The 72089-nt window shown below is 41.5% G+C and overlaps 2 protein-coding genes across 2 annotated transcripts; one reads left to right on the top strand and one right to left on the bottom strand.

Moving 5' to 3' along the window:
• Positions 1–3888: 3888 nt before the first annotated feature.
• Positions 3889–35499, bottom strand: LOC308286028 (activator of basal transcription 1-like). The gene is made up of 6 exons (XM_080726992.1): positions 35461–35499; positions 31203–31291; positions 30267–30551; positions 28829–29004; positions 8362–8535; positions 3889–5132 (listed from the first exon to the last, which is right to left on the bottom strand). Exons 2-6 carry the CDS (start codon positions 31285–31287, stop codon positions 4947–4949), a joined length of 906 nt encoding a protein of 301 aa, XP_080583118.1. The 5' UTR covers positions 31288–31291; positions 35461–35499; the 3' UTR covers positions 3889–4946.
• A 981-nt stretch (positions 35500–36480) lies between these two features.
• Positions 36481–59719, top strand: blvra (biliverdin reductase A; the record flags this gene model as incomplete). The annotated part of the gene is made up of 7 exons (XM_080726123.1): positions 36481–36492; positions 43418–43552; positions 45023–45142; positions 47251–47348; positions 53197–53304; positions 58097–58265; positions 59464–59719. The coding sequence occupies exons 2-7, from the start codon at positions 43434–43436 to the stop codon at positions 59717–59719; spliced, it is 870 nt and encodes a 289-aa protein (XP_080582249.1). The 5' UTR covers positions 36481–36492; positions 43418–43433.
• Between the last annotated feature and the right edge of the window lie 12370 nt (positions 59720–72089).

Genomic DNA, 72089 nt, shown 5'->3' on the forward strand with positions numbered 1-72089 from the left:
GGAACAGGGGTGTGGGTGTGTGTAACGGTTTCCAAAGTGTATGCACGCATACACAGAACCTTGAAATGCATGGACACCACTGCTCAGTTCACACTGGTGTGTGTGTGTGTGTGTGTGTGTGTGTGTGTGTGTGTGTATAATGCATATTACCAGTAAGACTCCTTATTCCATAGATAAGCGACCGTCAGGTCGCATGTACACAAACTGGCAATTGTTGCCAATCAGGAGGGAATATGTGAAATCCATGTTGATGACATGACTTTAGAGATACTGTGTACCGCTTTACGTGTTTTTAGGGCAAAATCTGTAGGAGCAGTGTTGAAAAATGTGTTTTGTAAAAATCAGCCTGATGGTGGCGCTAGAAGAGGGGCCTGTGAGAAAACAGGCGGAGGTTGTGATTTGCCATCCAATTTGCGTGATTTTAGGCCAAAATCTGTGGGAGCAGTGTTGAAAAATGCAGGGAAATTAGTTTTCAGAATTGGTGTTGAACATATGAGAGAATCTCTTCTCCTGAGATTTGACTCAACAGTGCATAGTGCAAAAGCTCACAACGCCTTGCACTGTGAGCTTGTAGATCTGCTATTTTTACAATAATCTGGAAAGTCAAACGAGTCAAAATAAATGTAATGCCTCAACTCCTACAGTCCAAGTATCATGGGAAGTATCACCACCTTTCATTTGTCAACGGATCTGAGCTTCGTGTATCTATTCGGCATCTAGCTTAAGACAAGACCCAAATTCAGAGTGAATATTTTAACGCAAATAGGCCCATTTACTTATTGGGGTCCCTGGAACAAAATATTTTGAGATGGGGGTCTGCAGCCAAATACCTTTTTTTCATAACTCACTTCAGTGCAGGTCCAACTAACTACCTTGTCTGTCCCTGTGGCCTCCTTTATATAAGAGTGGACTGTACCACAGGACACAGCCCCAATTAGCAACAATACTTCCTTTAAATACCAAAATAACCCATTGCCTAAAATTAACCTATACACTAAAGATGCATTACTATTATTAAATTGTTTTTAGTGGTTTTTCAACACGTATCACAAAAAAGATGCGTTACTATTAAACAAATATAATTTGGGTGGACACTCATTAACAATTTAAATAAACAAATTACTCTGAAACCCTTGAAACCCCCTCTCCTTCACAGCACTTGGCATGTTCCTATTTTCATGACATAAAGAAATATTTCAAACTTGTTTATTTTAATCTGGATGATTACAGCACACAGCACGTGGAAATCTCAAAATGCAATATTCATTATTTTGGGGTGGTGTATTAAAGTTGCAATTTATAATTCATGTCCCACCTGGGAATCAAGCCTGGGAATCAAGCCTCAACGCTTGGACAGGGAATGTATTGTGCAAATTAACTTCAGTAGTACCACTTATCAACCAGTAGATGTCCTACCTGACCACATGATATAGGCCTACTGTTTCAAAATCTCTCAATGGTAGAGTAAGTATTGAGAGCACTGCAATAAGTATACTCCATATACACTTTGGTTAAAATGAAGTTGTATTCATTAAAACAAAGTTCTGCAATGCAGCCTTATCAACCAATCAATTCAAAGCTTACACTATTTGTCCAAAGATGAATGCTGAGCTGAGAAAGTGTGAGGAACAAAATCTTGAGGTCTGATTTTGAAAATATTTTTTTATTTTTACTTTTTCTGTCAGAAACACAAACTTCAAACTGTAGTTATAAAACGGTTTGTTCAACCTAAGTTTATGGGTTAGGTTTATACCTATACGTGGTATAACTTAACAGCATTGGATGAGACATTGTTCGTTTTAATACATTTACAGATTGTGTTTAGGCATGAAGTTAGACATGGTGTCATAATAGATCAGAGAAGTATAATATTTTTCTAAAGGCTTTATCAGAGTCCAAGGTGATACGCTATCACCTAAAATTGTGATAACAAGTGGAGGCCATCATAGTCACAGACTCATGGTGAAGTCTATCGGGAGAGTGTTTTCTGCTGGTGATTCAGTCCGAGTGTATCAAAGGGTGCGTTCGTAAATGCGCCCCGTTTGTGGCTAGGGTTAGGGGTTATGGTTAGGTTTAGGCATAGTTTTACTGAGGTTAAGGTTAGGGTTAGGGTTAGGCATAGTTTTACTGAGGTTAGGGTTAGGATTAGGGTTAGGTTTAGGCACTCACTACACTGAGCACACACCCTTTGATACACTCGGACTGAAACACCAGAGGAAAACACCATCCCGAAGTCTATCACCGCGCCTCTGAAACCAGGGGGCACTCGACCAATCAGTGAACGGGGTGATGGGGAGATGTCTGAAGGTAAAAACAGAGGAGAGATGTCGGGGTTCGCGGTGATGGCTCTTCACCGTGGTGAATGACGTAATGCTGTAGTTTTCTAACTTTAAAAGACTACAACGCGGTGATGGCTTATCACCGCAGACTGTACCATGATAGGGCCATGTTGGAAATTATATGAAAATACTTTGGGGCAGACATTATGTCCTGTCATACTGTATGTACCTTTGGACCATAAGAAAGTCACATACAAATGCATCACAATACAACTGTATCAATCATGCTTGTAAGCCACTCATCTGTGTTGTGCACAAAACAAAACAAATTCATTTTTTTTTTCTCTTTTTGCCTTTTTAATATGCATTTTCACTTCAAATGGCAGTGAAGCAAAAATAATTATATACTGTGTGTTTGTGTGTGTATAAAGCATACTATATATATTGGAAGCCTTATTCATGTAAGGATCTTTTTTACTAGAAAATGCATTTACAACACTATGACTCCTGTATGTGTTTTACTGTACATCAGCTGTTCCCAAAGCTTTCCATCTCAAGGACCCTAAACAGTCAGTGTCTGGCCCTCCTGTTGTGAAATTGCATAAACACGGGAATGAAAATAGATCTACAAGCTCACAAGGCATTGCAATGTCACACATTGTGAGATTGTAGATCTGCTATGTCCGCTATGTATCAAGTGTCCCAGAGCAAGACCTACCTGGGTGCTGTATTAATAGCCCTCACTGCTCCCAACAGTTAGGATGGGTTAAATGCAGGGAACAAATACATCACAGATCCTTCTAGAAAAATTTGAATATAGTGTAAAAGTAAACCTTCTTGAAACTTTCATATATTTCTTTAAACTTTCATATATTCTCTAGATACATTGGACATTCAGTGAATTATTTCAAACCTTTTTTTGTTACAGATTTTAGATTTTTTTTATGGCATACAGCTCATGAATATCAAAAGTCCATATTTCAAAATATTACAATATTACACGAGACCACTCAAAACAAGGATTTATTATAGAGAAATGTCAAGCTTCTGAAGTCAGAGTTGCTTGAAGTCCAGTGGGAAGTTCCCGAAGTCAGTTATGATTTGGGGTGCTAGGGCATCTGCAATGCTTTTTCACACAATATTCAATTTTTTTTAGAAGGATCTGTATAAATGAAATCAGAAAGTCCAACAGCAACATATTCTCACTCTCAGTAGTACCCAAGACGGAAATAGCAAGACATGCCATCTCCAGTTTACTTTCTGTATCTGCGTGAAGTTGGTGGCCACCTTTTTAGGAGACCAGAAGCAGGTTGAAGTCTATTATTTCCAATGGAAAAGTGTACATGAACAAACACAGATTCTTTAGCCACATGGTCACTGAACTATACTTTGGACGCAATCGTCACTGGCCACACAATATTTCCAAGATTTCCATAAATACACTTTTTTTTCAGAGAGACACATCAGGAGAAAAAGAAAATGCTAAATGATGCATTTATACAGCGTTTTATTCCAAAGCGCTTTACATAAATTGTGCATCAATACATTCACCCATTCACACACACATTCATACACAGATGGCAGAGGAAGGCATGCTCATCGGGAACAATTAGGGGTTCAGCGTTTTGCTCAAAGTCACTTCGACACCAACTCTGTGGGTGCCTGGGATCGAACTGGGAACCTCACGGTTCTCCATCCGGCCACTCTACCCCTGAGCCGCCCTTTATTATTGAACTTTATCATCGACCTTTCTCTGTCCCAGCAACACACTCTCGCTACAGATAATGTAGCGCCAGTAAACGTTAGTCTCGCGTAGCCAGACAACTATTCCACAATCTCCGAATGCTATATAGAGTCTGGAATGACAGCTCCCGAACGGCAACTATAGGAACTAGTCACTGCTGCACGGAACTGTAGTCCCATTGGAAACATAACAGAAACACACTAGCACAGACAGAGTCATTCGAGCTACATATTCTTGTTATGCGTGTATAGTTTAAGAAAACATTTGAAAACATCATGGAAGTAACACCAACAACACCAGAGAAAGACGGCCAAAAAATATTGAAAGAAGACAAAACGCTTCCAGTAGGACTTGTTATCGCTACTGGAGCAAGGGAGCGGGTGCGTCACATCCGTTTTATCCCATACTCATCATAAGACTTCCATTGCTCCAGACTGTATGACTGGGAGCATTTGCAAATCGCAGCAGTCAACAGTCTGGCCACGCGAGACTAAGTAAACGTAGGACGTGCGTGAGCTTTCCGTCAGATGGCTCTGGCTGCTGTCTGCGTTGTCTAGGCTTCAGACAGTCAGTCGTGGCTCTGGCTAGGAATGGGACAATACGCCATATTATCGTTTATCTTGATAACAAACACAAACAATGATCGTATCGTGGAGATTTAATGTATCGTGATATCGTCCTCCGTCATGCACTGGGATCAATTCACCTTTTATTTGCCGATCTGCATATCCAGTACCACTTAAACCCTCTAGAATTGGTAAAAGGCAATTGGTACTTATAATATATGTACTTGATACAGTCTTTTTTTCCACTTCCTTCAAATGTCTTTACTATTTTTTGGCAAACGTTCCGCCCCAGGATGATAATGAATGTTTGGGATATTTTGATTATCGTGATACTATCATTTTCATATCTTCCCATCACTAGCTCTGGCTGCTGTTGAATATCTTGGCCAGCAGTGACACGTTGGACTGACTCTTGGTCTGGTGACGGTGGCTCTTCTCCCGCTGGGAACTCTGGGAAACCGCGGGAGGTTTGTTGTTCTTCTTCCTGTTCTGGATCTCGTCCTCCGTCTGCCGCTGAGAAAACTGCCACTGTTTGTCCTGGACCTGGAGATTAACATATACATTAAATACATGATCTGTCCTGTACCTAGAGATTAACATATACCGGTACATTAAATACATGATCTGTCCTGTAACTAGAGATTAACATATACATTAAATACATGATCTGTCCTGTAACTAGAGATTAACATATACATTAAATACATGATCTGTCCTGTACCTAGAGATTAACATATACATTAAATACATGATCTGTCCTGTAACTAGAGATTAACATAATATTAAATACATGATCTGTCCTGGACCTAGAGATTAACATATACATTAAATACATTATCTGTCCTGGACCTAGAGATTAACATATACATTAAATACATGATCTGTCCTGGACCTAGAGATTAATATATACATTAAATACATGATCTGTCCTGTACCTAGAGATTAACATATACATTAAATACATGATCTGTCCTGTACCTAGAGATTAACATATACATTAAATACATTATCTGTATCTAAAGAAGATGAACATACTGTAGATTAACACAACAGAATCTGAATCAGATGTATTGTCACATCACAGGTCTACATAAGTGGATTAAAGGGATGTTTAACTTCTAGGGTCATTTCAATATCTACTCAGGTGTTTGTGTCCGAACCAGACACATTTTTTTAATGGCTTGATTTATATATTTCAAATTAATTTGATCAGGACACCTATATACAGTATATTAAAAAAAAAAATCCTTTCAACTTCCAACTGATATTGTCCTTCTAATGCATACATGGGCAACTGGTGGCCCGTGGTCAACATGCGGCCCCCACCTTCACTTAATGTGACCCGAAGGTTAATATCGGAATACTAATAATATTAATTTCAGCTGTTAAAATTCCAAACATGCAAACATGACCCACTTTAATTACTTCAGTCTTCAGCAGCTTAATGACTAGTACTAGTCTTTTTCATGTCCAATGTATAAGTTCATAAAGTTAACATAAGAACATTGAAATTAAAAATGTTTCTTTTCAGGATTCCAATTCAAGAATAGCGAAAAAAAATGTAGGACTCCAATTCAAAATAGCAAAAATAGCCGATCTACAAGCTCAAAACGCGTCGTAGTGTGACACGTTTTGAGCTTGTAGATCGGCTATTTTTGCTATTTTTGACTGTACATGCATTGTGGCCCTCTGGAGTGAATGTGGAAATATAGTGGCCCTCTCCATCATCAAAGTTGCCCACCCCTGTTCTAATGAATGTTAGACTCTTTGAAAACACAGGCCCCTGCTTCTGGTGACCAATGTTGTCCTAATGAATGTATACTAAGTATACATTCATTTTACCACATTGTAAGTGGTAAATGAAAGCAATAAACATATTGCATTGTGAGCTTGTATTTTGGCCATTTGTCAATGAATGTTGGCCCCAGAATAGGTACACATAGAGCTGAGATGGTGCAGTACGTGACTTAAAAATAAATAAACAAATAAGTGAATGAACGCATTGTCAAAGTAATCATCAATGTCTCTCTCTACCGCTCTTTAGTAAATAGAACATGCATTTTCAGGTCGGGATACCAATTTCCTCCAATGAGGAGAGAGAACCCACACAGGATAAACGAGTGACATTAGTAATGAGATACAGGTGAGACAAAATGGAAGTAGGACACTACAACATGGAAACTAAATAAATAGGTACTCTCTCTAACCCTGCCTGAAAATGTAGTTTCTGTTTATTAAAGAGCTATAGGGCAGGGGTCTTCAACGTTTTCAGGCCAAGGACCCCTTAGTTGAGAGAGAGATGAAGCAGGGACCCCCACAACCTTTTCATAGATTCCATACCGTTTCATTGTTTGACAGCACAATCATCAGTGTATTTTGGATTCATGTCAATTTGTGTTTTCAGATATTTAACCACTTGAGCCGTCGCTACTTAATAAACCTGACCTTTCACTCTGTACTTAGTCTGCTCTTTTCCCTCTCTGAACCAAACCTCTTTGCCGAAAATAGCATACAAGCTCACAGGCTTGTAGATCTGCTATTTTTGGCTAAAGTTCTCAGAATATGGACACTAAGATTCAAGTGGTTAATAGAAAAAAAAAGAGAAAAAAGATTTCTATCAAACAAAGATTTGGAGGACCCCCTGTAGTAACTCTGAGGACCCCCTAGGGGTCCCAGACCCCCTGTTGAAGACCCCTGAGCTAGAGAGATAAGAAGACCACCAGACCCATGTTACTGAACCATGTTTTTGTTTTAACAAACAAAATGAATCACATACAAGGCAGAGATTGCGTTAGACCGGGAATTGCCGGATTTGACCGATTTTTTATGGCCAAGACCGAAAAATAAAATTCCTCCCGGACATCCTGACCGATTGAAAAACCAATGGTCATTTATTATTATCGCTGTCTGCTCCTCTGCGCAGGCTGCCTGCCTCTCTCTCTCTCTCTCTCTCTCTCTCTCGCTCTTTCTCTCTCTCTCTCGCTCGCTCGCCCGCGCGCTCCCCCGTTCTCTCTCTCTTTCTCTCTCTCGCTCGCTCATTTCAGTGTCAGTTTTGCGATGCACGCACAGCATGTAAAGCCATGGGAATTAAGGAATGCACGCACGGTCAGCAATCAACCCATAAACAAACATTATACACTTGATTGAAGTTATGAGGAGAGGAGATGGAGTGGAGACAGTAGGAAGAACAAAGCCTTTTCAACTCTCATGCGCATGGACGCACTGTCACCACTCGACAGTGAGTATTGGATTAATTGCTGGCCAGATGATCCTATCAACCTTTTCATTATTCTGAAGTCAAGACATGGTATTGTTGGCATGAAACATGATGCAACAGAAAGACGTTGTTGTGAAAGCAGTGTGCGTGTGCCACATGCAGACAGCCTGCGCGAACAGCGCGATTAGTCCAATATAATTAATTCCCTTATGCAAGATTGAAGCGTTTTTTTCTTTTTAGCCTATACTTTTTCATTCAATTCGTTTTCAGTCCCAACTATGCAGTAGGCCCAATACTTTAACTGTTGCTATTGGCTGTTTGTGCACCTGCTTGTAATGTATGCATTAAAATGATTATGTCCGGTATATTCTTCAGATGTCCGGTAAATTTTAATCATGCCGGTCACGGTGACCGGCAGTTAAAAATCCTAGCGCAATCACTGATACAAGGGTCCCTGCTTCATTTCTCTCTCAACTAAGGGGTCCTTGGCCTGAAAAACGTTGAAGACCCCTGGACTAAAATGTTCAGTGGTGACATCAGTCTGAGTGTTTTTACCTTGTGTCCTTTCCTGTGTGCTCTGTCCATGTTGTGGCTCTTCTCCACAGAGCTGAGGTAGAAGTTGGTTTCTCTCTTGGCCTGAGACACTTCAGTCCTCAGTCTCTGCTGCAGCACCGTCTGCTCATAGGCAAGACGCTCACTGAGATGAGTCCAGTGGAACCTGTGGAGATACTGCACGCACGCGCGCGCGCACACGCACGCACACACGCGCGCACACACGCACGCACACACACACGCACACACACACACACCCGCACGCACTTCAAATACAACAGCTACTAACATAAGTGAACTGTGCCATGAAATATATTTCACCGGTTCTGGAACGATATGATGGGACGATATGAAAATTTCATATCTCGATTATTGTGACAAAAGTAAGTGATTTACGATATTATCACAATGATCAAAATCCATTATCCTGGGGCGGAACATTTGCCAAAAAATAGCAGATCTACAAGCTCACAACGCGTCACAACATGCTAGTAGATCAGGCTATTTTTGGTCAAAGATATTTGATAGAGATGTGCCTGAAGAGCCACCATCATCAGAAGGAACCTAGGGCTGTCATGATGTACTACATATCAATTGTATTTTCTATACTTGAACTGTTCTCCATTTTTGTCTAATAAAATAATCAATCAATCAATCAATCAATCTCATGGCCTGTCTGTCCTCAGGGAAGAAGAAGTACAGGAGCATCAAGGCCAAAACCAGCAGGATGCTTCCTGAGAGGAGAGTTAATAAACTGCAACCAGAACTCAGATTTTATACCTTTAATTGTTTCCCAAAAGAGCTAAAATAGTCAATCTACAAGCTCACAACGCATTTCAATGTGATGCGTCTTTTATGAACTTTTATTAAAAAATTATACGTTGTATATATTTCGTATGATATAACACAACTCTTCAGGGATGGTTCCAATGGAAAAGTAAAGAAAAAAGAAATAAAGAAAAAACTGTTGGAGAGAAGCAGATACGACTGACACCTTCACACACCAGACAGACATGCAGGTACCTTTATACACCGCAGATCAGACAGGTAGACAGACAGACAAACAGACAGACAGACAGACAGACAGACACAGGCAGCTTCACACACCACAGGTCAGACAGACGGGTAGCTTTTATACACCACAGATCAGAGTAGAGTTCTCAGCGGGCCTGGAAATGAAGGCCCGGCCCTAACTGGGCCCTAACTGGGCCGGCCAGAGGCCCTACCCAGCCCGACTAGTTAGAATGCATTTTAGGCCCTACCCAGCCCGACTAGTTAGAATGCATTTTAGGCCCTACCCGGCCCGACTAGTTAGAATACATTTTAGGCCCTACCCGGCCCGACTAGTTAGAATGCATTTTAGGCCCTACCCAGCCCAACTAGTTAGAATGCATTTTAGGCCCTACCCAGCCCAACTAGTTAGAATGCATTTTAGGCCCTACCCAGCCCGACTAGTTAGAATGCATTTTAGGCGCTACCCAGCCCAACTAGTTAGAATGCATTTTAGGCGCTACCCAGCCCGACTATATGGATGACTGGTGTCATTGCGACCGTAGGTCGCACTTACTACAGAAAGCTGCTCGAGGTGTCCGTCCGTCCGTCCGTCCGTCCGTCCGTCCGTCACACACGTCACACGTCACACTTTTGCCCTGCTCATATCTCCGCAACCGTTGCCCCGATCCATGCCAGATTTTGCACACACACTCCTTACCTGCCAAACTACAAGCTCCAAGGACCCCCGGAGCTCCAGGGACCCCCAGCTCCCTCGGGGACCCCCAAGTGTAAAAAATGAGCACATGTGCAAAAATTACCAAATGACCACCCCAACGGGGCTGCTCACGGGGCATTCCCGGGGACCACCCACTCCTGGTGCTCCAGAACGGATGCAAAAGTGGTGGCGCCCCCAGTGGAGGACCCCCTGCCACTGCAGCTCACATAAAATGCCGTAACTCGGGCTAGGAGCGACCGGGAGAGCCGGGGCCGGTACCTATTCGTCCGCCTTGGCGGCGCGGAGACCCCACCCCTCATTTCTCACATGGCCCTCTAGCGCCACCATGAGGCCGATTCAGATTTTGCCCGAAAATCACTACACAGTATGTCTACACTCATGTCATCAACATGGATCAGGAAGATTTTGGAAAAACACATTTTTGCTATATTTGTGGAGATAAGTGACCTACGGTCGCTTATCTCCCGATTAGGGAGTCTTACTGGTAGTATTGGTGTCAGTACCGACAGAAAAATCTAGTTATTAGCACATTTCTGGTAATAGTTGTTGCTGTAAGGCATTAGCTATTTCATATAATGATGTCGTCAAGGAATGACATCACAACATCGCCATCACATCCAATATGATTGTCCTTATAAATGTTTTTAGTGTACTACACTATGTTATTCAGCTAATTTTAGCAGGAAAGGTACATACCCTCTAGCAACATCTATCGTTAAGTTAGTTGAACGGATTCACAGTGGTGCTGGTGTGTGAAATGATTCACTGGACGATACATCTGAAAGGAGGACCTACCTCCTACCGAGCAGCTGTGGTAGTCGGACCCAATCTGTACTCATTTGGAGGAAGCAACAGCTACCGGAACAACAAGGACCAGATTAAAGTCCACATCTTCAACACATTGTCTTTGCGTTGGAGGAAGTTGCCCCCAGTGAAGAATGGAAGAGGACAAAGTCCCATTGAGGTTCCCTCCAGACAATATGGCCACACAGCTGTGCTGGTAGAAGAAATAGTCTACATTTGGGGAGGACGGAATCTTTACTGCAATGTGCTTTATGCCTTTGATGTTGACACCCACAGCTGGTTCAAACCCAATATTACTGGAACTATTCCAGAAGCAAGGCGCTTACACTCGGCCTGTGTCCTGGGGAAGGTCATTTATGTGTATGGAGGAATCACCATGACTGAATATACCAGTACTAATGACATGTACAAGTTGGACACCAGCATAATGGCCTGGTCTTTAATTAACACCTGGGGAACCCCACCACCTGCTTCAGCAGAACACTCTGCCACCATCATCGGAACAAAGATGTTTGTATGTGGGGGCCATGGGGGCTATTGGGGCCTCCACAAGTACAACAGCATCAGAGTGTTTGACACAGAGACCAACCACTGGCTGAGCAATGTGAGCACGCCTTCTGGACACCTTCCAGGACGTAATTATCATGCAGCCTTTGCCTACAACGGAGAGCTGTACACATTTTGTGGAATGTACGAGAACTGCTTGAATGATCTGTGGAAATTCAGTCCGGAGACCTTTTCCTGGAAGCAGGTTGAGCCCAAGGGGAAAGACCCCTGTAGGATGTCTGGGATGTGCTGTTGCATGGTGGGAGATCGTATCATCATCTTTGGAGGACTCACAGGCGGCAGACATCTTGATGACCTTTACATCTTAGATTTACGTCCTACTTTGAAGACGTTATGCAAGCTGTCAGTTATTCATTATGGTCTGGATGAGTCTGAACTCCCACATGACATCAGGTGGGAACTGGCAACCATGACTACCAACAGCAACAGAAAAAAATAAAGCCCACATCACACGCAAGCGCGAGCTCACGAGGAATCCGCAGGAAATGTATTCTGTCTTACCATTTGTCCCTTTCATGCCCATATATGGACATATGGATATCTCTATCTGTCAGAGACACACCTACCCATAATTCATTATTCACCAAATTATGCTCAGAATCAGAATCGCATTTATTATCACATCACAGTTTACACATGTAAATGAATAAGTCTCATTATTCATATTTTGTAATAATTTGTGTACACTGTTCTGATAGTGAATCTCTCACCATGGAGAAGGTTGATGACTGACAATATGCGCTTGAGCAAAAGTAATAGTAATTCCATAGAGCAGGGGCTTTCAAAGTGGGTGACGGGGCACCCTGGGGTGCCGTGATGCCAGTCCAGGGGTGCCGCGAGATCATTTGATCATATGTGACTGAGCAAGACACTGGGGCGGTGTCAGACCGCCATTCCGAAACACCGCCATTCCGAACATTGACTAGGGTTAGGGTTAGGGTTAGGGTTAGGGGTAGGGGTAGGGTTAGGGGTAGGGTTAGGGTTAGGGTTAGTTAGGGTTAGGGTAAGGGTTAGGGTTAGGGTTAGAAGTCAATGTTCGGAATGGCGGTGTTTCGGAATGGCGGGGTGTAACCCACTGGGGCAGTCATTTCGGAAGCCACTACTTTAGACCACAGCTGAAATTACTTTTTTTTCCCCACAAAAGCATGTCATAAATATCAGGCTACATTTCACGCCAGAGCAAACCCATTCAGGCCGGGAACACATTTTGCTGTTTGGGAGGGGCTTACAGTACATGTACAGTATGTAGCAACATATTTGTTTTGTAGGCTAATTTCTGATTTAGCCCTATTCTATAGGTTAGGTCTAAATGGGTTAACTCTGCATGTAAATAAGACTTTTTTTTAATTAATGTGAGAGATCGGGACATAATTCTGTTGGTCCTCCCAAATTTAGAACTTGAATATCTCAAAAGTAGTATTTCAGCATGGCATCATTCTATAAGCCATATCTTCAAAACTGTTGGGTCAATCTCCACAACCAATATATCATTTTGTAGCTATGATTCCCAGCTTTCAAATGAAAAAAAAAGAAAATGAAAAAAAAAAAAAAAAAAAAAAAAATCAATGACTAGCCGTCAGCCACGCTGGGACACATAATATTTGGAATTCATCAATACCACTACATCAATATCACTTCACTATGCTTGGTAAAACAGACGTGATTTGCAATGTACTGATGAGTACATTGCACCAAAAAATAGCCGATCTACAAGCACCAAAAAAAGTTCACCAAAAAATAGCCGATCTACAAGCTCACAACGCGTCACAACTTTTGGTGAACCTTCCCCCCAGAATAGTTCAAGTGGTTAAACGTCAAGTATAAAGTTATTTTCAGTCAGTTCTGATGGAAACGGAGATTTCTCTAATAGGATGTAAGATTCTAACAAGAATTGACACAGTCAATATAAAATCTGGTGGAATGGTGTGGTGAAAAGTCGGGGACTTTGAACAGTCTATCCATAATGATAATGAGTGGGGCGTGAACGGAGTAATATTATAAGTAATGTTGCATAGTTGTTTTTCATAGTTGGGTTTTATCTAGCCTACAAATAACTGTGCGATACATTGTTTGCTTAGATTCACTCAGCCTTTTATTGAAGTATTTTGGGTGATTTGTTCCTTTGTAATAAATTGCACATTTGAAGTTACTGGTGGTGTTTCCTATCATCGATGTTGCATAATATTAGAATTCACTGTCGGCTTTATGTGAAAGTAGCTAAACCTTTTCAATAAATTGATAAGTATTTACCATTTACAACATACGTGGCCCGTGCTCCACGGCTAATGTTTACTGTAATACACGGGTGGCGTTTCCCACCTTGTGAGGAAACGTGGGATAGAGAATGGCAAGAGCTGGTCAAAAACACTATAAAGTTGCAATAAGGATACAGTCTTTAATGCATGTTTTAGAATATTCTAGTTTATGTCTGCCAAATAGTATCTATATAGTTCTCACATAAATTTGTTAGGGTTAGGGGTGAAACAAAACATGTTGTGTGTACCCCTCTGCTTTTGTGTTCACAACACAGCTACATATAAAAAGTAAGACAGAGGGTCAATGAACACCTCTGTGACGTTGGCACCCCATATGTTGAAAACATATATAAAAATGGTGTCATTCTTTGGTGCTGAAATTTTAAAATTTGTGCTGGTATCACTTTTTAGTTATTCTACAAAACACCACTGTTGTGCTCCTATGTTCTGTAATAGATTCTATGAAATGTAATCTATTTGTTTTATATGTGCAGTCACGTGTCTGTCACTTTACCTAAGAATACAGTAAGACTGACTCAGCAACAGCTGTCGGGACCGTGGCTCCACGCGCGCTCCGACGTCATCAGTCCATACATGGAAGACTCTTCAGAATTGTATCTTTAGACATTGTTTAGGATACACCCTCTCAACTATTCTTGTCACACTGTCCGTGTATATAATGGGACCATGCCTGAGAAATGGGAGCGACAGATGGGGATGCGTGTCGCTCAGAGCTCTTGATAAGATTGTTCAATAAATGTTGTATTCATTATACTCCACCCTCTAAGAATTCAATTCAATTTATTATGTTATTATTTATATAAGTATGATGCTTAAAGAATTCTATTACAGTGGCGACTCTGGTGGGACCGGCATAATCTGTCTGTCAGCTTTTCTCTTTTTCTGTACAGGACACACTGGCTATTGATTCAGAGCAGCTGACGGACAGGGATCGCCGGTCGAACTTAACGGGGTGAGAGTATCGTGAATACAATATGATTTGGGAGGCCAGACGTGGTCATTATAATTGCATGTACCCGGGACAGGCCACGACATTTTTATGCGGCTGTCGTACTTGCATGAACAAAATTTAATAGAGAGATGCCTTGCATGTATAGAAGGTATCTACCGTATCTCGGAAGTATACTGTTTAAACGTACAGTACCCGTGTAATTCGGGGTGAAAGCTAATACGTAGCTCCACGTGATCGTGGGTTGTTTCTGTTAAAGTACAGTACCTGGAAACCAGGGTTAGGGTTGATTATCGATTGGGGAATCGCCTTTCGGCAATAATCATCTCGGTATAGGATATTGCATGACGAAATATTCTCTAAAACGCCGCATGTGGGCGAGTAATTATGAACGTAATCAGGCGATCATAAATGAACGTAACCAGACGTGAAATATGTAATTATGAAATGGTCGTATATATTTAACTGTGAAAGCCAGACTTGGTTGTTAAATAACTATTCCATGTAGTACAGTTGATACAGTACAACTAATGTTTTAAATTTAATGTGTTGTGAGCATCTTTCTGGTAGGCCATGTTTTGGGGTGCCTTTATGGGCATCTGTCTCCTGTGAAAGTTGCTTACAAAGGGGGGGGGTAGGTAATTTAATTTATGCATTTATGATAATCAACTAGAAGTGGGTAGTTGAAACCAGAACCAAAATAGGAATCGGGATCATCTTTTCTTTTCTCTCGCTGGGTTAAAATGGCCTGGGAGAAGGTCTTATGTCATTAAGACATTGGGTAGACTAAATATAGGTTTTGACCTTACATTTTTTGTGAAAAGCATAAGTCTCGAGCTGCTGGGGGTGTGAATGTGAGGCCGTGAATGTAAGGAAATGCATTTTCGGCCTATATCAAATAACTGATGCTATTGGAAAAAATACCAGGCGGACGGGAGAGTCCGTTACCTTGTATAACTAGTCAGTCGTGGTCGAGCGATCAATATATCTGAAATGAAGAAACTGTTCCGTTGATTGGTAATAAAGAATCCACGACCACCATGGTCAGCTGGGAAAAGAAAGATTTTAGGCTATAATTTAAGCCTATAAAACTACAAATTACACATTATTATTTGTCTAAAGTGGTAAAGCTACAACAATACCTAATTAATTGAGGTCTATGACCTGTCAAACTCTTGTGAGTCTGTCTGATACGGCAGCTGTCTGCTTCTGTTACGTTCTATTCTCGCCGTACAACAGTTACGCGCGGTGGGGGGGGTGACAGAGCGCCTATGTGAAATGACCAGAAATAGCGTTAGCAGAAATGAGGCTTCCGGCGCTGGTCTCTTAAGAATAAGAGTATCCCTAAAGCCGGCTATAATATACATTATGTAGGCCTACTGCACCTTTAGTTTGAAGGCTGGAGCCTGGCATATTTCTGCCGTCTCTCAGACCGGAAACGTTCTTTCTGCTCACTTCACTTCACGGACCCGTCAGAGCTACAAGCTGACAGCGCGGTGAAATGCGCTGCGCTGTGGGCTTGTAGGTCTGCTATTTTTAAATGAGATACAGGGTCACAGCAGGCAAGGGTTCCGTTGCTGGCTATTTTAGTAGCGTACCGCACCGGCCATACGAAGAAGCGGATAGGCCTACATTGAGGAGACGATTGTTCTTGTGCGTCAACGCTTGCATAATCATACAGCAAAGGAAACCTCGGCACAATTAAATAGACATTATTTGATTTAAATCTAAAGCCCAGGGACACGTTGGGGTCAGGGAAAACCCATGAGAGTAGACCATTGTAAACTTGTGAGTCTGTTCTAGCAGAACGGTAGATCAGCGGTTTTCAAGGCATGTTGGAGAATATTGATTATAATTTATAATGGTTAATGAAGGCTTAATTTTGTCTTAATATTTAAGTAGGACATAGAAGTCAGTTTGACTATTGAGACTGTATACTGTACTGTGAATGTTAGCTGCAGTGATTGGAAACTAGGCTATAGTTGTGACAGAGTATCTCATTGTTTGGTAAACAGTGATGTTTGAAGGTTAAATGGATGAATTTACATGTATGTGTTGACCAGATCATTCTGGGTTGACCTCTAAAGCTTGACTTAGATTATTTTACCAGGGTTAAATTAAGGTTGGGTAGCAGTCTATTCTTAATTATTAACACTACGGTAAAATCGGTTGGCATTGCTTTGTGCCAGGTATTAAGTGAGGTAATTTGTGGGTGAGAACCACATCATAGACATGGTAGTGGACGTCAGTCTAAATGGTTTAGTAGTTCATTAATAGACAGCTTGGGCTGTGATTGACATTATGCTATTTGCTGACTTGGATAGGACAGTATAGAATAGCTGGACATGGGGAACAGGTGCCGTGCTTTAGGAATGGTGGGGGCCTGTGGAAGACAACCCCTGCTGTGAGAATAACATTTCTGTGGTCCATCACAAATGTGTGTCAGTCTGGGTGGAATGGCTGTTTCAATATTTGGGCCTATTTGGCCTTTGTACGCTCATTTAAAAGGAGAATGTAACTTATTTCAGCCAGTGGACTGAAGAAGAGATTGTCCAAAATATATCTTTAGCTTTGCAGTTTAGCAGTTGTAAAAATAAAAGTGACCATATGAACTAATGAACATTGATTTAAAATAGGCTGTAGTCAGCTTGTTGTCAGGCTATTCTCTTCATAGGCCAAGCAAGGACTAAGGGTAAGGGTAGGAAATAAACAGTAGTGCAAAATATATATGGTTGGCTGAAAACTTTATTGATAAAATGTTTCTCTAATTCAGTGAAACTCAAGCAAAGTGATGGTGTAATCTGGTTACACAAGTATGTCACATACAAGAAGTTAAATGTTTCAGTTGAATCTATCGCATAACATTTCCCACTTAATTACTATCATTGAAGTTATAATTAAATACCAGAAGAATGAAGATAATTGTAACATTGGGGTAAGGATAGTGATAGTGTATGGTTGTATTGTTTGATCATATTGGTATAGGCCAACCCTCAAAAGCATAGACAAACTAAGATTCATTACATGGTAGTGGTGAACAAAATGGGGAATCCTTCCAGTTGCTCACTGCGTCTCCATTTAGTGTCTCACTTGTCGCATGGTGCGATTACTGGGAGGAAAACTGCACGTACATTCGCACTTCCAGAACGACATGTGTTGACATGAAGCAACACAATGACTAAGAAGGAATCTAATTCCAGAGACATTTTGAGATTGGCATGACCTACTGTGAGGGGCACACAGAGGTCACCAGGGCACACGGAGGTCGCCAGGTGGCAACTGGCAACAAGTACAGAGACTCTGATGACGAACATTCCTGGAGTCACATGGGAAGAATGAACTCTCTTGATGAACTAATGATTTTGTCTTTCCGTTGACTATTTTTTTTTTTTTTTCCTTGAGTGGGTGCATTTCCTCTCCGGGTGGAGCGCGGTGTGGCGGTGGGACATTGATGGATCCGTAGTGAGCTGACTGTGAGTAGAAAGGCTGTTTCTCTAGGTATAAGTGGCTTCCATATGATAAAAAATGCAACATTACTATCTAGATAAATATAGTCCTATGCCAGGGTGATACAAACCAGTATATAGATAAACCATTTACTTATAACTCAATCAAAATTGTTTACAGAACATGTAGAGTTTTGTAAAGTGTTTGAAACCATGATATTTTGGATTTGAAATATAGACCTAACTAAAAGAGGGTGAATGGGAATGAAGTATTCTGTGAAATTTGAACCCTATTTAAAATACTTTATAGTAGTAGTATGCTTAGTTAATATGCCCATAACTATGTATACTGGGATGGTTCTTAACCTTGCCAGTCATAGGACAGTCTGTGAAGAGAATTGTCTCACTGAAAATTGTTATGCCCAGGACAGGAAGTGTTCAGCCGTGGGGTAGTCCTTTGGACTTAAGAGAAGGTCCCAGGGATGTCTAACAATAGAAGCCTAATTTTTACACTTACATAGGATAAGTGTCACATTGTCATTAATATTGGACCCAGATCATGTAAAATAGTGCAGTGGCATGGAAATTAAGAACACAACAGTGGCATCAGACTGACTGTTGCCAATATAATTAAGGATAATTATAACTGATTTAAAATGATTTAAAATCGTATTTGAATGAATCCCTGTCGTAGGCCAATATCAAATGTTGTTCTCTTCCGACTAAATAGAGTAGTCATCTTAAATCTATTGAGATTAGAGTAGGAATAATGCATTTTTATATGAATAGAGGGGTCTAATGTCTTAGACATAAATAATAAATAATTATAATATAACTCTTATTTTGAATGTATTGACATACAGTACTGATTCTATAATAGTTGGACTCAAGTAAAAAGGTACTTTAGGTAAGCCTACTAGTATGTACTGTAGGTATTATCTGACTCTGGGGTAAACATACAGAAGGACAACAACAGAAAATAGTATTTATTATTTTCAGGCTAGATCACGCCTGGTGGCCACTTACGACTTGGTCTGCAGTGGGTTGGAAAGTCTGACATGGAACGTTGGGGGAGACAGGCGGAGATCAGTTCAGCGGTTCAAGCTTGTAATCACCCAAGGGTAACGAAAATAGCTGAATGACAGGAACAGTGTGGTCTTCAGGTGACATTAATTTATAAGGTTAAATATCGGTTGTATAGCCTTCAGAGTTTGGAAGTAGATCGTAAATGCAGTTGAGTTTGGAGGTACTAAATTTACTATAAGGTTCGGCCTTCCCTGTTATTTCTCATAGGATAACTATAGGAGTAATGTTGAAACTGGTTAGAGTAGGACTATACATTGCCAAGGCGGATTAGTCTTAGTGTGTTGAGCTGAAATAACCAATATAGGATTGTACCAATTTCCTACATAAAACACAGTAAGAGTCCTTTGCCTAGGAAGATAATATATGATTTATGTGTTCCTGTGCATTTCTAGGGGTATTATTTAAGTTGCTCAACCAGTGGGCTATTTAGGTGTAATCAAAGATTTTTGATTGTTTTTTCTATTTTACTTAATAAAAACACCACAGATGGTTACTAATAGGAAAAGATCTGTGTTAGGGGTTAACCGGTTATTATCAAATTGGTTACAGGCTGCTATGCAGCATATGCCATGCCGACCTTAATGTAAAATAGAAAATGCCTTTATAAGACTATTCCGTACGTACCGGTGTTCTTTTTGAGAATCCTCCTTGTAATATAAACACTATCCATGAAGTCCCTAGGAATTTAATGGGTGGAACTCGCGATATGGGTCCAGTCAGCATTGACTCGGGTGGGTCAATGCGGTTGCATTTAGTTTCTGATGAAATGTAGTTTCTGATAGAATGCTACTACACCAGTCTTGTGTCACGAGTGACGTGGCTGTTCCCATGGGGGGGTGTTGCGGTGTTTATATATTTTTGTATCTCCCTGCTCGTGTGATGTTCTTCTGGGCTACGCTGACAAGTGGTGTCACAAATACGACCATTGGGAGCGTGCACGTTGTGAGCGCTGAGCAAGAGTGCAACGCGTCACAAATACGACCATTGGGAGCTTGTACGTTGGGAGCTTGTACTGTAGGTCATACTCGGGTGGAACCTGGGTTTAGGAGTGTATTTAAAGAATGCATTTTATTTGGTGCCAAAATGCTTCGGTTTGGAGAGTGTGAGCTTCATGTTGAAGTCTGGGAACTGGGGTTATATTACCAGTGCTTCGAGTGGGTCAGTGCGGTTGCATTCAATAACAGGTGACGTGGCAGTCAGCTGATCATTGCCTGCTCTACCAGTGCTTCTCAAAAATAAGGGGGGAGGTGATGAGAAAATTATAAGAAGATAGGATATGAAGAATTCGTAGAAGAAGAATGGTAATATGGATTATAAAAGAAGAAGAATTTGTATAGAAATTATTAGTTTTTTATGAGCATTAGGCTATCAATTATAAGAGAACTAGAAGAGGTTACAATTATAGAATGACTCTAGTACATTTTCAGGTTTGTTGAACTCCTGCTGGGTTAATGACCAGCTGATAGAACTCCTGCTGGGTTAATGACCAGCTGATAGACATGGGAGATACACCCTTGGAGTCACTGTATGTTTGGGAATAACAGGAGCCTGAACCACTGAATTGAAATACAAGGAGTGACTGTGGCCACTGAAGGGAATTCAAAGAGTGTAAGTCTAATATGATTGAGTGATAGCCTACCCGGGTAGAATGAATGGGACAGTGTTTTTTGAGAATCACTGGTTTGTTGGAGAATAATGTTGAATGCATTATACGGAGTATGTTTTCAAAATTAGATGTTGAATGCATTATACGGAGTATGTTTTCAAAATTAGGATGTTTTCACCTTTGAAGGTGAAAGAAAAGTCACGCTAACTATACTTTTGATTTCTCTCTATAGGGATCCTGAGTCCCATTTTGGACGGAAATGAAATATATTGTATGTCTTCTATATGTCATGGGATTGTCTAATGAAAGATTGTTTTCTCCCACGAATCACTTAGCTATGGGGAAGGTGTCAATGTGTTTTAATTCAAAATTGGTTTTTCCCAGGAAAGGATTTTCCAATTTTTAGGTGCTGAAATACTATGGGGGTCTTAAGAGAGGAGAGAAAACACAAGTGGTGAAGGTTTTAACAGATTTATTCTTTCTTCCCAACATACTGTATGTGTGGTTAACACAAACTAACTAACTAACTAAACCCATAACAACATGTCTATGCTATGGAATGTCGTTGGGAAGATGAAATGTAATTACAGGAGATGTCAAAATGTTTCCAAAAACATTGAGTCAATATGGTAAAGGAACACTCCTAACAATGGAAAAAATGGAAGGAAAGATATGTCAAATATGTCTAAACCCTATGGTAAGAAAATACTTCCACACATTAAGGTATGTAAAAATATAAGATATCATTCATTATTGCACTATTTATGACCATTTTGTACTACAAATTGAATATTGTTTAAGTGATAAATGCTCCCCATTGCCATGTTGGAAAATACAGAATATTGATGGCTGTATAGATTATAAAAATCATTCTAGGTTAGGATGTGATAACCCTTGGTGCTGAGTTTTCTATTTCCAGTTTTATGAAATCCAATAAATTAAACCATACATGAAAGATGAGACGGAGCCATAAAAATGAGATGTATGGAAACCAAAAGATGTCTGGGAAATCACCATGGAATTGCCGCCTTGCATCCCAACCAGATGAGATGATAGAACTGTGCAAGGGACATACCCTAACTGCCTTGCATCCCATCCACTATGAAGGACGCTGTCAATCCAACTGCTATGAGGACGTTGTGATCGGAAAAGGGGCATGGAAGCCCTGTGTCGTGACATTGCCCAAATAAGGGAAGAAGAGACATTACGAACCAACCTAAGAAGGGACTCATTCATTCAAGTGGAAAAGAGTGCAGGAGAAACACATACACAAACAAAATGCTGGCTTTACGAAGTGATCGCTCAAACCTGAGGGTCGTAGGATGGAATTTTACCAAGATAAATGCTTAATTGGATTTTCGCCCCTACCAGATTTAAATGTGTTTCAAAACTGATGTTTGATCCTCTTGTAGATTACATTAACTGTTAATGACCATATATGATGATATATGATCAAAGGGAGGAATTGTAATAGATTCTATGAAATGTAATCTATTTGTTTTATATGTGCAGTCACGTGTCTGTCACTTTACCTAAGAATACAGTAAGACTGACTCAGCAACAGCTGTCGGGACCGTGGCTCCACGCGCGCTCCGACGTCATCAGTCCATACATGGAAGACTCTTCAGAATTGTATCTTTAGACATTGTTTAGGATACACCCTCTCAACTATTCTTGTCACACTGTCCGTGTATATAATGGGACCATGCCTGAGAAATGGGAGCGACAGATGGGGATGCGTGTCGCTCAGAGCTCTTGATAAGATTGTTCAATAAATGTTGTATTCATTATACTCCACCCTCTAAGAATTCAATTCAATTTATTATGTTATTATTTATATAAGTATGATGCTTAAAGAATTCTATTACAGTTCTACCATTATCTCTATCGCCCTCTGCTGGCCATACCACTATAATGCTGCTAAATCTGCTAATTCATAACCATATAAATATTTATATATATAAATATATAATTATAAAAACACCATTGCACAAATTACAGCACATCCAGCACTAAAGCACGAGACCCTTTTTCCACGATTTGGAGCCAAAACATTGGGGGCAAGGCTCAGCAAAACTATAACTTGAATATCTCAAATTCTACCAGCACAAATTATAAAATTTACGGCACAATTCAGCACAAATTCAGCACTAAATAATGACACCATTTTCATCATATGGGGTGCCAACTTCACGCAAGTTCAATGAACTCCTCAAATGAATGCCATATCCCTCAGAATATGTGAAAGTAGCTAAACCTTTACAATACATTGATAAGTATTTACCTTAGATTAATTTATTAATTTCCCATTTGCAACATAATACGTGGCTAATGTTTACTGTAATACACGGGTGGCCTTTGCCACCTTGTGAGGAAATGTGGGATAGAACGCCACTGTTCTCCTCCTATGTTCTACCATTATCTCTATCGCCCTCTGCTGGCCATACCACTGTAGCTGCTAAATCTGCTACTTTATAACCACATAAATATTTAAATATATAAAAATACAAGACTTCGGATTACATCGTTGTACGAGCCTGACTACAAGAATAACTTTACATGCAGCAGTTACTCGGATAGGTCGGAGACAATCATATTCTGAAGTTTTGAAGTTTTGGATTTTATATAGCCTACAAATAACTGTGCGATACATTGTTTGCTTAGATTCACTCAGCCTTCAAAATAAAAGTGCAGTAAATAATGTATCATTTAAAAGACATTGATTTTTTTTCACACACAGTAACTGTGTGAATTACTGCTCGAAACTGGACATCAACACCTAAAATAGCTAACTGTAGCTATGCTAAGTGCTTTGTGTAACATGGGTCTCAGTGTTTGTGTAACTTCGTGAAGGATCATCTGACTCTGATAATAAACCACAATCTACAGGCTCAACCACCTCGCATTGTGAGCTTGTAGATTTTCATAGATTGGCAAAAATAGAGTTGGATCACGTTTTATTCCAGTAACCCAGTTGTTTATACGATAGCTACATTAGCCTGCAGCTAGCGCTAGCTAGCGTTAGCCGTTAGCCACTAATAAACAGTCATCCAGAATAGTCTAATAAGTCAACTTTCCGACGGCAAAGGAACGATTACATTCCATGTGTCCTTCTGATAGATTTTTCCCCCTGGCTGTCATTCCTGTCAATGTTTTATTGTCCAAAAAAAAACGCTCTGGACGTGGATACTGTTCTATTCAATGCTAAGCTAACTCAACAACAAAGGAAAGGACCGCAGCATTTGAGGAAGTCACAGACGCCTCCAGGCAGGAAGCAAGCGGATCATTTTTCCCTCCAAAGCCAGAGAAGAAGAAAACGGGATAATAAATAAATAATAGATTAAATCATTATAACAACATTACGTGGTTAATAATTGTTCATTTGGAACATACGTGGCATTACATTAACGGAATAAATACCGGAATAAATATCGCTAAGTAATGGAGTCTCGATATTACCGCATTTGGCTACAAAGGGCTAATACAGGCTGGCTAGGACTAGCATGTTAGCCATATTCTGGGAGGACCAACAAAAATATGTCACGATCTCTCACATTAATTTAAAAAAAGTCCTATTTACATGCAGAGTTAAGCTCTGGCGTTTATGTGAAATGTAGCCTAGATATTTTGAGATGCTTTTGTGGCTTTATCACATTTTAGTGAATTGGGTCGCCGTTTTATTCCATGAGTAATTGTGTATAACATGCCTGCGTTAGCCTGCAGCTAACGTTAGCGTTAGCCGTTAGCCACACATCCAGAATAGTCTAATAAGTCAATTTTCCAACGGCGAGTGAACGATTGCATTCCGTGTCCTTCATGGATTTTTTTCCCCCTGCCTGTCAATGTTTTATTGTCCAAAAAGAAAACGTTCTGAACGTTAAAACTAGATAGTTGTACGATCATGACAATGTTGTCAATGCTAAGTCAATGCTAAGCAGGGACAACAAACATTTGAGTACTTTTGCCAACACTGCTAATTTCCCCCATAGCCTGGTTCTCGCCCCATTGTCTGGAAGGGCACTCCTGGGGTACTGTCCTGCGATTGGCCCTTAGCTCTACCATGTGACATGAATAGCCTATCCAGAAGAGGTAATCAATGGTCGTCAAAGAAAGTGAGGTGATTACTGATCTGGTTTCCACCAGATAAAAACCTAAAACAAATTGCAATAGTACTTACTATACACTACACTGTAGTGTTTAGATGAATTCTAGCTTGATCTAACCAAGATCACTACATAATCACATACATGCACAGATATGCACTTTCAATCTATACTATAATTTTCCGAATGTCTGAGTGAGTGTCTGTCACAGCGTTTCTCCTCAATGGCTGGAGCAATTGATCTGAAATCGCATCACCATTAGCATATGAACACACCTGACATACTGTGAAGCCCATTTGTCACTTTCACAAATCATATGCTGTATATTAGCATTTTTATGGTGTATCTATCTATTCTGCATCTAGCATGAGGCATATCTATTCTGCATCTAGCTTGAGGCAACATGTTTAACCAGCTCTCTCTGTGTGTGTGTGTGTGTGTGTGTGTGTGTGTGTGTGTGTGTGTGTGTGTGTGTGTGTGTGTGTGTGTGTGTGTGTGTGTGGCGGGGGGGGTTTACAGATGTTGTCCAAAAATCATGCAGGTCGGTACACAGTATCTCTGTAGCCATTAAACGGGTATTTCTTACATTGATGCTCCTACATATTATCATGCCAGCACCAGTTAAAGTTACTTTCCATCCCTCATGTGCACACATCCCATAACCCACACACTGCACATCATTTCGGAGCTCATATCTTTGAACGGGTAAGGGCTAGTACAGTATAATCCACAACAGTCCTATGGATAAATGAGCAAATAAAACATGCAGACCACCATCATCACCAGCAAGTGAATGAGACAACATAGTCTACTCTGACTTGAGCCAAAACAGTAACAATCAAACACTACCTTAAAAATAGCAGCTTAAATATGTGGAGATGTTGTGCAGAATATACAATCACTAAACAATAGCAGCAGTGCTCAAGCAAATGTGCAATAAGAGTCAAGCATGTGTACATAGAAATGGAATAGGAAATAGAAAGGAAAAAAGAAGCAGTAGGGCTATTATGAATGGGTGAAGAATGAACATGATTACATACAAAAATGAGTGCATGCAATCAGAACTTTGTTTAGTTAGCTAAAGTATTGAAAACAATTAAGCGTTCTGTCTGATAATACATCTACTGTACAAACAGGCTAGATCTATAGGCTATATGAGATTGGCATTACAGGAAATTCTTGTTTCAACAGCAATTCAGAGTTTTTAACTACATCTATGATCCTGTGAACATTTTGAGAACTAGGACTGAATTTCTGAAACAATAATATTGTGATGCCTACATATTGTTATACATGTCCTTTAAGCCCCAATGAGCACCAGGCAAGATGCATAACACTTAACCACTTTAACTCTGGTGTCCTGGTTTGGGGGATTTGAGGGGAGCATCATTGCTATAATGGAAGTAAATCTAGACTTTTTGACTTGCTAGCTTTTAGATTATTTTTGCATGACATAATCATATGACTAATTTCCATACTTTAGATAACTAGACACATTGTTGCAACACACCAAACCATTCTTCATATTGATTTGGGAGCCCACACATGACATTCATAAAGTGCTATCATGTGTCACTAGTTTGTGCTTGAAAAGTTACCTATGCTTTAATAATGATGTTGGATAAGAAAGAAGAAAGCCAGGAAGATGTTCTGTTGCTTGCTCACCCACATGGTGCACCTGATCCCCAAGTTATCATACATCACTTTCTTCCTTGAGGGTAACGTTACTATCTCAAATGTAGCGCTGTGTATGTTTTGTTGTTTTTCTCTCTCTCCCTGTCTGTGCCGAAAAAGCTGATCTACAAGCCCATATCGGATCACTGATTTGACACGTTATGAGCTTGTAGATCAGCTGCAAAACCTGTAATATGATTGGGTGGAACCCCTCGAGCCAATCAGATTTCAGCTAAATTTTGGACTATTCCAAGGTAACGGGGGTATCACCAGTCTCCCCCCGTGTCAAACACTCAAGCTCATTAAGTGGACTGACCCATCATCCCAGTTCATTCTCAGGTCAGACAGCCAGGCACCGGGCAGCGCGCATCCTTTGATATTGGCTGCGTGACACCCGACAAGTAGAAGCATACACACTTGCACAGGCAGTGCGCACTCGCAGCTGAGAGCTGTAGCAGCTAATTAGATCGTGTGTCTCACTCGGCCGTCCTAATTCATACCTAGGCTTTTTGAAAATAGACGATCTACAAGCTCACAACGTGTCGCATCTGTACTTTTGCTACTTTAAGTACATTTTGATGACAATACTTTCATACTTTTACTCAAGTACATTTAGAATTCTGGACTTTTACTTATAACTGAGTACATCTACAGTGCAGTATTGATACTCTTACGATACTTTTACTTAAGTAAAACATTTGAGTACTTTTTCCAACACTGCTAATTTCCCCCATAGCCTGGAGTCCTGCCCCCATTGTCTGGGAGGGCGCTCCTGGGGTACTGTCCTGCGATTGGCCCTTAGCTCTACCATGTGACATGAATAGCCTATCCAGAAGAGGTACTCAATGGTCGTCAAAGAAAGTGAGGTGATTACTGATCTGGTTTCCACCAGATAAAAATGAACAGTGTAATTCAGGGGTGCCGTGGATGAAAAAGTTATTTACAGAGGTGCCCTGATACGAGTCAAAAGAGTTTGAAAACCCCTGCCATATAGGCTGTTCAGGCTTTGTAAACATGTAACTAAATGTAACTTTCAATCAGAATTTGCTTCATTTACAGTACAGCCAGTCTTACTTTTTTTAATGGAAGGATGACTATTTATCATTTTCTAGTAGATGAGTAAATCTCTGTGTTGAGCAGCAGAGGGCTGTCGATATCAGAGATTACATGATATCATGAGATATCATGATTACAAAAATGTAATCATTATAACTAGAAAGATGCAATTGGAAATTGCGAGTGTGGTTGCTGACGGTTGCTGACTATATTCTACAGTAAGCTAACTGTCATGTGACGCTCCACCAATTGATTCCCTATTGATTCCCACTCCCATTGATTCCCTACTGATTCCCACTCCCATTGATTCCCTATTGATTCCCACTCCCATTGATTCCTACTGATTCCCACTCCCATTGATTCCCTATTGATTCCCACTACCATTGATTCCCTATTGATTCCCACTACCATTGATTCCCTATTGATTCCCACTACCATTGATTCCCTATTGATTCCCACTCCCATTGATTCCCACTACCATTGATTCCCTATTGATTCCCACTCCCATTGATTCCCTATTGATTCCCACTCCCATTGATTCCCTACTGATTCCCACTCCCATTGATTCCCTATTGATTCCCACTCCCATTGATTCCCTACTGATTCCCACTCCCATTGATTCCCTATTGATTCCCACTACCATTGATTCCCTATTGATTCCCACTCCCATTGATTCCCACAACCATTGATTCCCTATTGATTCCCACTCCCATTGATTCCCACTACCATTGATTCCCTATTGATTCCCACTCCCATTGATTACCATTTCCAATGGCAGCGGAAACGTTAACCCTAGTAATAAATAAAGTTTCCCCAGAAAAGTTACTCTAGAAGTCTATAGTAGAAGTTTCCCCAGGACTATAATGTGTTGCCCTGTTGGGCAACCACACTAATAATACAAAAAATATCTTTTCATTTTTTCATTGAGCCCGAGGCCAGACCCGGCCCGACTAATTAGCATACATTTTAGGCCCTACCCTATACCCTACATGTCGGGTCGGGTTCAGGAAGAATTTGAGAACTCTAGATCAGACAGACAGACAGACAGGCAGACAGACGGGTAACTTTATACACCACAGACAGACAGACGGTTAACTTTATACACAACAGATCAGACAGACAGACAGACAGACAGACAGACAGACAGACAGACAGACAGACGGGTAGTGGGTACCTTTATGCACCACAGATCAGAGTGAAAGCGGGAGTGCTTCTTGGCACCCATGGGTGTGTTGTTGAGAGAAGCTGACACTCGTTTGGCCACCCGTTTGTCCCGGAACTCCACCCATCCCTCTGTGAAGCCACGCCCCTTCAGCCCCGCCTTCTTCTTTCTCCTCCGAACCACATGACCTGTGTGTGTGGGGGGGGGGGGGGGGGTTATTGGTTAAAAAGAGACAGATTTCAATTCACCAGATCACAGCGATTTGCGGTAAAAAAAAAGTAGTATTATATATATATATATATATATATATATATATATATATATATATATGTCATAGTATATTAGAGAAACAGCACATTCGAGACGCGGAGCACTCGTGGTGCGGCACGGGGCGGAGCAAGCGGTCGCCACAACAACGTACTCCAGGCGGTGCGCCGCTCTATTGTCCACGACACTGCGAGCGGCTACCGAAGCCCCCCTGTATCCACGAAGCCCAAACGAGTTACGAGGCCCCCCTGGGTCCACGAAGCCCCAAGCGGCGCGAAGGCCAGCGGACCTTGGTCCTGCTCTTCGCCCCCGAGCGCCGCAGGCGCGAGTGGCCGCGAAGAGCGGGCCAGGGCCGCGCGGCCGGCGGAGCGCCGCGCGAGTTACGAAGCCGTGGTGAATGCAATCGTTATATTTATGCCCAGGCCGTAAGGCCTGGGCAAGCGCACGTTAAACGCCCTGTCCAAGTGACTACAATGGAGCTAATGGCTAGGCTAGGCTAGGCTAGGCTAGGCTAGGCTAGTAAATAAAGAGTAAACACTTCCGGTCTGCGGCGAGTTCAAAGCGTGACGTAACTCTCTTATATACACTCTGGTGAATGGCAGAGCAGTGGCTGACGTCGCCATCTGGTGGTGATTAGTGTGTGGTGAACGTCAAAACGAGTGCTCCTTGACAACTTTTACTGGTTTCTTGAACATACTGTAACATATATATATATATATATATATATAGTGCAAACTTTGAATATATGTATTTTTTTTACTCAAATTTTGCTTCTGCGAGGTCCCTGGAACTTAATATTTTCAGATGGGGTCCATCGCCAAATACATATCATTGTGGGGGTCCTACATGAAAAGGTTTGAGCACCACTGACATAGATACATAGGTTTTTCAAAAAACCTTAGAAGCATTTGAAATATTCAAAGACTTGCACAAATGTAAAATAGCAGATCTACAAGCTCACAGCGTGGCAAATCTGCTATTTTTCAATAGTTAAAGCACAAAATAATGCGTAATAATACGTCCTATCTCTATTACCTTCAGGTTGGAGGAAAATGCGTCCTATCTCTATTACCTTCAGGTTGGAGGAAGATGCGTCCTATCTCTATTACCTTCAGGTTGGAGGAAAATGCGTCCTATCTCTATTACCTTCAGGTTGGAGGAAAATGCGTCCTATCTCTATTACCTTCAGGTTGGAGGAAGATGCGTCCTATCTCTCCAAAGGACGCCAGCAGGTTGCGTACGTGTCGGGGGCGGAGCCTGGGTGGGATGTAACCCAGATACACGATGCCTGGAACGCACTTCCTGTTTGGACAGGAAGCAGCAGCATCGCCGTTCTGCTGCTGCTGCTGCTGCTGCTCTGTGGACACAGCGGCGTCCTGCAACTCCACTCCATGACACTGGGGGGCGCTGTCTGCTTCTTCACCATCACCCTCCTCCTCCTCATTCAGCCCTTCATCATCATCATCATCTAGGGGTGCAAGAATTCATTAAATTAATCGATAGATAGATCTTGTTTTAAATATATAATCAATTTTGGTAAAAAAAAAATCTACTTCGCTTTTTCCCCCCACTTTTTACAAATTTTAGTAGTCAAAATAGCAGATCTACAAGCTCACAACGGGTTGCATTGTGTTGTGTTGTGAGGTTGTACATCTGTTATATTCACTATGTTGGTGCAACATCAACAACAAAGTATAACATAGGCAGAATTATTGAATGCTTTAACTATTGAAAAATAGCAGATATACAATCTCAAAGCGCGGCACCGAGTGCCACGCTTTGAGATTGTATATCTGCTATTTTTGAAAAAGTCGTGAGAATGTGTGCAAATATTTGAATATTATGTATTTTTTAAAGTGAACGTTTTAACGTTTTTGCTTCTAGGGGTCCCTGGAATTAAATATTTTGAGATGGGGGTCCGTGGCCAAATACATATAATTTTGGGGGTCCTTCACATGAAAAAAGTTTGAGAACCACTGACATAGTAGTCTCGCAAGAACAGACTAATTGAGCTCCAGTTAATCACACTAATTGATTTATTCCAATCATAAAAAAAAAACGTATTACAATGTAATTACGTCAATTTGTTGGTGAGACAATAAGATAGATGCAGCCCTACCATCTTCATCATCATGGTCTTCAGAAACCTCTTCCTCGTTTAACTCCTCCTCTTCCTCTCTGCACTCATCTTTCATTTGTTCCATTTGTCTGAAAAACAAACAAACAAAAGTTACTAAATGGTACGTAGTTGAATGTCCCACAAGCCTCTACACATCACTAAATATCTTTGCCATACATAGCTAACATACATCTTAAAGGATTTTTATTTTTATGTTATATTATTTTTGTTGAAAAGTTAAAGCTCTTTGTTAAATATTGTGCAATATCATTGCTATAGTGAGTGTGTTTGCTCAGTAACAGAGATCTCCTTGTCTCTCCAGCTCTTTATAAACAGAACATAAATGTTCCGGTCGGGATACCAATTTCATCCAATCAGGAATGAGAACCTACATATATGTATGTCACGTTTCTTTTTTAGTTTCAGTGAAATTGAGAACAGGAGCGCTCGTTGTGCGGCACGGGCGGAACAAGTGGTCGCTTTGATCCACAACAACAACGACAACGTAGCAACGGAGGTTAGGGTTAGGGTTAGGCATAGTTTTACAGAGGTTAGGCATAGTAAGCTAATGGCTAAACACAGCCGAGCTGGGCTAGTAGATAAACAACGAAAGAGGTGCCGCAAACGAGTGACGTCAGCGACTGCACAAGTGAATGGCTGTTGTCGCCATCTCATGGTGAATACGCAGAATTACACAGGTGCGCTGATAAGAGACTATCAAGGTGAATTGATCCAGGTGGTGTTAGGGGTGTGTGGTGAACGACAAAATGAGCGCTCTTACCCCAATCTCACTGAGTTACCCAAACTGACTGTAACATGTATATCAGTTTCAATGTTGAGATGTTCCATTTCTTTAACTTCTTTATTATGTATGAATTCTCTCTGCTGATTGGATGAAATTGGTATCCCGAACAGAAAATGTTATTTTCTGTTTACCAAAGAGCAGGAGAGACATGGAGACCCCTGTTACTGAACAAACACTCTATAGTAAGGCTGGTCGATATTAGGAAAACCTTCAATAATCGATAACGTTGTTGAATACCTCGATATCGATATTACTCATGATATTAGCAAAAACAATTGCATCATATCGTTTTTAATGTTTGTTTCTGCTTTCGGTCCACTGCCTGCCTAACCCAGATAACATAGATAGCATATCCATGCATGCACACTGCACAGTACACATAGAATAAAGACATTAAATGTCTTATTTCCATTTTCCAACAATGGTTTTATTGAAATAACCACACCTGGTTACAGATGGACTGCTTTTTTGCATGTGCTACGTGCATGTATAGTGTACCTGTTAATTCATTTGACCTCATTTCAAGCCGTCTTCATTAGGGATGTCCCGATACCACTTTTTTGCTGACCGAGTACAAGTACGAGTACTTCATTTTGAGTACGTGCCGATACCGAGTACCGATACGAGTACAATTAATAATACAAAATGTCTTTAAATTACGTTTTGTTTTGTTTTTAATTCTTTTTATCAGATGTTCCTCACTTTCTGGCTGTATATAACACATTAAATTGCATTGCTTTCCCAGAACATGGCACAACTGAACTGCCACACATTTCACTTTTTTTTTCAGGTTTAGCCCATGGAAATTCCTGTACTGTGCATGATCTTCTAGATCTGCTATGCTCAAACATTTTGTATTTTTACTTTTGATACTTTAAGAGAGAGAGAGAAAGGCGAAGTGGCGGAACACACAGGGTACTCGTGCGCTTTGTGAGCAGTATCGGACGAGTACCGATACCGCAAAATAGGCCGGTATCGGGGCGAGTACCGATACCACGAGTACCGATACCGCATCCCTAGTCTTCATCGATATGTATACCTAGCATGTTGATACCTTGATATCAATATATTTTTCGATATACTGCCCAGCTTTACACTATAGCAATGATTACTATCACAATATAGGGCTATATCACTGTTACTGAACAAACACTCTATAGCTATGATTACTGTCACAATATAGAGCTATTTAACACTGTTACTGAACAAACACTCTATAGCTATGATTACTGTCACAATATAGAGCTATTTAACACTGTTACTGAACAAACACTCTATAGCTATGATTACTGTCACAATATAGAGATATTTAACACTGTTACTGAACAAACACTCTATAGCAATGATTAGCCGCAAATTGCAACACTAGATTTGTTTATACTCGGATGAATCTAGGGTTGCAATACCTCCCATAGGGATCCAGTTTTTTGCTATCTGATTGTATTAAACGACTTCAAACTCACCAATATTGTGGCTCTATGGAAAGCTTGGAATTTACTCTTGCTATCTGCAAAGTGTTTGTTTCTGAAAAATCCACCGTGGAATTGTTATGATTTTATTTTCTGTCAATAAAATCCGAGCAGCCATGTTTTTTTTTCTAAGTCTTGAACTTAGGAAGCGCTCGTCTTCTATAACACCACGTCCCGCTGCCTCCTGCATTAGGCTATGTGACAGAACCAGCGGGTACACAGGACTGCTGAGTGACTTCCCACGAGCGCTTCCAAACTCCAGCACTTAGAAAAAATAATCACCCGAACTGAATTTCTTGACAGAAAATAAAATCATAACAATTCCACGGTGGATTTTTCAGAAACAAACACTTTGCAGATAGCAAGAGTAAATTCCAAGCTTTCCATAGAGCCACAATATTGGTGAGTTTGAAGTCGTTTAATACAATCAGATAGCAAAAAACATGCATTGGATCCCTATGGGAGGTATTGCAACCCTAGATTAATCCGAGTATAAAAAAATCTAGTGTTGCAATTTGCGGCTATAGCAATGATTACTGTCACAATATAGAGCTATTTAACACTGTTACTGAACAAACACTCTATAGCAATGATTACTGTCACAATATAGAGCTATTTAACACTGTTACTGAACAAACACTATAGCAATGATTACTGTCGCAATATAGAGCTATTTAACACTGTTACTGAACAAACACTCTATAGCAATGATTACTGTCACAATATAGAGCTATTTAACACTGTTACTGAACAAACACTCTATAGCAATGATTACTGTCACAATATAGAGCCAGGCATTGACACTAAGGCTTGCCCACCTGCCCCCGGCAGGTAAATAAAACGTCAGGGCAGGTGAAGTTGGCTTTCAGGTTGCCCGACAGGGCAAGTGCTCATTTGAGAGGGAACACAAATGTCTATAAACACAACACAAGATATCTGTCTAAACACCTGAACGTGGCCAGTGCGCTGTGTCTTCTGGTCTGTGGAATGTAAAATAAGAGCACTATTTACCTATAATGTGCTGTTTTTACTGTTGCTACATTTAAAAATATAAAATAACAAGTCTGAAACCATAGACATATTCAATCATAGCTAAAGTATTTGGTATTAGGATTTGGAGGTATTGAGGTATGACATTTTTATTGCACAGCCCCAGAAAGTTAAGAAAGTGTTAAATTGAGCAGTAATTAAAATCGTACCTATCATTTTATAATGGACGATTTACTTTTCGGGCAAGTGGGCATTACCTTCGGGCAAGTAGAACATGACCTGTACTTGCCCGATGGGCAAGTGCCTCTGAGACCTTAGTGTCAACCCCTGTAGAGCTATTTAACACTGTTACTGAACACTCTATAGCAACGATTACTGTCACAATATAGAGCTATTTAACACTGTTACTGAACAAACACTCTATAGCTATGATTACTGTCACAATATAGAGATATTTAACACTGTTACTGAACAAACACTCTATAGCAATGATTACTGTCACAATATAGAGCTATTTAACACTGTTACTGAACAAACACTCTATAGCAATGATTACTGTCACAATATAGAGCTATTTAACACTGTTACTGAACAAACACATAGCAGTGCCAGTGGGTGTGGTACACTTGTTTAGGCCTTGTCTTAACAAAACAATAACAAATACAGCTATTTTGAGAAATGCGTTTTGTAAAGTAGAGATAATGTGCTGTAGCATACATGGTTAATTAAACATGAACTATAGAGACAGCACACGCACACGCACGCACACACACACACACACACACACACACACACACACACACACACACACACACACACACACACACACCACACGATGGAGTTGTAAACAAACTTCTACACGTTGAAACAATATGGACAAAGTGTTTCTACCGCCCGTGTATCCTTCATGTCAACAACATTCCACATGTCACGCACAGAAACTGGGAATAAAACATAAAATAAACACACACAGTTCATGTTTAAATAGTTTTACCTTCCTCTGATGTTTCCAACGTGGTGAAAAGAAAATTTAACTCCTGTCCGTCGCATGTTGTTGACGTAGCCGGATGCGGCAAGTTACGCAAGCGAAAGAATTCATTCTACTTCCGGCCTTCAAAATAAAATGTCTCATACTAAAATAGAAGGAGAAAACAAAATGATTCATTCAAACAGCAAAAGTTGGATAAGACATGAACAATACAATGTCCAGGTGTATTTAGTATCTTTAAATAGTTTTTTGTTTATTATTTTAAGCCCATTCATTATATTTTGCACGATTGTCATAACGTCATTCATTATTTTGGAAAATGTAATTTTTTTGACAAAGAGATATGGAGTCAATTGAAAAAGAACGCACTAAGTAGCCGACAGTGCATAGGTCTAGACTCTAGAGATTCTACATAAGTGGCTAAACTGAAGTGATATTGATGAATTCCTAATATGCAAATCTGGATACGGTTATCTGTAAACTCGCATAGAGTCTTTCTTTCCACTAGGTTATAGAGCGTCGCAGCGGAAGTGGATTCCTGGGGTCACTTAATATTCCCCATTCATTTTCGCCATAGACTTTTACAAATATATTTATAACAATTATGTTAAGCCTCGAACCAAGCCATCCAGGATTGAGGTGAATCATGATCATATAACCTTTGATCCTATGTGAAAACATATTTTAATATGACATTATTTGATATACTACATTTAATAACTACCCTTTGTTTAGCGATTTTCAAAATGTTCTTTTCATAGAAAAAAAGTTTATATGATCATGATTCACCTCCATCCTGGATGGCTTGGTTCGAGGCTTAACATAATTGTTATAAATATTTTTGTAAAAGTCTATGGCGAAAATGAATGGGGAATATTAAGTGAACCCAGGAATCCACTTCCGCTGCGATGCTCTATTCGTGTATGTTATTTTATTTTGTAGTACACAAGCGGAAGTTGTCTCTTCAAAGAGTTGTGCAGAACGCGCACTTAGTTGACAGTTGTTGATGTTTTGACACAACGAGGACGCAACGCTGCGGTAAGAACCTTTTGATTGATTGGATGGATGAACTAATGAATGAATGCTTGAACGAATGAATGAATGAATGAATGAAGTGTTCGTGTGTGTTTTGAGTTAAACCCCTACTTCATGTCTTGTGCTGCCCCGGCACATTTTGCTGACATAAATATTTAAAGGATGCGGTTTATACTTTATACAATGGTGTGTCATGTGCTGGTTTCCAAACAGAGGTCCGGGGACCCCCGGCGGTCCTATAGTTATAATGCTATTACATGAACGTACATCACTGTTGTTGTCTCCACCAGCCGAAGGCATGGGGTTGAGTATGTTTTCCCCTTTGTCCGTCCGTGTCCGTCCGTCCGTCCGTGCGTGCGTGCGTGCGTGCGTGCGTCTGTGTGTCCTCTCAGTCGCCGTTGGCCCGGTCGCTGCCAAAGTGAGCACACACATTCCCTCGATGCCAATCTAGAACCTCTGCCCTAAATCTTTCAAATGGGCCTTTTCTAGCGCCACCTAGTGGCCGATGTTTGCAAAACACATTTCTGTGCACTACTCTTACAGATTTCGTCCAAAAATCCTACAAATCGGTAGGCAGTATCTCGACAGTCATGTGATCGCCACGGATCTGTCCGATTTTGCATATTCCATCCTGATTGGCTAAGATTGGCTTCCAAAGTTTGTAGGATTGAGCCGTTTTGAACAAAATGCCTCAAATCCCAAACGCAAAGTGCAATTATCATGAAATCGCGCACACACGTTCCCACCAGGCCGAGGAAGACATGCCACTTAACATTTTTGAAATCAGCCTCATGGTGGCGCTATAACAGGCCGATTTGTGGTTTTACCTATAACTCCACCAATCAGTTTCAAACTTTGTAAGCGCACTCCCTAGAGGCCAAGGAAAAACCCTTTCCCTGCATTTTTCACATCAGCCTTTTATAGCGCCACCTTTGGGCCGACTTATGTAAAACACATTTTTGGATATTACTCCTTCAGATTTTCTCAAAAAATAACACAAATCGGTACACAGTATCTCTATAGTCATGTGATCAAGTCTGATCCGTCTGATATTTCATATTCCATCCTGATTGGCTAATATTAGCTTCCAAAGTTTGCAGGATTGCTCCGTTTTTGAACAAAATGCCTCAAATCATCAACGCAGCTTGCGATTACCTTGAAATTTGCCACACATATTCCCACTATGTCAAGGAACAAATGCTACCCTTTTCACATTGGCCTGTTATAGCGCCACCAGCAGGTAGACTTTAGCAAAACACATTTTTGGAACACAATGCTTCAAATAATGCATGCAGCCTCCGATTGCCATGAAAGGTCTAAGGTGAAGAACATATGCCACCCTTTTTACATTGGCCTATTATTTATACAGTAGCACCACCAGGACGCACAGCCTGGTGGAGACCTGTGCTCGGAAGAGCACTGCTTCTAGTTGTTATGTAGTTTTAACGGTGTAACATACATGTATAATGCTGATAATAAACTGCTACTACTACGATTACTACTACTACTACTACTAGGCCTACTAATAATAATAGGCTAATAGCAATAATAACAATACACAGGATTTATATAGTGCTTTTAGGTACTCAAAGTCGCTTAATTAACAGGACAAAACATATTTTAAAAGAAAGTAGGTAAAAGGTTTAAAAAATATACAAGAAAGCAAAACAAATATTTATTGGGCTATTATTTAGTTTTAAAGGTGTGACATGCATATATGTAAAACATTTGTATTCTGGGTTCAACCGTCTGTTACATTTTGCATCATCTGCTGGAGCCGCTGTTGTACACAGATAAGACAGAGAGACCTTATCTGACTCTGTCTCTTTCACTCCCTCACACAGAGTGTGTGTGTGTGTGTGTGTGTGTGTGTGTGTGTGTGTGTGTGTGTGTGTGTGTGTGTGTGGTTGTGCTGTGGCGCGTTGTCAGCTTGTAGATCGTCTATTTTTTTGGTGCTACGTTTAATCAAGCATAATTCAAAGTAGGCTACTCCAGGCGCTTATGATTGTTGATTATTATTATTATATTATATCATTGGTGATTATTTGATTGGTTCAGACTAGCTATGCGGACAGTATTTTGTGGGACATCACATCGCTTGTCGTGGGCAGTGCGAATGAGCTGTGTGTCCCCTATCACGCGTAAACTAACAGCCCATCCGCACTGCGGACGACGCGAGCGAGCGAACATACAATAATACAATTTGTTTCAATGAGATGTAACGCTGTCTCTATTTGAGCACGGTTTTGCGGCCATGTCCCGCCCCCAAACACTTGCTACGTAGCAACGCAATGGCTGACGTTCCATATGACAGCTCATCCGCACTGCCCGCAACACGAGTGATGCGACATGAGCATCGCGACGTGAGTGGCGCGAGTGGTGAAATCTCATTAACATACATTTGTTTCAAATGAGACCGTCCTGACCTACCGCGTCGTCCACCCTCATTTTCACTCGCAGAGTCTCTATTTGAGCGAGATTTCGCGGCCATGTGCCGCCCCCAAACACTTTTTTCTAATTATTCATCTATGGTTCAGGCTACTGTCGCAACGCAATGTCCGCTGCTCCATACGAGGACAGTTTTTCGTGGGACATCGCCATCAGAATGCTCGTGTCGCGAGCAGTGCGGATGAGCTGTAAGGACAATTTTTCATGCCCTCCCCTGCATAGATCGGACCCAGTCAGGGGCGGACTGGCCATCTGGCATACAGGGCATTTGCCCGGTGGGCTGGTAGGCTAGGGGGCTGGGGGGGCTGGTGTAAAAAAAAAAGAAGAAAGAAAATAGCCAAAGTTCTGACACATTTTGGCACTAATCATGTTCATACTCCGCTGTTTGGTGGTGAGAACTGTATGTTGTGGTATTTAACACTTGTGTATTTATATGTGCCGCCCTCGACCGGTAGAGTATCTTCGCGCGCGTTGGTTGTGGGGGCTGGTCTGGCCAAGATGCCAGGGCTGAATTTTAGTCCCAGTCCGTCCCTGGACCCAGTGCTGTGTTCTACCTGTAACCAGTGTTGTTTATGACAGCATTTTTTTATTTAGTTTTAGTCATAGTCTTTTGAATAAAATGACATTTTAGTCATAATTTAGTCACCCGAAAAGTTTTAGTTTTAATTTTAGTCGACTAAATATCATCAGATTTTAGGCGACTAAATCAACAGTTGATTGTACTGAAATGTATTTTGGCAGGCCTTGATGGTATCGTAATGACTGATTTTACACTTGGTTGCGTGCTTGTAGCCGATCTACAAGCTCACAACGCGTCGCAGCGTGACACGTTGTGAGCTTGTAGATCGGCTATTTTCAGCATGCAACACCGGAGAGCAACTAAACATAAAATGACTCTCTTCTCCACCAGTCCCTCCCCAACATTTTAGTCTAGTTTTTATTTTGTTGACGAAATTGCCAATATATTTAGTCTTAGTTTTAGTCATCACAGCTTAGTTTTTATTTAGTTTTCGTCAGTGAAAAAAAACACAGTCGACAAAAATCTTTTGTCATGGTTTTAGTCGTCAAAATCAACGCACGTATACGGCGTCTGCTGTCGAAAATAAAATTATGAATAGCGTCTGCCCTCGTGAACCTTTCAAAGTAGCGTATTTGATAGGCATTATGCACTGGCGTCTGCCCTGGCCACACGAATAGCCACGGATCATAGATTGTAGTATGGCCTCAAAAAAAGTCTGGAACACACCACTGATCGGACCCCTCCTCACCCACTGACAACAGGCTATAAGACCTAACAAAATGCCTCTATGGAAAACTGTTTAGTTATGTTGATAAATAGACCATTCATGAAGAAATTTTGTATTTATGTTTATTATATAATCATTAGTATTGCTTATTTATTTTAATTATTATTATTAAGGAACTCTAGAAATCTCAGTTGGAAGTTTTACCCCCGTGACTCGATGCTGGATAAGCGGTTGAAGATGGATGGATGGATGGATGGATGGATGGATTATTTGTTATGAGTAGGCAGGCTACCTTATTTACCATTTATTGTGTAGCAATAAAACACTGGCTTATAGTTTAATTATTGGAAACTAAAGAGCCTAAATGCAACAATAGGCTTGTCATTCATTCAGGATGGAAAATACATTTTGGGGAGAAGTGGAACTTAAAAGTCAGTTTAGCATGGGGGGAGAGGATTACTAGATATCTGGCTGGGCTACAGATAATTCATTCAGTTGACACACACTGCAGAACACAAGCCTGTGCTGATTGCCTATGTCAAATCAGGGTCAACAAGTCTTGTTAACCTATGTTACACAACCTAGGCAAAAACAACATGCAGGCAAAAACTGACAGGCTTAACAACTTTGCTAAATCACTTCTAGGCTCATTTTCCTTCTTACATTGATCCAAAAAGACTGTCATTAGTCAAAGTGAATGTTACATGTTTTTGACTCAATAAAGTATATATATATATACCTGTATATATATATATATATATATATATATATATATATATATATATAAAAGACTGTCCATGGGGTCTATTAGGCAGAAATGCCCCTGTTGTCCAGTTTCGCAGCAGAACCCAGCAGCTCTCATAGCATAGAGTGGAGCCTATAAGCCTATCACTTTTACACTATTTCTTGTGATCAAAAGTGATTTCATTTTTTTATGAATGTGGTACTAGTTGTCATTACAATCACATCCACATCATTGTTTTCCCACACAAGCCATCACACTCTGCTAAATAGATGCTTTTATGTGTTTTGCCAAGTCCCGGAAAAGATGCCCTGTGATTGGCCAGTGAAGTCACTTTGATTGGCACTTATGCCGAATGATCACCCCAAAACATTATTTATGAGATTGTGGTGGCTTGTGTGGGTCCTCCAAATCTGTTAGTGCATAGAACATTGTTTTCTCCTTTTTTATACTAAACACTTGAACCTTAGTGTCCATATTCTGAGAACTTTAGACAAAAATAGCAGATCTACAAGCTCACAACGCCTCGCACCGCGAGGCGGAAAAAAAAATGTACATGGATCATGCCTGTTGCTAAGGTATGGCAACATGACTGGTCGCGCGCGTGCAAGACACCAGTCATGTAACTCATGTTGCCATACCTTAGCTTTTTCTGAACTGACGCCACTGTTGGACATGTACTGAGAATAGAGCGGGACCACATCACAAAGGTGGCCTTAAGATGGACCCCACCAGGCAAAAGAAAACCTGGGAGGCCCAAAACCACCTGGCGCAGAACTGTGACACAGGAGCTGGAGCAGATGAACCTGTCATGGGGAGAGGCGCAACATGCTGCTAGGGCAGGTTCCCAAACCTTTTTGTCTCAGGGCACCCCATGAATATTTGTTTTTTAATCCGAGGCACCCCTACATTATAATTTTCACTCCCAGCACCTTATATTTATAGCATATCGTCGTTGTCGGGTGGAAACCTTATATGTCCAAAACCGTTCGTTTTGTATTTATCATCTATAAAATGTACTAAACTAGTGAAAACAGCAGATCTACAAGCACGCTTGTAGATCGGCTGTTTTCACAAGTTTTGTGCGACAGTCTTGTATTGTGAAGCAGGGCTTTGCTTTACCAAAAGACGTACACATTTGAAACTTGGAAATACGAGGTTTCTGGCTTTCTGCCCGACAGTGACGATATTTTAGTGATTATGTTGCGAGGAAAAAAACGTCGAGATAATTTTTAAACTTGAAGTACAACGTTATTTTCAGTCAGTTCTAACCTTTCAGTCAGTTCTAAGCCATTTAGGTTAGAACTGACTGAAAATAACGTTGTACTTCAAGTTTAAAATGATACTAAATATTTTTGTCCAAATAAATTCCAAATATCATCAAATGATCTCGCGGCACCCCTGGACTGCCATCGCGGCATCCCAGAGTGCCCCGTCACCCACTTTGAAAACCCCTCTGCTAGGGATCGAATGCAATGGAGATCGCTCATTGAAGCCTTATTTCCCATTGAGGACGAAGAGGAGTAAGTAAGTAAGTACACAACCTAGGATAGCTGGCAAATATGCGCAGTGTAGTGTTGAAGACGCATGATCACACATCCATCGCAACCACTTCTCTGGATCTAATGCAAGCAGGATCTAATCCTAACCCAAGGGTTCCCACGGTCATGAAATTCCTGGAAATATTTTGAAATTAGAAATATATTTTTCCAGTACTGGAAAAGTTTTGGAATTGATCAAGGGTCCTGGAAGGTACTGGAAAAAAATAGCTATTTATTGTCTTTTGGTTTATTGTATTTGGTTATTATTTTGTTAATACCTCTGAAATGACGAATTAAACATTGGCCAAATTGTCAAATATTAGAGGCAGAAATTGTGAAAATAGCCAATCTATGTGAGGCGTTAGGGTCAGTTGAGGGGTCATGCAACTCATTGAAGGAGAGTGAACCCGTCATAAAAAATCTGCTCTTTCACCACAAAGGGGTGAGAGGGCTGTGTAAACATATCCTTATCTGAGGAATGCTGCTCTTTTTGGGAGGTTAAGTGACATAAATGGTTGCTACCACTGCTGGGGGGGGGGGGTCCCTTCCCCCCCACATCCCACAAACGTATGTTGATGGAGCTATTTGGGACGAACCAAGTAGGAACAATGGTTTAACCAGGGGAGGGTCTCCATACTGTAGTAGGTTTTAAAGGTTCCTGCTTTGCTAAGAAGGGGAATTAGGTTCAAGAATATACCAAGAAGCCTGCCGACCTGCGAGTGAGGTCTGAACCAAAGCATCTCTGGAACTGTAACGTATGTTAGTGTGGCATTATCCGTGCTGTAGTGTTGTGTATACGGTATGAAACCAATTGCATTTCTATGTGCACCATTGTGTTTTCTCCCATCTCTATAATGTTAGAAATAATACCTAATGGCTTTTAATGTTTGATTTGCAGGGACCATGTTTGGTACGGTGGCGTTGTCAACGTGTTATTTCTTCCACTGTAGGTCTTGGAGATCGGTGATGTTGGGTGCAGTGGTGATGGGCATGGGCGTGGTGGGGGGCGTGAGAATCAGGGACCTGTTGGCACCGCTGCCTGGCAGCACTGTGGACAAGCTGTGTCTCAAAGGATTCATATCCAGGTAAGGCATCTACACACACACACACACATACTGTACAGGGGTAGGGGTGGGCGATATGATGATAATTATCGTTTAGACGATACAATGTGTCCACGATATGCCTTTTCAGCTATATCGTATATATCGTGATACAATTGAGGGAGCCTTGTAAAACATCCTGTTTAATCGTTAATACAGAGATTCATTGCAGAATTCAATTTAAACCTGCATTTTGGTCTAAATCAGTAGTTCTCAAACTTTAAAATGTCAAGGTCTCCCCTTAACTCTGACAGTATACAAATGAAACCAAATGGACCCGTAAGGGTCCATTTGGTTTCATTTGTATATGGTCAGAGTTACATACTTGTAAAGTTCAATTTAGACCTCCCAAAAGGAGCCCAGAGAGTCTAGTTTTTGTCAAGTAACTTAAAAAATAACCATCAAAACCAACATGAAAAAGAATCGTGATAAAATCGCGTATCGTGATACAGCTTGGGAAAATATTGTGATATTGTATTTTTCCATGTCGTCCACCCCTACAGGTAAGGCATCTATACATAAGCACGCACATACAGGGGCATCACGAGTGGGACTGAGTTACTGGGGCCCAAGGTGGAGGGGCCTTAATGGTTTTATACTTTAACTATTGAAAAATAGCAGATCTACAAGCTCACAGCGCCGCACTTGGCACTCAAGTCGTGAGAATGTGTGCAAATCTTTGAATATATGTATTTTCAAAAAAACCTTTGAAGGACTTCAAAGACATTTTCAAGATTTTTCAAAAATAGCAGATCTACAAGTTCGCAGCGCGGCACTCGGTGCTGTGAGCTTGTATATCTGCTATTTTTCAATAGTTAAAGTACACAGGGCCCAGAATTTGGCATGACACCTCTGCGCTCATACATGCGCACGCATGCACATACGCGCGCGCACACACACATTAGGGCATTAACGAAAAAGTTGACAAGTCGACTCAGTCGACTTCATTACACAAGTCGACTCACACCAGAGAAAGTCGAAGTTGAAAAAATAAATAAAAATAATACTTATTCTATTGTGAAAATAGCAGATCTACATGCTCTGTGGGACAGCTGTACTATACATACTTGATACAGTCTTTTTTTCTTTTTTTTTTTACAAATCTCTTTATTATTTTTTTTGGCAGGAGTAATAGAAAAAGGCATCATAATAGTTAACATCACAGATGTAAACTGCACTTATTTTATATATCCAACATCCAAAGTTAGTGTTTATAGATTTAAATCAAATAAAGACAGTCTTTTTTTCACTCTCCATCAAATGTCTTTGCCAAAAAATCTCACAACGCATCGCGTTGCGACGCGTTGTGAGCTTTGTAGATCGGCTATTTTTTTTGGCAAATGTACCACCCCGGTAATCGATTTGGATTATCGGGATGACATCGTAAATCGCGATTTCTTTGGTCACAATAATGGTGATATGAAATGTTCACGTGGTCCCATCCCTACTCAGACGCAGCATGGAGGCCAAGCAGAGCGTGAAACAGATGTCGTTGGACGAAGCTCTGAGCAGAGAAGACATCGGCGCCGCCTTCATCTGCACAGAGAACACCAGGCACGAGGAGAACGTCAGGTAAACGTTTCAGCCTGCCGTTGTTCTGGAGCGGTGCCTATAGTGGCGTCAGTTCAGCAAAAGCTAGGGTATGGCAAAGATGGGAGTCCTCATGGAAAAGAGGCATTACATTTTGTATAACACGTTCTATTGTGAGCGAGGCGTTGTGAGCATGTAGATCGGCTATTTTCACAATGTCTGAAAAAAAACGACTTTTGTCAGTTTTTTTACACTAGGTTTCTACGGTTTCTTGGGCTGGATATGGCAGCCTGGAACAGTTGTTCAAGTGCAGCTAAACTTGGCATGTTAGTAAACGTGCCACAATTAACAATAATGCATTGCACCTGGGAATATACCATCTTGTCAAGATGGGGAGAATACAAGTGTGGAGAATATAATTATAATACCTTGTTAAAGTGACCATTTTGTAAAATTTTGTATTTGTAGTTATTTTAATGTAATTTAACAACATAACCAGCTTAGACAGATAGACAAAAAGACATTCATGGATTTATATTAAAAAGTAACTTTTATTTTCCCCCCTGGACCCAGGGTATGGCAGCTGCATACCCCTGCCATACCCAATTGACGCCCCTGGGTGCCTACCTACTGCCAGGGACGTCACAAGGGGGGGAAAAGTGGGACTGAGTTACTAGGGCGCAAGGTGGAGGGGCCTTAATTATTTTATACTTTAGAGCTATTGAAAAATAGCAGATATACACGCTGCGAGCGTGTAGATCTGCTATTTTTGAAAAGTCGTGAAAATGTGTGCAGATCTTTGAATGTATGTATTTTTTTAAGCGAACATTTGTAATTCAAATTTTGCTTTTGGGGGGGTCCCTGGAACTAAATATTTTGAGATGGGGGGTCCGTGGCCAAATACATATCATATTGAAGGTCCTTCACCACTGACATAGAAACATTAGAAGGATTTGAAATATTCAAAGTCTTGCACACATTTTCAAGATTTTTCAAAAATAGCAGATCTACAAGCTCGCAGCGCCGCACTCGGTGCCATGCTGTGAACTTGTATATCTGCTATTTTTCAATAGTTAAAGCACAAAATAATGCGTAATAATAACTTTCCCAGTCTAAATGGAGAACATTCATGGGGGGCCCGCAGTGAATCCTTGTACCAAGGGCCCAGAATTTGGTGCGACACCCCTGCAACGCCAGTGGTGGAAAAAAGTACTTGTGTGCTTTACAAAAGTATCAATACTGCAATGTAGTGTGTGTGTGTGTGTGTGTGTGTGTGTGTGTGTGTGTGTGTGTGTGTGTGTGTGTGTGTGTGTGTGTGTGTGTGTGTGTGTGTGTGTGTGTGTGTGTGTGTGTGTGTGTGTGTGTGTGTGTGTGTGTGTGTGTGTGAGAGAGAGAGAGAGAGAGAGAGAGTGAGGGTCGATTCAGACAGAGGCTGACATTCACACAACATCAAGATCTCCAGAGTCTGGACGAATAACATCTCACTTTTTCACTGAAGATTCAGTGAAAAAGTGAGATGTTGTTCGTTTCCCTTGTTGTTCGATTCCCTTGGTCCCCCGACGCATATGCACCAGAGCCGAAGGAGGCGTCTACCTTTCTATGTCTATGCTCAGTTTGGCCTTGTGCCCCTCAAACCAATGGCATGACATGTCAGTGGCCTTAATGCCCAAGCTGACTGTACCACTTTCTCCTCTGTCTCTTTCTTTTTGTTGAGATCCTGAAATCTTAACTCCCCCGATTCCCCATCTTTAAACCAATCCGCAGGGCTGAGCATGGATCAGATTGTAAATACCATAATTTATCTATTTGATTGCAGATTAGGTTATCATCCCTAACCCTTAAATTCAAGAAATTATTTAAATGGACTAAAATCTTGTTTTATTTGATGGCCTTCCGGCTTCCTGCCCTGGTATTTGGCCTTTGTGCCCTCACAAAATGGACAACACCAAAGGCCAAGTGGCCTTGACCCTAAAATGACAAAATTCCAGGCCTGGTCTTTACAATTAAACTTGGTTTGGTTTGTTTACTGTTGACTGAGAAAACAATGTTTCACATTAAGTTAATCATCTGGGGACCCCCGTGGGGGTCCCGACCCACAGGTTGAGAACCACTGCAGTAGATGGATGTAATTGTCTCTCTTCTCTCTGCAGGAGCTTCTTGCAGGCAGGGAAGCATGTGTGTGTGGAATACCCCATGACCATGAACTACAAGGCTGCCGTGGAGCTGTGGGATTTGGCCCAGGAGAAAGGTGTGAGGGGCGTCACAAGGGGGGTGGGGGAAGTGGACTGAGTTACTAGGGCCCAAGGTGGAGGGACCCTAATTATTTTATACTTTAGCTATTGAAAAATAGCAGATCTACAAGCTCACAGCGCGGCACCGAGTGCCGCGCTGCGAGCTTGTAGATCTGCTATTTTTGAAAAGTTGTGAAAATGTGTGCAAATCTTTTTTGCTTCTGTTCTGGGGGTCCCTGGAACTAAATATTTTGAGATGGGGGTCCGTGGCCAAATATATATCATTTTGGGTCCTTCACGTGAAAAGACTTTAATACATTTAAAAAAAAATACCAGATCTACAAGCTCGCAGTGCGGCACTCGTTGTATATCTGCTATTTTTCAATAGTTAAAGCACAAAATAATCCGTAATAATGCGTTCCCAGTCTTAATGGGTTAAACCCCCTCCCCCTATGAAGGAGAAGAATTCATGGGGGGCCCGCAGTGAATCCTTCTACCCAGGGCCCAGAATTTGGTGTGACACCCCTGGGTGTGTGGAATAGCACCCTATTTTTCATCGACTTGCGATCCCTCAGTTTAGGATTTTAACGATTCCGTTTCCTTAACCCATTTAGCCCAGGAACGCCTTATTACTTGTCTTTAACCATTATTTTATGCTTTAACTATACAAAAATAGCAGATATACAAGCTCACAGTGCAGAGTGTAGATCTGCTATTTTTGAAAAATCATGAAAATGTATTTGAATATTTTTGACCCGATTCTATAAATGCTTTCTAATGTATTTTAGGGAAAAAAAACATCTTTCTATGTCAGTGGTGCTCAAACGTTTTCATGTCAAGGACCCCCAAAATGATATTTGGCCATGGGCCCCCATCTCAAAAAATGTAGTTCTTTAAAAAATACATATATTCAAAGATTAGCAAAATCTTTCACGACTGTGCCATGCAGTGAGCTTGTACATCTGCTATTTTTCGATAGCTAAAGTATAAAATAAATAAAACCCTATTTTGGCCTTCATTATAATGTTTGATAAATTCAAAAACTCAGAGTGTTGCATACGGTACATGTTATAATAGTTCTCAAAGTGAGGTCCAGGGACCCTATGGGTTACTTGAGTTAGCAAGGTACCGGTACTGCTCTGTATCAGCTACACTCTGAGAAATGATTCTGCGGCCGAGTATATGGCACTATTAGAAAAAGTTATATTTACTCAATAAAATCACTGAATATCATGTATGTGATTGTTTGAGTAGGTCACACCAAACGAAATGAGTAAAAATCCAACTGTTCGTTTTGAGTTAGATGTACTTATATTATTTGAGTTAATTTCATGAGAATAAATTAGTATTTGACCAACTGATTTTATTCATGAATTATACTCAATTTGTTTTGGTAATTTTCCTTCATAATATTTGAGTATGGAGTACTTATATGGATCAATTTAAAAAGACCCTTAATTATTATTCATTACAACTAAATAATCTTTCATCTCTCACAACAACCTAAACAATTGAGTAGATATGACTAAGATTCAAAATTGTACACAAGTGTTCATGGGAAAAAAAGGGTTCATGGGAAAATTCTACTGGAACATTCTGTCAACAAACAGCAGCAGCAGCAGCACACATCTTTTTCAACAAGAGACCTGTAGAGTGTTTGCAAATATTGGTAAGTAGATTTACTGTATCTTTGTGCATATAGGCTACACAAATGTATTGGGTATAACTTGTGTTCTTTACAAAGGTTTGCAGCTAGTTAAGGTCACAGTGAGGGTAATGTGCAAGCCCTCTAGTCATGACTTTTTGCATTTATTACAAGCTATGCACAGCTGCATACAATGGTGTGTACAATGAAGATAAAATGCACAGGTAGGCCTACATATTATCTACATGTATCTATTATGGTGTTCAATGAGGATTACATGTGTAAAAAACTTGGAAAAAGTATTAAGTAAATAAGCAACATGATTATACAGTATTCCTTGATTTTGGTTTGGCCAAGTAATTATTGGAATCATAAATTGACTAAGCCTCACATGGTGTCAGTTATTTGAATTATTATCTTTTTTTTTTCTTCAGAAGGAGAGTTGGCCTGCCTTGTTAGATGTTTACAGAAATGGTTACAGAAATTAGACCTGAATGTGACAGACATCTTGTCATTGTAGTTAACCACTTGTATACCCTAGCATCCCTATCCTGGGGGAAAATACCAGATCTATAATCTCACGTCTTCTTTTTTACTCTCTTCCCCTCATCTCTGTCTTCCAGGTTAGTGCAACGTTCAGGATGATCACCACACTGAATCTTGAGCCAAAATGTATGGCAATGTTGGACTTCTATACCCCCAAACTACTGTCCATGTTCCAGTCCAAGAAGGGCAGTTTGGGCACAAATGAGTATTCTACTTCAGGTATGAAACTTTCATTTACTCTAACTGCTTTAATTATATTTCACCTGGCTAATGACAATAATTACTACATTAATTTATGCTAAACTCATCTTTATCCCCTGCAACTCTCTCTCCTGATTATTCATTTCTAAATGTATGTCTTAATAGCTACTAAGGACAGTCTCCCAGCTTCCGTTGCTAAAACTGGGTTGTGGAAACAATTGTATTGCCAAAGTTTATGTTAGTTTATGAAAGTGCAGTCATAATTTTTCTTTATTGTTCAAATAATTATGTTTCTATTCTGCAGAGAGGAATCCCCAATCAACGAACACGAGAGGTCATCATCCGATGTCTCGTCGACCATCTGGAAGAAGATAGTGTCAAGATCAAGGACTTTCAAGTTAGTAAAATAAATGTTTTGACGTTTTAATGTCATCGTGGATGAGACCATCACATGCAAAGGAACAGCATAGTGATGTCCAGAGAAGGTTGTGACATTGGCTGAATGGCTGTTGCATCCGTTGCATGTCTGGTCCAACTGATTCAAGATTATGCCCAGGGCTGCATGTGTGGAGACAGCTAGGATTGCTCAATGTGTGTCTGTGTGTCTTGTAACATTTAGCCTGAAAGTGAGCTCTAAACAATTATCTTCACAATGTGTGCAGGAAGGAAGCTGCTGGTGCACCTGTCAGAGTAGAAGAGAAGTTGACAGAGGAGGTGATGATGAAGATGAAGATCTACCTGCTGCAGAACCAAGAGGACTCAATGAATGAACCTACTGATGTAGGTATTGTGATTAAGGGCATCACTGCCCTCAACAATCTTGGGCATCTGCTGCTATCTGGACTGTTCTATGCCTTTAATCTGAGATACCCCAAGAACCTCAGATATGGTCTTGAGATGTTCCAAAAAGTACTAGTTGAGTTGGATCCCGGACACCTTTCAGCCAAAGTTCAGAGACTGAAAAAATGTCTGCTTGCCGACTACTGTTCAGCAAGATGCTCTCAGAACGTGGGTATAACCTACTGAAAGTGGATTTATTGTCAAAACAGCATTTTTGCAATGGTATTTGTTGCTGGTAGTTTAGCATATAGACATTACATGTGTGCATTAAATGCTTATTTATTATTTCATATTCCAAGTTGTGATTTCCTTTCATGCCAAATGGCCTCTGACTGTCTTCTTTAATGTAATTTGTGGTTATGACTTACTGTTTATTTGATGGGCTCATTGTTCTTATGGTGCATAATGTTTGACAAGACTGCTTACTTACAGTATGCACAGTTCAATTAGAGGTACTTATATACAGTATTGTGAACACACACTGCTCTTTAGTAAACAGAACATTTTAAAAGTGTCAGGGATACCCCTTTCCTGATCATTATCTTTAAACATATTGTTTTTGCAGGCATTGTTGCATGTCATTTACATACTAAAGTATGTTGAATGTTCATACTTGATGTGGTGTTACACTGGTCAAAATTAGTTGATTAAAAACATAATTATCTGCATAATTATTTCATGTGTATTCATTTGACATCATGTACTCCTGGAGTAAAAGGTAAAGTAAATGAAAGGGGTAAAATGGTACTATATGAATTAAATCAATAAAAGTAAATGAATAGAGTAAATGTGACATATTTGTTTTGTTAAATCATACTCTAATATTCAATTAGATCTACTTAATATTTCAATTTATTTACTTGTAGTCTTTTGTGGCATTGACTGAATAATTTAATTATATCTACTCAATTTCTTTAGGTCATTGTACTCAATTTTAGTTGTTAATAAGTACGTAAAGGTTTTGGTTACTTTTACTCAAATTAATTGAGTATCATCTACCTGATTTCATAACAGTAATATTTACTCAATATTTTTGAGTGTAAAAATGTTTCACCAATAAAATTGAGTAGAGCCTAGTTTTTGTTCTAAGAGTGTATTATAGGAAGTCGCTCCATTTGGAGGAGGCGTTGTTATCTTTACCCATGATTGTTGTCTGCTGTGTTTGACATAATGCCAACAGTATTATATGTAACAATGTTCTGCCCTACATTCACTTTGTAACTGGCTGTTTTCCTAATTATCTGACTGCACTGATATTGTTTATGCAGGGGTTGACGCTAACGCCTGCCCGCTTGCAAGTAAAACAAAAGGTCGGGCAGGTGAAGTTTGCTACCGGCTTGCCCGACCGGGCAGGTGCGCATTTTGAGAAACATAACGAGATATCTGTCGTCTTTAGATTCTTTAACAGGACTAGACTCCGTCTCCCTCTCTCACTCCCCAAGTCCCTCCCTCCCCACACACACGCACAAGCTCTGTTGAAAATAGCTGATCTACCAGCTCACGTTATGCAGCTGAAGACATGATGAGCAGCACCCAGGCCAGCTGCAACTAGTTATAAATCAGCGGGTTTCATTCGCGCTAAACAACGTGAATCCGTTTGCAGAATCAATCTCCTTCTTTCCAGAGAAGGTCTGCCGCGGCTATCGCGGAATGCCGCCTGTCTCTTTCTGCTTACAGCGACCCACGCAACAAAGCTAGTCGTCGCACATGATCGCTCCTACACGCGACGCGTTATTTTCAGATCGTTATTCACGTTGTGACACAAGTAGTCTATAAATCATTCAAAGATAATCACTGTTTATAAAAAGTAAACACTAGCGCAAACAACAATCTCTGCTCCACTTCCATCTACATTCTACAACATCCTCTTCAGTTTCTCCACGGGCAAGATAATGTTGTCAATCTGTGGGCCGAGACCCCCAGAGAGTTCCCCAAATGATTTTGGGAGGGTCCCCACTCCCCAGATGACTGTGAAGTCATAATTTAAGGACTTATGCTAAGACCTTTTTAATACCTCAAGAAAGAAAAGAAAAAAGACCATTACCTCATAAAAAGTAATCAACAAACTATACTATAAAAATAATCATTAGCCAAATAATATAATAATGAGGGAAAATAGCCGATCTACAAGCTCACAACACTTAAAAACATTTTATTGGGGAACCATCCTAATTTTCTGGGACCCATTTGAATGACCATACGTGTGTCCCGGAACCCATTTACATTGAAAAACTAGCAACATCACATCAAGTAGAAGGTAACAAATAAGTTCAAATTTTACGATTATGAGGGCAAGCGGCCATGACCTTTGGGCAAGTAGAACATGACCTGTACTTGCCCGACGGGCAAGTTCCTCTGAGACCTTAGTGTCAACCCCTGTTTATGTCCTTTGTACGAGGCATTCTTGTACTTCTGCTTATGTGGACATAAATAAACATTTCAAGTGTGTGTGTGTGTGTGTGTGTGTGTGTGTGTGTGTGTGTGTGTGTGTGTGTGTGTGTGTGTGTGTGTGTGTGTGTGTGTGTGTGTGTGTGTGTGTGTGTGTGTGTGTGTGTGTGTGTGTGTGTGTGTGCGTGTGTGTGTGTGTGTGCGCGCGTGTGTGCGTGCGCGCGTGTGTGCGTGCGCGTATGCAGGGTTAGTGCTTCATGTGGAGAACATAGGGATGTTAACAGCAGAATACCAGCAGCTGAAGACAGAGCTGGAAGGAAAACAACTGCTGGAGGGAACACTGCATTTCACCGGTGAGACCCCTGTGTGTGTGTGTGTGTGTGTGTGTGTGTGTGTGTGTGTGTGTGTGTGTGTGTGTGTGTGTGTGTGTGTGTGTGTGTGTGTGTTTGTTTGTTGTGGGTGGACTCCAAGGCCATTCTTTCCCCCCACCCATACAGTACCATTCGGCCATGACAGTGCCATCAGTTACACATCTCTATTCAGAAACATTGCCATTCAGAAGATTGACTTCCATTATTCTAAATGGAGGTGTCACCTAAACCTAACCCTAACCTCAGTGGGGGTATTTCTGAATGGGGATGTTTCTGAATGGGGATGTTTCTGAATGGAGATGTTTCTGAGTGGGGATGTTTCTGAATGGAGATGTTTCTGAATGGGGATGTTTCTGAATGGAGATGTTTCTGAGTGGGGGTGTTTCTGAATGGAGGTCTGCCCCCGGTGCCATCACGCTGCTCCAGACATTTGGCCCAATTTTAGATCATGTCCTCACATCATCTCTAATATGAGGTCTGATCTGCCGGTGAACACGTACTGTGTCCAAAGCCCTAAGTTAGAGATCTGCGCGGGACTGATTTTTAAATCCCATTACCGCCCCCTCCCGCTTGATTTCTGACCACTCCTGCCCGCCGCCGCCGCAATGATTTAATTTTTGATCGGCCGCACGGCCCCGCAGACAATTCTTGTCCGCCCGCTCCCGCCCGCAACAAAAAAATCAAACCTCGGTTCGAAGTGGAGCGGTGAATCTGAGCGTGCGTGCGTGCGTGCGTGCGTGCGTGTGTGTGTGAGTGAGTGGTGAGTGTGCCTGGCCTGCACAAAACAGCGCCCCTCCTTTAACTAGTGTGTTGTGTGTGGCCACTCAAGGTATTGCCAGGCTACGGACACGGCCAGCCAGCCAGCCACCCAGCCAGCCACCCAGCCAGCCAGCCAGCCACCCACATACCCACGGACATACCTGTCTATTGGGAGCGCTTTCACCGCTCCAAAAATGATGCGCGTCCAACAGCCTCCCTCCCTCCCTCCCAAGAAGACACATTAAGATCCAAAACCATTACCAAACAGAATAAGTGTGCGCGATGTGAGGAGCATTTGTGAGGGGTTGCACACAGAGGGAAAGTGTTTATATTGCGATGGGAGGGACATATATAAATAGTTATCTATCTATAAATGCGAGAAGTCTCTGCGTGTGTGTGTGTTTGTAATCCGCGTATCTCGAGAACCGTTCGTCCCACCGGCTTCAGATTCGGCACGCGCGTTCCCTGCCGCGGCACGGAGTGCAGTGCCGGGTCTCGACCCGACCCGACGCGCGGTTTTCCCGAACCGGCGCGAAACGTTCGGAATCTCCTTATGCGGGGTTGATTGTTGACATCAGGCTGTTTCTGAGGAAATCGGCGAAAGCTCTGACTCATTGTGACATCACTTCATAAAAGGCTCTGACATCACGTACGCCACATGAGTCAACAAAAAATCTCTGTGAGTGTGTATGTATGTAGGTAATCCGCGTATCTCGAGAACCGTTCGTCCCACGGGCACGCGCGTTCTCCATATATGGGCATAAAATGAATGCCCCCATATGAGAACCGTTCGTCCCACGGGCACGCGCGTTCTCCATATATGGGCATAAAATGAATGCCCCCATATATGGGCATAAAATGGATAAAGGGACACAGACAGACAGATTCAGAGATCTCCATATATGGGCGTGAAATGGACGCAAATAGACAGATATCTCCATATATGGGCATATATGGGCATAAAATGGACCCAGAACTATATGGACGCAAATGGCATATATGGGCATAAAATGTACGCAGAATCACAAAGATCTCCATATACGGGCATAAAGGGACACAGACAGACACACAGACAGACGGATACAGAGATCTCCATAAATGGGCATAAAATGGACGCAAATGGCATATATGGGCATAACATTTACGCAGAATCACAAAGATCTCCATATACGGGCATAAAGGGACACAGACAGACAGATTCAGAGATCTCCATATATGGGCGTGAAATGGACGCAAATAGACAGATATCTCCATATATGGGCATATATGGGCATAAAATGGACCCAGAACTATATCTGCAGTGATCTCCATATATGGACATAAAATGGACGCTGACAGACAGACAGATAACAGATATCTCCATATATGGGCATAAATGGACACAGGCAAACAGATGGTCAAAACGGGTCCTATGACAACAGGTATAATGGGGTTTGCATTAAAGGGCGGGGCATTCATTCCCTATTTACATTGTTCCGAGTTGGCCAGGTCGCCGACTAGACGCTGGGCCGCCCGATGGGCGTGAAATGGACGCAAATAGACAGATATCTCCATATATGGGCATATATGGGCATAAAATGGACCCAGAACTATATGGACGCAAATGGCATATATGGGCATAAAATGTACGCAGAATCACAAAGATCTCCATATACGGGCATAAAGGGACACAGACAGACACACAGACAGACGGATACAGAGATCTCCATAAATGGGCATAAAATGGACGCAAATGGCATATATGGGCATAACATTTACGCAGAATCACAAAGATCTCCATATACGGGCATAAAGGGACACAGACAGACAGATTCAGAGATCTCCATATATGGGCGTGAAATGGACGCAAATAGACAGATATCTCCATATATGGGCATATATGGGCATAAAATGGACCCAGAACTATATCTGCAGTGATCTCCATATATGGACATAAAATGGACGCTGACAGACAGACAGATAACAGATATCTCCATATATGGGCATAAATGGACACAGGCAAACAGATGGTCAAAACGGGTCCTATGACAACAGGTATAATGGGGTTTGCATTAAAGGGCGGGGCATTCATTCCCTATTTACATTGTTCCGAGTTGGCCAGGTCGCCGACTAGACGCTGGGCCGCCCGAAGGGCGGCCCAGCTTCTAGTATATTAAATAGTGGGTGACAATGCCGGCGCGACAATGCCAGTGGCCATGTTGTAGTGACTATTCCTTTAAACTAGGGCATTCACCAAATATTCGAATATGCGAATATCAAAGTCACTATTCAACGTTGTTCACCAAAGTCGAATATTTGCTTATTTTTTTTTTATTATTTTCTCTTTAAAAACATATAGTTTATAAAGCTTGGCTAGATAGGAAGTCATAAGAATGAGTTGTCAATGCCCCTGGTGGATGAATTTGTTAATGCTCTATACCAGGGGTTCTCAAACCTTTTTAGGCCCTGACCCCCAAAATAAACATATTTGAACTGGGGACCCCCACCCTGACAAGCACTTAAATTACATTTAATGTGACTCGTTGCGAGGCGTTGTGAGCATGCTATTTTCACAATGTTCGCCTCTTGCTGCTTACTTAATATTTGACAGTTTGGCCAGTGTGGCCAGTCCTGTCAAATATTCGACTATTCGAATACTTTGAGGTCGAATCATTTGAAGACTAAAAATCACTATTCGTGAGTGCCGTACGTTAAACTGATCCTAATCACACGAGTACATGTATCTAGTTTTACTTTTCCCATCCTTCCATACAGTATGGAAGCATCAAAATATTTGTAACCATTTTAGTAGAACTGTAATACTGTTAGTTGATCTTTTGACATGTCACTCACACTGCTTGCTCTCCACCGCCCTTCTCCTCCCTGCTAGACAGGAAGTGACACATTGCAACATCGGCTAGCGCGTGGCTGGAAAGCACCAACACACTCACACAGAGAGAGTTGGCTCCGCGCCCAGACAGGAAACATACCGTCTCCGTCGGATGAAAAACCTGTATGTCCAAAACCCTTCGTTTTGCATTTATCATTAAAACAATTATTTAAGCTAGTGAAAACAGCCGATCTACAAGCAAACAACGCCTCGCACCGCGAGGCGTTGTGTGCTTGTAGATCTGCTGCTTTCACTACTTTTGTGCGACCGCCTTGTATGGTGAAGCAGTGCTTTACCTTACGGAAGAACGTACAAATTTGAAACTCAGAGATACAAGGTTTCCGCTCGACAACGACGATAAGTAACCATAATAACACCACAATCATACCCTGATAATTGAATGCAAATGAATGAGTCTACAAATGAAAATTATAATGAAAATGAAAACGTGCTAATTACAATTATAAGACATTTATAAGACAATGATCAAAATTATAAGGCTTGATTAATTATGATTAGTATGTGATTATATAACCCCTGATTATTCCCCATAACTGCTGTGTGACCAAGTTACTTCTGCATGTGTTGTTTTTCATTTCAACCAAAATTCCCCCATGTGTGGTAATCTGTCTTTCACTTAAACATTAAACAACCCACAAATAATGTTTTGCACCCAGCATTTAAGCAGTGCAAAGAAGACCATCTCCAACTTGATCTAAAGTTAAGGGAAAACAGGGTTGAAAGGCTGATTTGAAAGCCACGTCTTTCGACTGTGTGTGTGTGTGTGTGTGTGTGTGTGTGTGTGTGTGTGTGTGTGTGTGTGTGTGTGTGTGTGTGTGTGTGTGTGTGTGTGTGTGTGTGTGTGTGTGTGTGTGTGTGTGTGTGTGTGTGCATTATTTCATGACAATGTTTCTCTTATACATGTTTATCCCACGATTGCAGGGAGCCAATCACAAGCTTTCGCTGCCTTAACCCAGTTGCTTTTTTTTTATACACTTGGACGGAACGACCTGCAAAAAACACTCTCCTGTGTGTGTGTGTGTGTGTGTGTGTGTGTGTGTGTGTGTGTGTGTGTGTGTGTGTGTGTGTGTGTGTGTGTGTGCGCGCGCGTGCGTGCGTGTGTTCGCGCGCGTGCGTGCGTGCCAGGTGGGGCCGTAAACTCCGACTTTGGCTTCATGGCGTTCAGTGGCATCTCTCGTCTCCACTGGTTGGTGGACCTGTTCGGAGAGCTGTCAGTGAACAGCGCCACCCTGGAGGAGCGTCCGGCAGACCGCTACACCAAGATGACCGCTCTGCTGCAGACCCTGGACAACAGGTGGGGCTCGCAGGGGGGACGTCCATATGTCCGTATGTGTTGGCTGCGAGCTTGTAGATCTGCTGTATCTGCTTGTATATCTGAGCGGATGCCATTGTTGTTGGTCATAATGCATTTGGGTCCCCATCCAGGAATCAATGGGGGTACATTTATTATAATCAAAGTATTGTCTTGGGAATGCAACAAAAAACTAAAAATATTATTGAACTCAAGTCTCTGTGGCGAGAATAATCAATACTTGTTGTGTTGGCCTCCCCATAAACCTAGTCTCGCCTACCAGGCGTTCTGGGGGTAAGCCTGGTGTCCGTTCATTACAGGCCATTTGGTTTCTGCCTAAAGTGCAGAAACCACTAGAAGAAGTGGCGTCGCTTTGATTTGGTTCCCTCCGTGTGTTTCCCCGATCACTTTTAAAATGCTCGAGTAGCCTTGCATATCGTATTGCCAGTTGTTACAAGTTGGACTAAAAGATGCATATACCAAACACATTTTTCAAAAGCAAAACTACTCCGCATCAAGGAGTTTATTAGGTAGGCCCTAAAAGTATGTCCTTGAGCGCAGGGGAATCATTTTGGGTTAAAACTGAATCCGGTTTGATAGTTCCGGCAAATTGTAGTCCTTTGAGTACTACAACATGACGTGTTGTGGTTTCCGCTCCAGACCAGTTACAACCCCGAAAAGTGAAGTGATCCCAGACTACCATAAAGCAGCAATTAAAGGACAACTTTGTTTAATATTTTATATTGTAATAAGAGAAAAGAAAAAGTGAGTGTTAAAATGTTTTCATTTGCTTCATTCTATTGTTTTATTGCGTTTACCGTGCTAAAATGTGGGGCATGCGTACACATGGGGGCATGCGTACAAGTAGCTAAATATGTCTTTTTAGACACAATAAGCCAGCAGTTTCTTTATTGCTATTTACAGTAAGACTTCTATCCCCCATAAGTCACATCCAACCATGAAAGGTTGCGTTGTATCTTGGGAATGGGCTTATTGTGTCTAAAATGACATATTTAGCCACTTGTACGCATGCCCCCAACCACTGAAATAAGAATCTCTAAAACAATAGAAAGAAAGAAATGAAATCAATTTAACACTCTTCTTTTATATTCTTTAATTACGATCTAAAATATGAACCCTTGTTGTAAAAAACTAAAGTTGTCCTTTAACGCTCACTTGTCTTGTCGGTCCACCCATCCAGGAAGCTGACGTGGATAGAGGAGCGAGGGCCGGGCCTCCCCAGAGCCAAGCACATCGACTTCCGCATGGACTCTGGCACGGTGAGCAGCATGCCAGCCGCCCCCAGGGGCGCCGTGGGCCTCTTCATGCAGGACCTGGTGCTCTTCTCTGGGAAGCTGCTGGGCCTGGTGTCCCCCGAAGAGCTGCAGAAGGAACGCTGTAGCGTTCTGCACTGCCTGCGCCTGGCTGAGAGCATCCAGCGCCTCTGTCAGCAATAGAACCAGGGGTGTCACAAAGGGGGAGAAGGGGGGGGGGGGAGTGGGACTGAGTTACTAGGGCCCAAGGTGGAGGGGGTGGAGTATGCTATACTTTAGCTATTGAAAAATAGTACATATACAAGCTCACAGCCGCGCTGCGAGCTTGTAGATCTGCTATTTTTGTAACTCAAATTTTTGGGGGGTCCCTGGTACTAAATATTTTGAGATGGGGGTCTGTGGCCAAATACATATCATTTTTGGGGTCCTTCACATGAAGAAGTTTGAGAACCACTGACATAGAAACATAGGTTTTTCAAAAAAACGTAAGACTTTGTCACTCAAATAATTGTGATTGATGATTTAATTGTGTTTTTTGTCGTTGATAATTACATTTCTGTTTGGCTTTTAGGCATTGAAGTTGCACATGGTAGATATGACACATAAATATACAAAGAAATTACTGACATATTTGACAACTTTGACACACATAAAAAAGAACATTAATAGTGGAACTAGGCGATCTGCAAGCTCACAATGCGGCACGATGCGACGCGTTGTGAGCTTGTAGATCTGCTATTTCCACTATTTTTTCAATTGTTTGAAAATACATGAACATTTTTCAACAGGGACACGATTATGACGATTATGCAAAATAATTGCAATTACCTCAAATAATTGCGATTAGACGATTATGTAATAATTGTGACAGCCCTACCAACTACATTTTATCCAACGCATTATTACACATTATTACTTTAACCATTATTTTATGCTTTAACAATAAAAAAAAAACAGCAGATATACAAGCTCACAGCGAGGCACCGAGTGCTGCGCTGCGAGCTCGTAGATCTGCTATTTTTGAAACATGGTGAAAATGTGTGCAAATTTTTTGAATATTTTGACCCGATTCTATGTCTTCTAAATCCTTCTTCTAAAGCAGTAGTTCTCAAACCTTTTCATGTCAAGGACCCCCAAAGTTACATGTATTCGGCCGCGGACCCCCCAGAAGCATAAAGTAGGGACCCCCCCATAGTGTAAAATTATGTTTCAGATTAAACTTTATTATAGATGCATTATATTCATATATAGCTTTGTAGATTTGTTTGACAGCACTATGAATGTGTAGTGTTAAAGGGATATTCCACTTTAAAAAAAACTTTTGGTAATTTTATCGTCTAATCAGGCTTTTATGAACACCCTGAACAGTTTTTAATTTGCTTGATTCAATATTTAGATATTTGATGTAAATGTTATCAGGCCCCCAGGCCCAGGGCCTCTCCCCATACACACCCATTGTAACTTCAAACTCTATTTTAACCATGATAGATTCATTAGAAACACCCATTATTTTTTCTGGTGACTCATTTTACCCTCCTAATACGTGAGCAGGCCTTAACTTTTTTCATTTATTTTTAATAAATATTTGTTTTGTATTTCGTTTTTTCCATTTCCCCAAATAATTATTAAAAATAAATGAAAAAAAGTTATCGAAAAAACACGGCCTGCTCACGTATTAGGAGGGTAATATGAGTCACCAGAAAAAATAATGGGTGTTTTTAATGAATCTATCATGGTTAAAATGGAGTTTGAAGTTACAATGGGTGTGTGTGGGGAGAAAAGCCCAAAAAGTGTTTCCCTGTTGAAAGTGGAATATCCCTTTAAGTTTGATTTATGTTTATGCATATTTTCAGGCAGCTAACCACTTAAACTTTTTTTTTTTTACTTTCTTTCTTTTAATTGCCAATCTCCAAGCTCAATGTGAGCTTGTACATCGTCTATTTTTGGATAAAGATCTCCTCAGAATAGAGTTTAGCAGAGTGACTCAATGCCTCAGCCTGATGGCTTCAAGAGTCTAGTGTCTCCCTCAGTCCATAAATCCCTTTGGTTCAAACGGTGAAGATAATGGACTTTCAGGCGGGAGACCCAGGTTTGAATCCCGGGCATTATACTAGGGCAGTGGTCTTCAACGTTTTCAGGCCAAGGACCACTTAGTTGAGAGAGAGATGAAGCAGGACCCTCACAACCTGTTGTTCATAGATTCCATATTGTTTCATTGTTTGACAGCACAATCATCCGTGTATTTTGGATTCATGTCAATTTGTGTTTTCAGATATTTAACCACTTGAAGCGTCAATACTTAATAAACTTGACCTTTCACTCCGTACTTGGCCTACTCTTTTTCCCTTCTACACCAAACCTCTTATTGTGAAACCATAGACAGATTCAATAGCTTCATAGCTATGTAGGTATTTGGTATTTGGAGGTATTGAGGTATGACATTTTTTATCACACATCCCCAGAAAATAAAGAAATAAGTGTTAAATTGATCGGTTATTAAAATCTTTCCTATCATTTTATAATGGACTATTTACTTTTCGGGCAAGTGGGCATGACCTTTGGGCAAGTAGAACATGACCTGTACTTAAGTGCCTCTGGGGCTGCCGACACACATGTTGGTTTTATCAAACCTGGGGGGAGGCAGGGGGTAAGGTTCCGTTCAATGAATTCACTATGGAAGTCACATGTTTTGATAAGTATAGCTGAAGGAGCCATTCTGCCTGAGTACCTCGATGGGCGGGTTTACCCTGGGGGGAGGGGTGCTGCGGTGTGAGCAGGTAGTGTTAAGGCTCACAGGTGAAGCAGGCAGGTTGATGAAGGAATTGGTATGGGCACCCTGGGGAGATGTTACAGTTTTTACCGTTCTCTATGATATTAAAGCATAATATAAACTTGCTGTGACTACATGTAATAAATGGGAACCTCGCCCAACAGCAGTTTAACGTTTGGACATTGTTTTTATTTTATATTGAACGCGTCAAAGACAGTTTCCCGTGCCCACACAGTGGCGAAATGTTTGGCTAGGATCGCCACTACACAAGTAAAAACGAAATCTCTTTCGGACAAAAAATCGCTAGCACCGTGGATTCGTTTTTGGTTTTTGTCGGGTCCTGCTTTTTTCTGAACAAGCGGAGCCTGGAGGAAGAACTTGGATCGCGTACCTGCCTGGAGTGGACAACTTTGTTTCGGCTTTCCATATACATCGGGTGCAGTCTCGCAGCAGCGCAACATTCCCCATTCGTCTCGGAGAGCGGTGTCGTCGCCCCCCCCCCCCCTCCTCCTCCTCCTCCTCCTCCTCCTCCGAAAGAACCGAGCGCTCCAGTCGCCAAGGCGCACACAGCGAGCGACACAAGCCTGAGCGTCTACTGCTGCTACTGGTAACTGGTTAGTCAGTGCACAGCACACACACCATACACACGTTCATTGTTTGGAACGGCATCCCGCCGTATAACGACTCTGATCGCGGTCCGCTTTGAGGAACGAAATCCATTGACTGATGACTGTCCGGAATTCATTCATGCGCTCTCGTTATTGCGCAAACGTGCGTTCCGACAGCGACAACACATCCAAATCACACATCGCGCAGTGCATCTGGTCATGATGGGCCGCCGACGCACACAAGAGTGGAAGTGAATGAAATGTTCCAAGGTCTTATTTTTGGTTGGAAATGAATACACTGCCTAATGGCTTTATTGTTGGTCGTAAATGAATCCACTGTTATGATCTTATTGTTGGTTGGGAATGAATACACTGTCTAAGGTCTTATTGTTGGTCGAAATCAATACGCTGTTTAAGGTCCTATTTTTGGTTGCAAATGAATTTTATTTTTGGGTAAAAACGAATACGTTTATATACGTTTTATTGTTGGTTTTCTTGGGGGACATTTTTGAAACTGACAATGAGTGGTACCAAGCAAACTGGGGTTGCAGAAATGCAAAATGTCTCTAATATGGAAAAAAGAGTCAGAACTCCAACCTTTAAAGGAATCAAGCTGGCAATGGAACGGCTTCAGGTGGAAAGGAATGGAAATTTCACACAGGCAAACAAATTAAAGACACAAATCACTACTCTCATGGATTCAAAGGAAAATGGTTCTGGTGTGCAACAAAGGTTGAAAATGTTTAAACTGTTATGTCAAAGGGCCACTGAACTCCACAATACGCTGCTCACTGAATTTCCAATGCCTGAGGATGAGCAAAATAAGCAAAATGCATGGTTTCAATCAAAGGTAACAAGCTGTGAGATGTTCATTGAGGACATATCAAAATGGTTACAGGAAAATGGAATTGTTGATGATGGTGGTGAAATTCAAAATATACAATTTGAGTGTCAAGATGAGATTAATCCTGAAGACAGTGTGTCTCAGGTGTCTAAAGGGACCAACCGGTCAAAGGCGTTTTCTGGAGTGTCAGCTGCCTGTTTGGAGGCAAAGGCAGAGAAAGCTGCCCTAATGGAAAAGGCTGCTGCTCTACAAAGGAGGCATGAGTTGGAGGCACAAGAAGAGAGCCTCAGGTTGGAGGGAGTGAAACTGAGAAAATTAAAGGAGCAAGTGGAGCTTGAGGCACAAATATCGGCCGCTGCTGCAAAACTTTCTGTGTTGGAAGGCAGTGATATTGGAAGAAAGACCCCTTCAAATGCAATGAATTCCTATGTCACCAAAGGACTTCAAAGACAAGGTCTTTCACTTGACCCCAAAGCACAGGGATTCATTCCAAAGGCAGGCACCCTCTGTTTAAATCAAGGCTCAATAGCACCACCTACAGTATCCACTCCTGCGGCAAGGCCAAAAGTGAACACGCATATGCGGGTCCCAGTACCACAGCTTGGAAACCCATATACCAAGGATGCCACCACCAGACCATATCGACAGCCAAACACTGGAACATTGCAAACAGTTAATCTAAGGAGCAGCACTCAGACTGTCAATACACTCTCAGCAGCTGCACATAGTGCACAAGAACAAAACACAAACAGAGACCATTCTGCACAGAACACATCATCGCATGCTTCAATGCAGAATTCAATTGATCAGGACACTATTTGTGGAATCATGCAAAAACAGAATACAATCACTTCAATGCTTATACAACAGCAAATGTCAGCCACCTTACCACAAAGAGAGATGCCAATATTCGATGGTGACCCAGTGCAGTGCATTTCCTTTATTAGAACTTTTGAACACTGCGTTGAAACCAAAGCAAGTACCTATCAAGACTGTTTGTATTATCTAGAACAATACACCAGAGGACCGCCCAGAGAATTGGTGAGAAGCTGCCTGCATATGACACCACAACAGGGGTACGAAAAGGCAAAGGCGCTTCTGAAAGAGCACTTCGGTAACGAATATACTATAGCTACAGCTTACATGGACAAGGCATTTGGATGGGCCCCTATTAAAACTGATGATGTCAAAGCATTACAGGAATTTGCTTTGTTTCTAAGAGGGTGCTGCAATGCCATGATGGAAATACATTACATGGAGGAGATGGACACCCCATCACACATGAGACAAATTATGTTGAAATGGCCATATAAGCTACGAGACAAATGGAGGTCTACAGCTTGTGAAATACAGGAACAGCGAGGCTACAGGGCTATGTTTGCAGATATGGTGAGCTTTCTCGAAAGACAGGTCAAAATCCTGTCTCACCCCCTCTTCGGTGATATTTCAGATGCAAGACCACCAACCACCTCACTACAGCCAGCAACTAGGTGCAGCCTGCCACCCAGGAATAACATCAGGGAAAGCAGTTTTGCAACAACTATCGAAGCTGTTAACCATATCGTAACTTCTGAGCCCACAACAAACCAATTCATGACACCAAGGGAGTTGGGCTGTCTTTATTGTGGAGAATCGCACCCATTACTCAGGTGTTCAGAGCTGAATAGGATTTCTCAAAAGGAGAAAATTGAATTCCTGAAAGCAAAAGGAATCTGTTTTGGATGTTTAAAGCCTGGCCATATGAGTAAAGAATGTAGAAGCCGTCTGATCTGTGATGAATGCCATCTAAACCATCCCACAATCCTACATGCTCATAATCAAGACCAACCAGCAGAAACACTAGTCAGTAGTGCATGTGTCTCACTTCAGACACATGGTCATACTGGGGCCGGAGACCAGAACTGCACCCTTGCTATCGTGCCAGTACAGCTCAAATCCAAGAAGGGAGATAAGATTCTGCTTACTTACGCTTTCTTGGACCCTGGAAGCACAGCATCATTTTGTACAAATCGCCTCATGAGGAAGCTGAATGTACAGGGTACGAGCACCACCATTCTGCTGCGCACAATAGGCCAAGAAAATGTTGTCAATAGTCAAATCCTCACAGGGCTGGAGGTGTCCAGATTGGGCAGTAATGAATTCGTTGATCTCCCAGAAATGTTTACGCATGACACAATTCCAGTGTCAAGAAGCAACATTCCTACACAGCAGGATATCAGCAAATGGGAATATTTGAGGAATGTCAAAATTCCAGTACTAAATGCTAAGGTTGAAATGTTAATTGGGTCCAATGCGCCCAAACTCATGGAACCATGGGAAATAATCAATAGCCAAGGTGATGGACCGTATGCCATGAGGACCCTACTGGGGTGGATCATCAATGGCCCTGTGACGGGCAATAGCGGTTGCAAAAGAAGCTGTTCGACCGTATATGCTAATAGGATATCCATCACCAAGTTGGAGGAGTTGTTTGTGTCCCAGTATAACAAAGGCTTTAACGAGACGGATCTGGAGGAGAAGCAGGAAATGTCAAGAGAAGACCTGTGTTTTGTGGAAATCTTGAATAAGTCAGCTTGCACATTGGAAGATCATCATTGTATGGACTTACCTCTTAAAGTGGATGACAACACCGTGCCAAACATGTGCATGGTTAAACGGCGATCCCCACGTCGTAAAAGGATTAAGTCAAACCAGGAGGAAGCATGTACCAGAAAGTCCCCTGCTGCTCCCAGAAGGATGCAAGGATGCAGCAAAGCAGACTTGGACGTGAAATTGTATCAGACTGAGAGTGATCCTGATAAAGTGCTCAATGCAATGTCACAACATGCCCGCTCAGATGTTTGTGAAGGAAATACTTTTGCTGTACAGGAGTCAGCAGATGCCAAGGATGCACAGAAGTGCACGGTGGATGTCTTTTCGGACTGGGGAGGATTGTTCGAGGGCTTCCTGCCCTTGTGGGCCAACGGGAAGTGGGAGCCTACAGCGCAGGCTTTCAAGATAAAGAACAACGGCACCACACCGACAGAGGACTGCAAAGTCCTGCTTAAGCCGGACACGTCTAGGGAGAAGACGAACTCTCTTGGACAGAAGCCGCCTTAGAAAACAACGTGGAGATGCCGTCTGGATGCCCCCTCCCCTGTCAGGACTTTGTAATCACGCGCACACACACACACGGAAGTACAGGCTGCGGGTGGCTGCGTGCATGTCACGCCAGAGCCACTCGAAAATCAATCTCTTCACCGACAATTGTCCCGACAAAGACGGGACAATTGGAGCGGCCTATATCCAAACTTTTCCTGTTTCAAGAAGCAACGTGACATGAACTATGACTCCTTTTTTGTTTCATTTGGTAATTGTTCACTGTACGTTCTCAATTTGGGGCCGGTGTGAAGGAGCCATTCTGCCTGAGTACCTCGATGGGCGGGTTTACCCTGGGGGGAGGGGTGCTGCGGTGTGAGCAGGTAGTGTTAAGGCTCACAGGTGAAGCAGGCAGGTTGATGAAGGAATTGGTATGGGCACCCTGGGGAGATGTTACAGTTTTTACCGTTCTCTATGATATTAAAGCATAATATAAACTTGCTGTGACTACATGTAATAAATGGGAACCTCACCCAACAGCAGTTTAACGTTTGGACATTGTTTTTATTTTATATTGAACGCGTCAAAGACAGTTTCCCGTGCCCACACAGTGGCGAAATGTTTGGCTAGGATCGCCACTACAATAGCTTCCCTTAAGCTTTCTAAGGGAAAAGGTTTTCATAAGGTTTTCATTAGTTAAGTTGTAGGCCAGACCCGTACTTACTCTTTCTGCGTGACATAGATGGATACCTTTTTAGAAAGAGGCGGAAGCAAGTTTGGAGTCTATTCATTTAGAATGAGAGAACACAGCTTTTGAACTATTGTTTTGCTCTATGGTCACTGAACTAAATATTAGACCCGATCTTTACGAGCCACATAATATTAACACAATTGTGGCTTTTTTCAGCTACACAAAAAAGGAGAAAATCAACGTTATTATCGCGCTTTATCTGTCCCAGCAACACACTCGCGGGATCTATAGCACCAGTAAACGGGACGTTCGTGAGACTTGCAGTCAGAGCCGGCGCCCACTTAGGAGGCTATTTGTAGGCTTTGTGTACCATGTCAAACGCTAGTGGATCCATATAATGAGGTTGTGCTATCTTCATAATTAAAACTCTTTGCCTTTGGTCTGCAGTGACACCGTCCACTTCACGCAAAGCATTGTGGGATGTGTATTCTTATTTGGATACGTTTTGATAAGGTTCTGATGAGGTAAGGTTCTGATAAGGTTTTGATAAGTTATATCACTTAACTGTCTGAACGCACCCTGAGACCTATACCAATTGATTTGGTATAGTTAAAAGTAATATAGTAATATAAATTGTAATGTAACTAGTTATTTGTGATGCCAAGTAATATTTAAAAAAGTAATAGGTAACTAGTAATTTATTACTGTTACTGAGTAACTTGCCCATTAGTCTTTATCAAATAGCCTACTAATAGTTTTACATACTGTATCTCAATACACTCCCAATATAGAGATCTGTTACTACCTCATAACTACCACACACACACACACACACACACACACACACACACACACACACACACACACACACACACACACACACACACACACACACACACACACAGGAACCTTCATGTTATTTTTCAGTAAAACACTTTATTGTCACATCTAGGGCTTTCACGATTATGACATTTCACATGATGATTATTGTCAAATAAATGCGATTAACAATTTATTTTTGTTGCACACAATCACGCCAGCCCATTCTCACCCCCGTTGCTTCACGCAGGTGGTGTGATTAGTCACGCCACGTCAATCACAAGCACCTGTCAATTGTGTGCCCGGTACGTTTTGTGCTTCCCAAGGGAAGTTATGATATATTCAGTCCAGCAGTCATTCCGTGCCCCTCGCCCGGTCGTGTAAGTCGTCCGTGTTGGCTCGTGCTAAGTGGAGATATTTTACAAAGTACACGTTTTCAGCCAGAACTTTCAAATGGATATGACACTACAGGACAATATCGTTCTCCCAGGCTGAGGAATACATTATTGGGTGAGTACACAAGTAATGTGCAGCACTTTAGTGCCGCGCAGATTCGCTGCTAACCGCCGCGGATAGGGACCGTTCTATGGCTCTATTTGAGGGATTACACAGTGTCAATCGACCGAAAATAAGAGACATTCTAGGGCTACGCAGTTGAAGCCCCACCCCGCGTTTTCCCCATTCATTTCTTCCATAGACATTTCATAAAGTATTTTTTTAAACGTGTTTAAGCCTTGGACAAAGCCATCTTGGCTGGAGAGGAATCATGACAATATTCAATTTTTTTTAATGCAAAGATAAATTAGAAAGCTGAAGAAAAGGGCAGGGTACAAGACTGTGTACATCATTATTTTTTAAATTGCGGAAACTACACTCCCAGAATGCATTGCGAATGACACTTGTTTCCTGAAATATAGCCCTTAAATCACGCTCAGTTTAGTTATCCAGGCCAGCATATGGCCTGAAATGTAGTGATTGTCATCTCTGTGGACGCTCTTATCGTCATCCTTAACATAGTGCATCATATTTGTAAAAGAAAGATACTCGCTCACGGAGTTCTGCTGAAGTGCAATAATCAGTATGCCCAGTATGCAGTAGCTACTTCCGCAGTAACCACAAGATATGTGAAAGAAGAAGAAGCTAGACCAATCACAGACGCCGATTTCACGGGATGTACATGTTTAGCAGTATGGGAAATGCAGTTCTTCTCCGTGCGATCTTGATTAAAACGTGTTTTTACTAAAACTACATACTCGGGGGTTCTACAGGAGCATATAGAACCATTTTACAACCACCAGCCTAGTGGTAAGTGTACATTGAATTGCTACGACTTTGTGGCTGATAATGAAAACCCCTATGGTAAAAGTAAATGGCCAGCTTGCTTCCGACACCTCACTGCGATGCTCCATAAAGAGTAAATTCCAAGCTTCCCTTAGAGCCGCAATGTTGGTGAGTTTGACGTCGTTTAATACAATCAGATAGCAAAACAACGTTTTGATGCATTGGCTGCCTATGGGAGGTATTGCAACCCTAGATTAATCCGATTATAAAACAATCTAGTGTTGCAATTTGCGGCTACTCTTGACCTATTTTCGAGAGAACCCGAGCGGATACCTCACAGGTCTGAGGCCCCCATCCTGAGCAAGCAATTTGCGACAATGGTAACGAAAAACCCCCTCTTAAGGAGGAGGAAACGTCAGGCAGATCCTGACTGGGGTGAACAGCCGTGCTGCCTCGACCGAGTCGGGGGGACAGTAAGGAACAAAGAGAGAGCAAGAGATAGACACAGAGAGATCCAGGCAGGTCCACAGGCGTGCTTCATGGAGGCCTGGTCCGGAGTCACACTCTTGGTCTGCAGCTGAGTAGTTGAGTTTTGGTAGCAATCCCAGCAGCTGAGTTGTCGAGTTTTGTTCGTCCCACCGGCTTCAGATTTGACATGCGCGCTCCACGGCGCGGAGTGCAGTGCCGGGCCTCGACCCGACCCCATGCGCGGTTTTCCGAAACCGGCGCAAAACGTTCGGAATCTCCTTATGCGGAGCTGATTGTTGACATCAGGCTCTTCCGGAGGAAATCGTCGCAAGCGCTGACTCATTGTGACATCACTTCATAAAAGGCTCTGACATCACGTACGCCACATGAGTCAACAAAAAATCTGTAATCCGCGTATCTCGAAACCGTTCTTCCCACCGGCACACGCGTTCTCCATATATGGGCATAAAATGAATGCCCGTATGCGGAACTGATGTCTGACATCAGAGTTTTCCGCAACCGGTACTGTGTGTGCAGAGATCTCCATATATGGGCATAAGGGGACAAAGGCAAACAGATGGTCAAAACTGGTCCTATGACAACAGGTATATTGGGGTTTGCATTAAAGGGTGTGGGCATTCATTCCCTATTTCAAATTCGGCACGCGCGTTCCCCACCGCAGCAGGTAGTGCAGTGCTCGGCCTCGACCCGACCCGATACACGATTTTCTGGAACCAGCATGAAAGGTTCGGATTCTGATGTCTGACATCAGGATTTTCCGGAACTGGCACTGTGTCTGCATAGATCTCCATATATGGGCATAAAATGAATGCAGACAGACAGATACAGATATCTACATATATGGGCATAAATGGACACAGGCAAACAGATGGTCAAAGATCTCCATATATGGGCATAAAGTGGACACAGACAGACAGATACAGATATCTCCATATATGGGCATAAATGGACAGATGGTCCAAACGGGTCCTATCTGAAGGTACACTATCTGCGACATAAAATGGACGCAGATAGACAGATATCTCCATATATGGGCATAAAATGGACCCAGAACTATATCTGCAGTGATCTCCATATATGGACATAAAATGGACGCCGACAGACAGACATCTACAGATATCTCCATATATGGGCATAAATGGACACAGGCAAACAGATGGTCAAAACGGGTCCTATGACAACAGGTATAATGGGGTTTGCATTAAAGGGCGGGGCATTCATTCCCTATTTACATCGTTCCCGAGTTGGCCAGGTCGCCGACTAGACACTGAGCCGCCCGCTTCTAGTATTGTAAATAATCAATGTGTACTTCTTGTCCTGTGACGCACAACTGCCTCTCGATGCTGAACCCCTATCTGCTACCGATGAGCAAGTTGATGGCATGGTTTCCTCCCCCAACTGTGTGTGAATGGGTGCACAATCTATGTAAAGCGCCTTGAATAAAGGTGCTATATATATTTACCATACAACTTAACACACAAGGCCTTGTAAATAAATAAAATACAATGTTGCTCTCTACGAACTGCGAGAGATGGCCAACCCAATTTTTCATATAACTACACCAGGATGGGTGTAAAAACCATCAGCATTAATACATTGTAGAGCACTGTGGTTAAAGGAGTAGTTCACCCCCCCAATGAAAAATTTCTCTATTAATTAGTCACGCCATGGCGACTAGAGTTCAATAATATTTTTAGTTTTTTGTCACATTCCTAAGACAAAAATTTGATAACAATAAATTTACCCCCATTCGTTCCGGATGGGGACCCGTTCGGAATCAATGGGGGTAAATTTACTCTAATCAAATTTTTGTCTTAGGAATGTGACAAAAAACTAAAAATATTATTGAACTCTACTCTCCATGGCATGAGTAATCAATAGAAACAAAGGCATTTGGGGGGTGAACTACTCCTTTAAGTCCTTACTCATATCAAATTCCATATCTTAATAAAGTCCTTATTCTATTCTTTCAT

Source organism: Nannobrachium achirus, assembly GCF_963921795.1.
Source record: "Nannobrachium achirus genome assembly, chromosome: 5".
Lineage (NCBI taxonomy): Eukaryota > Metazoa > Chordata > Actinopteri > Myctophiformes > Myctophidae > Nannobrachium > Nannobrachium achirus.

Coding starts and splice junctions, on each gene's coding strand:
- LOC308286028 (XM_080726992.1), bottom strand. CDS start 31,287: ATGGAACAAATGAAAGATGAGTGCAGAGAGGAAGAGGAGGAGTTAAAC. Junction 29,005..30,266: donor CATCTTCCTCCAACCTGAAG/GTAATAGAGATA, acceptor CCACACACACAG/GTCATGTGGTTCGGAGGAGA. Junction 8,536..28,828: donor CTGATCTGTGGTGCATAAAG/GTACCCACTACC, acceptor GCGTGCGTGCAG/TATCTCCACAGGTTCCACTG.